General features: G+C 37.3%; 1 protein-coding gene across 3 annotated transcripts; it reads right to left on the reverse strand.

The window, feature by feature from the left end:
* Nucleotides 1-11,320: 11,320 nt before the first annotated feature.
* nadk2 (NAD kinase 2, mitochondrial) lies at nt 11,321-50,093 on the reverse strand. Of its 3 annotated transcripts, none has more exons than XM_039750532.1 (12): nt 49,286-50,093; nt 46,730-46,818; nt 33,479-33,567; nt 29,015-29,096; nt 28,188-28,271; nt 27,013-27,131; nt 23,880-23,967; nt 17,293-17,436; nt 16,566-16,621; nt 16,429-16,482; nt 15,920-16,043; nt 11,321-13,218 (listed from the first exon to the last, which is right to left on the reverse strand). In XM_039750532.1, exons 1-12 carry the CDS (start codon nt 49,502-49,504, stop codon nt 13,080-13,082), a joined length of 1,287 nt encoding a protein of 428 aa, XP_039606466.1. In that variant the 5' UTR covers nt 49,505-50,093; the 3' UTR covers nt 11,321-13,079. The 3 variants fall into 3 exon arrangements, with proteins under 3 accessions (XP_039606466.1, XP_039606467.1, XP_039606468.1); XM_039750533.1 differs by having other exon boundaries at nt 17,293-17,388; nt 49,286-50,092; XM_039750534.1 differs by lacking the exons at nt 33,479-33,567; nt 46,730-46,818; nt 49,286-50,093 and adding an exon at nt 32,645-33,442.
* Between the last annotated feature and the right edge of the window lie 2,138 nt (nt 50,094-52,231).

Here is a 52,231-nt window from a genome sequence, read left to right on the forward strand (position 1 = left end):
ACATGTCCTCCCACATTCCCAAAGGCAGGCAGGCAGGCCCTGCAGTGAGTTTCGTCCCCGTGCCTGGTGCTGCTCTGGTACTCTGCACAGGCTTGAGTAGATTTGAAAATGTAGGCCCTGCTCTTACGTTGCAGCAGATTTAACGTTCCGGGTCCTTGCATTAGTCACAAAGCCTACTCAACGATCGGTTCGTTCTCTTATTACTGACGAGCCCATCAGCACTTACTTAGTGATGTTCATTTGATCTTGGACGTGTAAGGTGTTGAATAGGCTTCTTCAAACTTGTTTGTGGAGCCACTGTGCTAAACGTTTATATACAGTACAATGGGCCATTTTGGAATCTGACACTAATGTGGCAAACTGAAGAAAAAGCTGAATTTAAATTAAAAAGATTCTTCAGGATGCACAGGGAGACGCTTCGACACTTGACCTGCTCCAGCAGCCGTGACTGATTTGCCTGGCAGGACAATATGCTAGTGTGGGATTTATAGCACGGACTGTGCTCTTCTTGCCACAGCTTAAATGTGTGCATCGGGTTACCTGCTGACTTGATATCAAGTGTTGTACTTTTATATTCCACATGCTTATCCCTTGGGTAATACAGGCAGTGACATATTCTCAATGTTTTGCAGGAGTTTTAATGTGATAGGGCACCCTGAAGGTTTAATTATTCTCCATTACTCCCGAAAACTCAAATCCTTCCTCACCGATTTTTAACTCTTTTCTTAGATGGTTTTCCTCACTAAAAAACCCTCCTTGTTAGATGTCATCCTCTCAGTGGTTGAATTTAGCAGGGCTTTCGGCTCCAGGGGTGTGGTTAAAAGAAGATCTCCAGGCCTTGGTGGTCTTCCTTGCACGTTTGTATCTGCTTTTCTGAGATTAGCTGTCTAACCTCCTTTTCCAAACGTTACAGGCTGCCATCATCTCCATATACACGAACCCTAAACTAATTTGGCTATGAGAACTTTTTTTTTTAAACAATCAAAGGCATTGTTGAAGTCACTGCTTGATCACCCTGATGAACTTCAATGCTAAACTGCCAGTTCTTGGTCAGTGTTTTAAGCACCTCCATAATTCCTATACCCTAAACTGACTATTTTGTTTTTTTCAGGTAGCTAAAACCCACCTTCTCCTGTACCATAGTGGTAGACCTTCAAGTTACAGGGAAAACTTTTGTGGTGGGTGCAGCACCGTGTTATTGGCACATGCCCCCCGACCGTAGAGCTTCATTTGAATCTTCTCACTTGCTGCTCTTCTTTTCTTGTAATGGGAATTGTTAAGGTGATCATCTCCACTCATTCGGCCATCGCTCCTGCATTTACAAAAGGGGCCATATGGGTTTCCCCTTGTTGTCTTAACACCACTTTTCTGTCTAAAAAGATCAAATGACAAATAACTGACAATACCTTCATGCTCAATCCAGCTTACAAATACCTTGATGAACCCAACAAGAAAATTAACATACCTGAGGTAATGAGAATGTTTGCTGGACAAAAATCAACTCTAGGGAGGGAAGACTTCATAAAAACAACAAACTAAACACATTTTATCATTAATTGAGTAATTAATAGTCTAAATAATGAACTGAGAACAGAACAATAACCGGCAACCAATAACACTGGACACAAGTTTTTAAAAAGTTTTGCTACCTGAAGAATATAAATACAAACATAATTTCATATCGATTGACTTTTGCACTAAGGCATTTGAAGAAACATGAAATTTTATTGAACTTATCGAGTTTAGTAATGCTGATGCACTGCATTCATTCAACTGAGCTAAAAATGTTTTGCTTCTTTTTTCCATTTGAGTTCTGCATCTAATTCTTCTGGTTTCAGTTTCTCACAATAGCTGGCCAGCATGAATTATTTCCACTTTGCCCTGATGCCAGTTTTTCATCTTTACAATGGTCCCAGTGAAACCCTTCTCTGTGTTCATCGTTGACTTGCACCAAGGTTTGCAGGAAAGAATTTCAAGTGTGAATGCAGAAGATTAATCTTCAGTGACATGCTGCACATCATGGTTTTGTATGCTTGAAACTTGTCGAAAAGCTGGACGACGTTTGGTGCTTGTGCCAAGCAACGCTTCTAGAACACCACTGAATGCCTTCCATGCGGTTTTCCTTTGGCCCCACTAGCTGATCTTCAAAGCACTTGTTGTTGATGACATGTCTGATTTGTAATGCCTGCCTCAATCTTGGCACCAGTTATTTGTGGAAACAAATGTCTCAAATACTGCAATCCTTTTACTTTCTTTGTTGGAAATTTTTATCAGTCCAAGTTTTATTTGAAGAAGTCAAATTATTGGGTCAGCAAGTGGCCACACATTTAGGCCGTGGAACCCGATGTACTGCAGCTTGGGCTTTTAAAGTAATGAGACGTCACAGCACTGGCACTATTTAGGTCACCACTGATGTTCCATTTGTAGTTGTTGCAATGTATAATATGGGGGTGCTATTGTAAAAATAAGTGATAATGATAATACATTTTAAAGGTGATTTTTTCAATCAGATACACCCAAGAGTGTTCAAGAACTCAAATCTTTGTTGTCTGGTGGAATTTGTCTGTAGCGGCTCATCATCGCCTTTTAAAGCCTGCTACGGTTTTCTCTAAGTTAGTGAGTGTCTCCTCAGTTGTAAAGTATTACTTGTTGTCCAGTGTAGTAAAAAACATGAGACAAGGAGAAACCGAGTGTTGGAAACTATAGAATAAAAAATCTGAAAATAACACAACTGCAAATCTAAATCCAAGAGCACAAAAAAAAAAGAAATAAAAGTGCGGAAATATGTGAAGATGCCTCATTTCCCAGAATTCCCACTGAACCGCACATTAAATATCCATGTAATAGGGGGGTACTGGTGTTCACTCCTAGCATGCGGAGCCCTACATGCTCGGTTCTTTTAGCATGTGAAGTGTGCAGGAAAATGTTAATTGAAAATAGATTTGTATTAAGACTCCTGCAGTATAATTTATATAGAAATGGAAAACTTCAAAACAAAAAGACAGAATACAATGGCAGAAAGCCTCCATCTGCCTCTGGAACAGCAGCTCGTCAGTGGCCTTACAACATTAACAGTTGTCAACATTGTTTCCAGTGTAGTAAATCAAAGCTGTGTTAAAGTGCGACTCGTTTAAAACTCATCTCTTCCTCCATAACGTGTGTTTGGGTGAGGGGGGCGGTGTGTAATATTTGCAAATTTTCAGATTTACCCTTACCCTCATGAATGTGTATTGTATATTTATTTACATGCTTATTAAAATGGAAAGCATCTAAGACTTTTCTGCTGTATCCCTTATTGGAATACTCCACCCATGAAATCATTTTTACCATATATCACTTACACCATGTGTTTTGTATTGATGAACAAGAAATTTTTTGTGAAGATAAAAGTTTATGATACAATAAAAGCCAATGGTCACCAAAGCTGTACAATATGTACAAACGATATGGAAAATGTCCCCACCCCCCACATTACTCGTGTTGCATAATCTGCACGTCAGTTATCTAGCCATTTGCTCACTAAATGCAAAACAAGCTAAAATATTGTTAAAGATGTGCTTTATGAAAAACTAAACGCATCTCACAAACAGGAAATGCAAGTCACATGGGACTGTCTTTGGGAAGGGACGCTCCGCCTCTCCCCTCATTTGTTGCTCTGCAGCAAGCTGGTGCCGATATTGTCTTACCGGAGTGCTTTTCACTTCCACTGACCGGTAGGCTTATTAAAATAAACAATAAGTGAACAGAGCAAAACCTAGTAGGGTCTTCAAAGGGTCTGCAACTGCAATAGCAATCCATAAGCCAGTGGCCTCAAACACAACGTGTTTAATAAGAAGGTGGCAAACCTCCATGAGCCCTTACTTACTGTACATGCCACACCACATGGCTGCTCACCTAACATACAAGAGCAACTCTGCAAACCTGAACCTGAAAGATGTGAAGCACTGGCTATGATGCTCCACAGAATATTAAAGGAGTACAAGGGGTAAACACTTTTAAGGATGGATTTTTCAGTTTACTTTTATTATAGAAGTGTACTCAATAATACAAACAAAGTCGGTCTTAAAAGGTGTTGTAACCTCTGGTTCTAACACAGTCACATGAAGATGGTGAATCGTTCCTACAACCAATGGGAGTGATTTTCATATCAATCTTTAAAAGATTATTTCGGCTGATGTAAATGGGTTGATCAAACGAGAAAAGAGATGCAAGACACTGCTGAAGATAAGAAGCACATATTTAAACTTTCCATGTCCTCTACTGTTTCGGAGTAATACTACTGTATGTGAGGTGAACGTGTGACACCACTGATATTGTTTGAACCTTTGTGGTTGAAAAGGAGGAACTCTGTACTAAAGTATTACGCTTGGCATTCACACTTTATGATGTCAGCCAGTGAGAGGCGGGCAGTGGTTTACAGCCATCATTAAAATATTTTGGCTATGGTACATGGTGACAAAAATAGACAGCGAGACATTCATTTAGCAATTCAAGTAGGAAAGATACTTTATAAAGACTGATGTCACTTCCTATCACTAGAGCACTACAATCAAGTCTTCCTGAAAAGATTACCGTGAAGTTTGGCGTCCTGTAATTTCAATAAATGATGGTTAATGGACTGACGCCTCTTAAACTGCAGCATATTAGTCAAACTAAAAACAAACTGGAGCTGCCTGCTAACATACCTGTGCTGGATAGCTGGATCTCGAGGAGCTGCCTGCCCGGGAAGCACGTTAAGCCCATCTGACTTGCGCCTGCTGCTATTGGAATACGCCTCGTCTCTCCAGGACCTTGTAATACACTAAGCAGGGTAAGAAGATGGATCAACACATCTGGATTACTGTTAATTCTGACTCCAACTACTGGTCAGGGCACAATTTAAAAATACATTGTTCAAAACACCACTGGCAAGGATAAAATACACTGAAAGCCGAGAATTCCAGTTTGTTGTTTCAATGCATATTTGCTTTATTTGAAAAGGTTTTTTTTTGCATTTGTCCATTTTGCATACCATTTGAAGTTAGATTTTGAGGAGTCAACATTTACCACAGCATTCTGCAGCCCCAACATTAGCTTCGCACACGTTCACACTGGCCAACTGACAGCTGCCACTTGACTTGTCCAGCATATTTTTGGCATACGGAAGGAACATTGGAGGAGTTACTTACATGTCTAATGGCCAGGAGTAATTACTACAGAAAAACACAATTCCTGAGAAACACACACCAAAAAGAAATCCCTCTGGCTTTGAACGCAGTGCTGTATACTGTTTGTGTGTGTGTGCATAAACACACACACACACACGATCACATACATTATATACTTTTTTACAATTTTGTAACCAGAGTTTTACCACTAACAGTTTCATTTAATCTAAAATATCAGTAATGTTTTCAATAGGATGACCTAAAAATAAGAATTTTGAAGGCCTACTGAATTCCTAACACAGCATTTTTCATTGCAGAAATAAACACTGGATTACATTATCTTTTAGAAAAAAATATATTTCATTACCAGTAAGAACAGTAACGATTTTTATGCAAGACATCTGAAGTTTTTTTTTTTACGCTTGCTTGAACATACTGGTTTGTGTTACAAGCCAGGCCGTAACAGCACCAAAAACAGTTCTGGTCAACTCCAGTAACATTGCAAAACATACAAAAAGCAGTACTTGCTGCAGACAAATATTTTCAAGTATATCCACATATGTAAAAAGTGCTTCAAAGGCTTAATATCAGCTAGAAAATGCCAAAGCAGCAACATAACAGCTTGCCCAAAATGGAACACATACTTCAATAACACATTTATTTTCAGACCAAAAGCAAGAAAATTGAATTCAACAGTAGGTGAACAGAATGAAATCATCAGGAGCTAAACTGCATCACTGACCTGAGCAAGAGACACACCAGCGCTACATCATTTATTTATAATTCTGTCTGCACAGGACAGAGTACGGGTCTCAAATTTTGGCAAAAACCTCGAAGAAGGGGGTTCCAAATTCTGTTAAAAGAAATGGTGCAGTGGCTCCGAGATTGTGTGCTTCATTGAAAGTTTACTACTATGAATCTGCTTTCTCACTCAGATCTTTTCATTTGAATTCTAGTTTCCTTTTAGATAATTGATATATTTATGTGGGCATAGAGCTTTTTTTTTTGCACTTAATGAAGATGCATTTCCACTTCACTTTGGCCTGCACATTGGTGTGGTGTCTCTTCAGTACCTGTTGTTACTTAAAACACATTACACAATACTCCGATTATCACTTAATACACTTTCATGCCTTTTCAAACTTTATATTAGGATTTCACTCTGTAAAAAGTCATTAATTACTCAATTAGAATCTCTTGTTAAAAGTGTACGGCTGGACATAAATTCAGCAGATAATGCAAATCCTGAGAAACTGAAACTCAGACCACTGTTTTAAATGCCTACTGAGTGTAGAAATACAAATAAAGATGGGACCAAATAAAAAAATAATTAATTAAAAACTAGTGGCTTTGAGGAATCGAGTTCAAACCCATCTATCCTTCCTTAACTCTCATATCACATTTGAGTTGTGTGAACTGGTGCCAATATGGCAGCATTATGTGCAAGGAAACAACCATTCCAGGATGGGGTACCAGTCCATCCTTGGGCACACTTGCACACTCACAGCCACAGTGTGCCAATTTCAAGCCGCCAATTAAACACACAATGAAAAGAAAAATGGCAGAAAATGTATACTACATAACACCAGCATAATCAAACCAAATAAATGTGTGGATCTTTAAATATGAAAAATTTATTTTTGGCCTCAACATGTAGAGTACTTTACCTGAAATTAGTAAATATGTTTAAAGGAAAAAAATGAAAATGATTACCTATATATAAATGTAAAATTATATATTTTTTCCTATTCATTTAAAATGAGGGGTAACATACAGTGATGAGCCATCTGTAATACTCAGGGACTATGCAAGGATGCTGTTTGTTAAATATAGATTAGCGTTTAAAGCAATCATCCTAATCACTAATCGATAAGATGCATAACCTGAACTTTTCCCCCCTCCTTCTAAGCTTCGATAAAGGACTTCCACAAACTGTTAGAATTGGCCCTCACACTTGGCACTGGCTCCCTCCACTTCTCTCTGCCCTTTACACTTATGACTGTACATCTGTTTACTCCAGCAACACTATCATCAAGTCTCTTGATAACTCCACCGTGGTAGGTCTCCTAAATGGTCAAGATGAGTCAGCATACAGGGATGAGGTACAGAAGCTGTCAGTGTGGAGTTCCAGGAATGATCTCTCACTCAACACCCGCAAAACTAAAGAGATGGTCATTGACTTCAGGAGGCACAGGGCAGAGTCCGCCCCACTCCACATCAACAGGGACCTGGGGCCTCATGTATAACGCAGTGCGTAGAACTCGCACTATAACATGGCATAAGCACAAAAGCCAAAATGTGCTTATGCACAGAAAAATCCAGATGCAGGAATCTGTGCATACTCCAACTTCCACGTTCTTCCGCTACATAAATCCCGATCAGCGTGAAAAGTAACGCTCGTGCACGTGCTTTATGTAACACCCCAACTCCTCCCAGAATTATGCCTCTTTGAATAAGCAAATAAATATAAATCGCCCTTAAGCTCAGCCTTCTGTGAAAAGACAATGGGAAAAGCACGGGGGAAATATAAGAATTTCAGCGAATACCAAGTGTAGGCAAAGGAAAAACATACTATTTGTTTAATTAAACTGTGGTATAATCAACAAAAGGAAGTTGATCGAGTGACATAGCGTGTTGGAGAAACTTGAAAGCTCACGTTCACAAAATCGCACAGTGCCGGAAATAAAAAAGAAGTCACATATCAAAGTCGCCGTGAAAAGGCGAATTGTAGCCCACTGTCTGAGTGTCATATGAAAGCTCATTAGGGTACAGAGAAAAAAAGGCACACAGTGGGGAAAAAGCACGAACTTCAATCTCGACATTTCCACGTAGTTTATTTTGTCATTAAAGTAGAACATCATAAACTTCATCTTAAAATCGTTTAATTAACCAGTTTCTCAAATCACATCGTAATTAAAGTAGCACGTTAAATGCTTTGTTTTGTATTTGATCTTCAATGTGCTCTATGTGTGTGAATCACTACTTGCTTCTTAAACCAGCTCTCTTCCTCCAACTGGACACAGAGTCCATTACATTCGTAATATTACAGCTCTCTGAATAACTAAAATACTGAGATGTATATGTGATATCATTTTTATGATGATAGGAGTTAAAGCACGTTATTAAACATGAGTTTCACGGCGCAGTGATTGTGTGCGACCTTCAATGAAATAATTTATTGCAGCAGTACTCAGGGGCGGCTCTAGGCTTGTGGTGGCACTGGGCAGAGGAAGAATCGGTGGCTCCTTCGCCCGCCAATGTCAGTAAGGTAGCTTATGCACGGTGGATGGCAACGTCCGTTACAGACACTGCATAGCCGCCTCGTGCTCATGACACAAGCATTTAACTTTTGCCGAAATTTTTCGCTGCGTTTTTAGCTGTGTTGTTATTTTCTCTTTCTGTTTTATATTCAATATATATTGGCATGGCCGCTCCTGCAGTCCTTGCTTTTCTTTCGTAAAAGATCGCCACACAATCGCCTCTGTAATAGACGTTAAGCCCTCTGTAAGCTTAGAGTGCAGATTCTTCAAAACGTTTAAGGAACATTGAAATATTTTCGTAGTACATGTTTAATTATTCTATCCTTCACGCCAGTCCCAGTGAAGAATATAGATTATTTAAATGAAGTTATTTATGAAGTTAAAGTTTTGTCTGTATAATAAATATATTTTGCTGCATTTCACCTTAAAAATTATATCGTCATCATATGTAAATACGCGCTTTATAAAGTGGCTCAGGTTGTGCGATATTATAACTGTAGTGTAGTGCAAATTTACAGTGGGGTGATTGTACTTATAAGTACAAACAGTTCTACAAGGAGCACTTGATTGAGTGCATTTATAGTTCTTGGGATGAACTGTTTCTGAACCGCGAGGTCCGTACAGGAAAGGCTTTGAAACGTTTTGCCATGGCTGAGACAGCGTGTCCTTGAAGCTGTATACCGATAATTCTCTTTCCGATCAGCTGCTGCTGTGATTCACACTCAGATACAGTGATATAAATACTCCGAGTGGTGCAGTGAGAGTAATATTGAAAAAGATGATCCGCTGTGGCAACTCCTAACAAGAGGAGCTGAAAGAAGAAGAAGAAGAAGAAGGTGCAGTTAGAGTAACAACGCTAAAGCAGTTATGGTATTTGGAATACTATGGCTATTCCCTGGACCATTATATTGTTACAAGTTAATTACAATCAGATGCGTTACACTAATAAACAATATGCGGTTAGTTTCAATGTATTTATAAAGCCGTGTCAGGAAAATAAGGTGTAACCACACAGGAACAGTAGCATTGCTTTGACGTTGGGTGCCGCCAGTCTGCAAAACCGGCGGAGAACTTGCGTACGACAAGGTATGAGGTACCGTGGAAAAGTGCGTGGCTTTATGCCAAGTGTAGGTTTTATACATCATGATTTGAACGTGGAAAAGTTCTTACGCAATATGTCTGTGCGTACGCACCGTTTATAATGAGGCCCCTGGTGGAGAGGGCCACCTTCTTTAAGTCCCTGGGAATTTACATCTGTGGGGATCTGTCCTGGACAGCAAACACTCTGGCGATGGTCAAAAAGTCTCAGCATGGACTGCACTTCCTGAGACTTCTCCAGAAAGTAAAAACGAAAGGGAAACTGTTGTTGACCATCTACCGCTCAACCATTGAGAGTATTTTAGCATACTGTATTTCAACATGGTATGCTGGCTGTACAGAAGCAGACGAGAAAGCTCTGCAGTGGGCAGAGAAAAATCACTGGTGATTCTGTGCCCTCCCTGGAAGTATCTCCAGTGCCCAAGACCCTTCCCATCCTGGCCACTCATTGTTTTACACTACTGCACTCTGGCAGGCGGTACAAGAGCATTAAAAGTAGAACAAAAAGATTTGCAGACAGTTTTTATCCTTTGGCCATCAGAATTTTACATTTTAAAAACTTGAAAAACTGTTTTTTCCCAGTGTACAATAATTACTTTAATGAATAAAAATTTCCATCCCTTATTTATTTATGTATGGTATGTGTTATATAGTATGTGTGCTTTTTATATTATTTGTTTGTCAATCTTGCACCGTTTATAGGTGTAGCTTTTAAAAAGTCATTGTACTGGTACAATGACAATAAAGGCTTTCTAATTACATAACAGGCAGCAAGCAAGCAAGCCATAAAGAGAAGTTCAGTAGTGTCATAGACTACTAATTTTTAATATTTGTAGCATACATTCATTTGCCCTGGAAACTTGAAGTTTTTTTAAAATACTTAGGAAAAAATGTTTTGTCGCAGAACCTTATAAGTAGAAGGACACCTCACCAAAGGCTTCAAAAATATTCCTTCCACAGTTTGGAAGTATGCTTATTACAGCAAAAACAAAGCAGGAAAATAATGTAACAGTTGGTACTACCTTTACTAACTGAGAGATTCCCGTTACCTGTCCACAGCAACTGGCCTCTGTGAAATTTTACATGTTGATAAAAGTCTATGTAAAGGATGCAATACAGGCAATTGGAGGTAATCCAGTGTTGAACAGCATGAATAATCCATATATAAACACAAGTCTGTAGCTGTTTAGCATGAAATTCCCCTATAGCTACAGATAAGGAGACAAAATGACTATCAACATCCATTCAATAACTTCTAACTTTGCAACAATGAAGATGGAAGCCTCTCTCTTGTCTTCAATCTGTTGTGAGGCATCAGCAGAGAGCATCGTGTCACTATGGGTAACAAACAAGCATGGGCTAATAAAATCTTTCCATTTGGTTCCTCTGACTTTGATCATATCTTACAGTCTAATTTAGGAAACTCAAAAAAAAAAAAAACCTCTTGAATTCAATGATTGATGATGTCTGGGAAAAAAACATCCCTTACACTAACATATGTGACATTCTCCCACAAAAATGGTCTTGTCACTGAATACATCAAAGATTTCCTGTGATAGCAACAGTATATTTGCTTTTCAAAAATGGTAGCTTTCATATTCCACATTTGTAAGACCAATTGCCAGTTATCCAGAACCCACCACTGATACAAACTATAAATACTCTCCTCTGCATATCTATCGACTTCAGTATGTTACAGCTACTTGTATCTGTGTATTCTGGCTCACACTGAAAGTTTCAACATTTTCATACATGGACATATTGATGATCTGAAATGGGATCTTGCTTGTCGAGATTCTTAAAAGAAAAAAACAATTACCTTCAAAAACATATATTTCTTACACTTTCATATCACACGGCACAACAGCAACTGTAGCACATCTGAAGCTAGCTGCCATTAACCATAACCCTGGGGGTGAAAAGTTGTCACATATAGTGAGTGGGAATGACAGCTGGACCTCTTGTTAAATTGCAGATGTCACAAAAATAAATTATATTTTTGCAAAACCTATGTGCAAATGTACCATTCAAATATGTCTACAATCTCCAGATGTAAATCAATATGTAGATATAGCCTCTTTTTTGAAGTGTGCTATTCAGTAAGTTTTATTAAGTCTTTTGTTGAAAACTTTTCATATGGTACCCCATTGTTCATTTTTATTTTTAAATATAGCTCCAGTTAACAGTGCAAATTTTCATGAAAAATAAATGCATACCACTATAGAAAAATAACTTCTAAAGTACCAAATGTATCCTTTTATCAATTGACTGTAAATAAAACAGTTCAGAAGAATTAGGTTTTGATCGATGAATAATAAAACTACACAGAAAAGGTTAAAAGACACCATGCTGGCTCTTTGTGGACATAAATTAAGTCATTCAGGCCTTCCCCAATTTAAAAAAAAGTTTTTTTTGGTGGCCAAATAGTGTACACTGTTAATTCCAGTGCTCCACCACCCTATTGTTATTTAACTCCCTTCTTCTTCTTCAGGTCATAAACAGAACTGTAGAAGAATAAACCAGAAAGATTAGAAATCAATAATTAAAAGTAGCAAACATGGACTCACTTTAACAATGCTCTCTATCTAGAAACTTGCATTAGAAGACAGATGACAATGTAAAATGGGAATAACAGACAAGTGTAGGTTTTAGAATTTCAACCACCATTACATAGAAGAAGAACCTGGCATACCAAATACTTTTTAAAGTGCTGCATGCCTCCCAAAATCATCCAAGCAGGTGGAAAAAATACTGAACATAAAAAGGCCAACTAAAAAAAAAAACAAAAAACAAAAAAATTTTCTTAGTGCAGATATAAAATGTGAGCATTGGTAAGCATCATGCTCAATAAAATGAAAGGAATAAGGATAGAAAGCAAAGATTAATGCAGTCTGACAGAAATGGGAGCCATAAAAAAAGGACGACCAAAACAAAGCACTGAAATGGTCTCTTCTTTCACACACTGATATAACAAGGTTGTTCCAAAAATTCTACAGATTCATTCTACAGAATGTTTTTCACATATAAAAATGTTTTACATCATAATGCAAATAACACGTTAAAGCAGCTAAACACAAACAGAACTTTGATGAGAAAAGAAGTTGTAGTTTTACCAGTGATTAAGAGCCATATAGTACTACAAAATAGTAAAACCGAATTCTGATTGGCAACCAGGCCTCATAAAAGCTGTTTTAAGATACATTAATTTGCAACTTTAAAAAAACATTTTTTCTGTTTAGTTCTCTTTAATCTCATTTCCAGAGAATCAGTAATAATAAAAACCTGCATAGATAGTGGGGTAGCTCAAAAGATGCTTCAGATTTGAATCTTAGCAGAGACAGTAAATACACCACCAAAAACCCATCAAAGTTGTGCTCAGTGTACTCAATCAAATATAATGCAGTGCTTTAGATAAGAGGAAGAGCAAACTCTAGTCCTTTTTACCTATGTACTTAGTTATATGTGAAGTCCATTTTGCTGGCCTTTCTCACATTCATCTGACTGAAAAGAAAGCACTCTTCACAAGATCCTGAAATATGCAATACTGCCGTTCTTCCTGGACATCAAGACCATTTCACTCTTGTAGTGTGACTGTACAAATTGCATCTTCCTCATCCATGTTAATCGTAGCTATAGCTCCATCATTGAACTCAAATGATGTTCCACCATCCAGTACCATACAAGCATCCCAACAACGAGAACGGACGCAGATCCTTAAAAACGAAAAAAAAAAAACAAAAAACAATCGACTTCATTAATAGCAAGCATAATTAGATGCTTCAGTCTATGCAGACGTGTCCATGACATTGCTAAGTTTGTCATTTTTGTCATTTTATTAAGAACTTGATATAGTACAAACCTGTAAATTAAAAGGTTAAACAAGTCATACAGTACATTTTACCCATCATTCTTCAACAAATAATTAAATTCACTAACTCCATAGAGCTTCAGTAATACTCACCATGCTGTATAAAGAACTATGTTCTGACAATTCTGATATTCTATTACTATAATGATATGCTAAGAGTGCATTAGATATTTACATACAGTTCACTTAATTAACCTTTATGAATTTTTTTGGTAACATTTTGCATATTAACTGAATATTTAAAATGGGTATAGTAAGATTTAAAGATGTTTTTATGTCTTATGACTTAAAAGCACACATTTAAAGAGAAAACACGGAAAAAGGACATTCAGGACTATTTTGCAAATGCATTAGTAACTTTAAAAAACAGGGTCTTTAGACAGTATTAAGCTGCAAAAAGGATACAGTGATTAACAAAAGGTGAAGATTGTTTCCAGAACACAAATATAAATCACATTAATAAAATTATGCACTTTTAAATGTATTTTCTAGGGCAGTGAGAGTTATCAAAAAGTATGTGTTAAAATAATACATTTTACATGTATTCTTACTATAGCATCCTTCCAATTTGGATTTACCTAACAGCTTTGCTAACATAAATACAGCAATACAACTAAACCCAATATAAAATCAATATTCCCTCCAAGGTCTGGGGTTGGTGTGAGCAAAAACTTTCAATTATATTACTGTATAAACACTACTCATAATTAGGCAAAAGTGTTATCTATTTATATGTAATAGTTTTTATGGGTGAACTATTTAGAAAAATTAAGTGGCAGGTTTATTTATACTAGGAATGAGCATACAATTTATTCATCCTTAATTCATTCATGAAGATGCTCTGATGTAGTGTATGTTGCCAATAATCAGGAAGTTAAAGACACAAATTTAGAGAAACACACAACTACATCATTAAAAACCATTCAAAATCGATTTTAAATTGCAACAATACACAACTGTATATTGACGTTGCTCACTTCATTACATTATTGACTTGTAAAAATTATTTTCAGCCAGAGACATATTTGTTTTTTTTTAATCCAACAATGTTTTCCATCAATCCACACATTCAACATCAAATCTACCTAATCCACTTGAGTATCAAGTGCTTGGCAGCTATAAAAAGCTAGTTCTCACGAAAGACAAAAAATAATATAAATTGGGAAAAAAATGAGGAAACCTCTAGCAACAGACAGCAAGGAGAAGGAAATGTTTATACTTACCATAAAATGGGATCTGATAAAGAGGAACTCTTTGTTAAATAATGAGTTGAGCTATATACCATAAAACAAGCCTCAAAGATCACGTTAATTAATACGCCTTGTATGCCAGTGAATACTTGTTTGTATAATTTACAGAAAATATCCAGCTATTCTGTATTCAAACCACACACAAATCATATTTCATATACTACTGTAAATAAACTTCACTTTTCAGAATATTCTAATTATTACAAATTTTGTTAAACTGGCAGTACATCCCTGGGACTTCTGTCAGATTCAACGGCTTGATCAGATGTTAAAGACCTCTTATTTGTTGGAATATTTGGTCATTGAGCTTTGCTTTGACTTGTTTCACAAACCAAAAGTACTTCAAAATATGGATATCAGATCAAATGTCATTATTTGAATATAAATAATTTACATTTGAATTTATAAGAATGGTTGTTTTCTTTACCTCATAACAGGTGTCATTATGTTACTCCACAATGCTGTGAAGTACTGCAGTATTGTTTAGATTTTTTTTTGCACATCAATTCCATAATCTAAGGTATCTATGCCTATTTGTACTTCTGAATGTTTAGCTTGTAGCATCATTATTAAAGTGGACAGGGTTCTTAAACACATACCTTCACAACATATTTTAGGACAGATTTTTCTTCCCCATTCTCTGCTAATGAATCCAAACATTTAGTGCTAAGAACAGGAATTTATATATTTCTTAGACACTTCTTAGGCTGCTTTATACTAAAATGGTAAACGTCTTATCGCAGAAAGTTAAAGACAGTCTAAAAGAGCAGTAATAACTTTCATGAGGATTGGAAGGCCACTTTAATGTACAATTTTAAGGTATTCTCTTGTGGACTTTCCAGACATACCAAATTGTAATCATTTATTTCTAAGACAAAGCATGTTGTGCGATTCTTTCATTTGTTAACTTTCAGCAAACTGGGGTTGGGGTATATGTAGTGCAACTTAACTTCCAAACTAATTTCCTTGTGTACTGCCAGAGATGCACTGTATACAAAGAGAGGCAGCAGTTCAGAATATTAATGGAAATCAACATAAACCTTAATTTATTGGAGGGGCTTTACTTACAAAGGATTCATTTCCAGGTCTATATGAAAACCTAAACCTATGTAGGAAAATAGGTTTTAAACAAAGAAAGCAGCTCATCTACTTAAACAATTTAAATTCTCTAAAGAATATTTAACACATAAGGTTTGGAGGGAATGTAACACTTAAGTATCATATTTACGCTACAGTTTTTGACTGAACAGTTACATAACCATTAGTCTTCAAAAATCATTAGTTTACATTACTTACTTCTTTGTGAAGCCACGCTGTCGACTGCTTGAGAAGACTCTGTTAACAATTGGTTCCCGAACACTAAAAAACATCTTTGGTTCTTCTGGATTAAATACCAGAGAGTTATTGTACTCCTCTGTAACTAAAAATAACAAAAAAAACATGGTGACCTTTAACAAACTAATATTAGAAATGACTCAATAAAACAAAATATATCTCATCAAAATTAAAATGAACTATTATGGGAAAACAAAAGCTCCTAAGTCCTTACTGTTAATAAAATAATCACAACATTACCTGAGAGTAAAAATAAGGGTGTGAACGCTTTTGATACCCCTTATATATATTTCCGAATATTATCATTGCATGGAGTATACAAAGCTTCAGCTGAATTGCAGGAAATAACTAAGTATTGTAACATCCTCAAACCCGCTTAATACAATTTAAGATTGCAGTGGGGAAGGGCCTATCCCTGCGAATATTTACTACATAAAACACATTTTGGATTTAAGTAACAAAAGTAATACCTTTTTCAATTAACTCCCTTTCCAGATCAAAATTTAATCCTGCATGCCTTTTACCTGAAGAAATAAAAATCACTAGTAAGGTAGTGCACTTTGCTTAAAATGTTTCCAAAACTGATATCTATAGCTTTGACGCTTACCCATGTCAAGAATATCTTCTACTGCCTGGAATACCATTTTATTAATGTTATAGGACCTGTATGGACAATAAAATAAATATTTCCTTTATCAATCATCTTAAAGGGAATCCAAGAACTTAAAAAATAATGGTAAAAAAAAACAAAAACCGACACAGGGTTTAACTTGTTTCAGGCTTAATTAAAAGATTGTCAATTAAACATCACTATACTAACTAAACTACAGCTGGAATACCCCAAACCTAGCACAATTATTTCATGAAAGTTACTTTATGCATTTTTTTTTGCTGTAAGTACTTTGTTTTTTATAAAGTGTTATGAAATTAATTTTATCTTTAAAATTTAAAAAGTGTAACTTTTAGCAACTGGCGAAATTGTTTGATGTCACTCTGGTAAATGTAATGAATAAAGTGGTAACTGTTTCCTTGTTATAAATACTATATACTTGCTGAAATACTTAACATAATCTTTTTTCTTGATTATAATTAAGTACGATGTCATAGAATTGTTTTGAGGCAGACTTTAAAAAGGCATATATGATTATACATATACAAAGGATATCTACTTTACTATATATTACCAAATGCCAAAAAATATTACATTCAAACATTGGTAAATCACCCTTATAAAGAAATGATGTATAAATACTTCCTAGAAGAGATTTAGCATACTAATTTAAATTCATAGACTGCTGGAATGTAGTAGCTAGGAATATTTTGGCACTGTGTACCAGGCTTTGGATCCAGTTCCAGTGCACACATTAAGCCCGGAGCTCTTTTGCTTCTCCCAGGGTCCATCATCCACAGAGATTTCATAATATGAGGCCCTATGAAGCGAGAAGGTGAAACGTGGTTTGTAGGTTTTATAGTTCATCCTGCACAAGACAGAACATATATTCACATAAGACAGGCTTTATGTTAATGAAGGATGATTTACATGCTGGGAGGATGGGCGAGACACAATTAGGAAGACTTCTAACATGCATCACTGGTATACTAACCAACATGCTGTTACTTTAAAAGGTACACCAATTGAAACTACACCTCTAAATTAACCAGCTGGCTAATTTGGATGAACTACGGAAACCATTTTTTCCTACATCAGGATTCTAAAATGGAATTATTGGTTAAAAGAGTTGTAAACTAAATGATGGACTTAATGAAAATAAATTATTTTGCTCTCTTTTTCTTCAAGAAAGCAAGCATCATTATGAAGATATATTAGAATCACATTACAAAGCAATGAGAGGCAGTGATTACTCATACATAACACCAAACAACACACATGACAATTCAAAACAAACAGCAGATCACTTTGTTTTATATCCTCGATTCTAAAACTTTATCTACTGCAAGATATATGTCTAACTTAATAATTCTTTTTCTGATAGGGAGAAAAATAAACGAATGAGGAAGTACTTCTTTATAAACATATAAATATGTTAAGCAATATTTTAATTCAGTGCAAATTCTGAATTACCAATGTACAATATAATGCAAAAGTATTGTATAATGCAATAACATAAGTTTTCAAATACACTGGAGATGGTTAAATGTCCTACTTCGCTTTGTATTTTTATTACAAACTAACATGAAGACTCATGGAGAATTTGAGGCAAAAATGTCAGCAGATACCTTCATGCAAACAGTACATTTACTTTTCTTATTTTCAGGCCTCACAAATTAAGATTTGGTTCAGGTACCTTTTCTCACAAAAACAGCTTTGAGTCTACTGGTATTGGGGTTTTTCAGATATGCAACATAGAGTGATTTTTTCTCAGTCCTCTTTATAGATTTGCTCCACCTGATCAAACTTTCTAGGGCAGTGTTTGTAACTATCATTTTCTAATCATTCTGGATTTTTTTAATAAGCAGCTTCAGAGTTTGAACAAAATGAAACAAGTTGTCCTGTCTCTGTCGATAAGAAGCTCACCATACTTCACTGTATGGATACTGTTTATAAGGGCATGGGTCATAAGACCTTTTCCCAAAAGAAAGTATTCTTACCTTTGTGCTTTTGGCAAAACTACTGATACTACTTCAGCTAACTGTTTCAAGGTAATCATTTCTTGCTTAATAATAAAAATCTGCATGCTTTGCAAAACAATATCAGATAGCACCAGAATTTTTAAACAATAAAAATAGAAAACAATATCACCATAGATGAGCAATATTTTATATGCAAACAATATGTTAAGTGTAGTAATGTATTCTCATAAAATTATTTCAAAACAAATGCTTTGATGTAAAAGTAAAAAGATAACAAAAATATGAATAGAATGTGTCTGAAGAATATATATATTGATGCCTTTGAGAAAAAATGTAAAAAATAAATTCCTTGTATTTTTTGAAATACAACATTGTGTATTATCAGTATATGATGCTCACTTTTTTGGATGTTTAGTTAATGTTTATCAAAGATATCAATACAATCTTGAGTCCAAACCCTTCCATATAAAGTGCTTTCATCCAATTTACTTTCTTTATCTTAGATGTTAGGTGCTTTGGTGCAGTTGTCTTTCAAGCAGCTAGAAATATTCTAAAGTAGAGGTACCCTCTACTGGAGGTATCAAAGTAAGGATTTTAGGTTGTAAAAAAGCCTCATATATCTCCTGTAAATCCTCTTTCACAATTATTAACAAAAAAGTTAACATACTCAGTTTGGAGATACTTACTATATATATTTCTATTTCTGTATCAATCAGTTATGAACAGCTTGTATATGAAGACTAATAATTCTAAAACGCTACTAAAATAGAAATGTGTGTTTGAGCTTTCTAATTATCACAAAGCACATCACCTAAATGCCATAAGAAAGGAATTCCATAGCAGGCAATCCTGCATTACTATACAGTGACAAGCAAGATTACAGACATGCAAAGAATAAATATAATGAAATAATAAAATAAAATAAAAAAAAACTTGAAAGCTGCCAATGGAGAATAACTCTTTTGCTAATTTCACATACAGTGCATCCGGAAAGTATTCACAGCGCATCACTTTTTCCACATTTTGTTATGTTACAGCCTTATTCCAAAATGGATTAAATTAATTTTTTTCCTCAGAATTCTACACACAACACCCCATAATGACAACGTGAAAAAAGTTTACTTGAGATTTTTGCAAATTTATTAAAAATAAAAAAATGTTTTTGTTTGCATCCTGTTTCCCCTGATTATCCTTGAGATGTTTCTGCAGCCTAATTGGAGTTCACCTGTGGTAAGTTCAGTTGATTGGACATGATTTGGAAAGGCACACCCCTGTCTATATAAGGTCCCACAGTTGACAGTTCATGTCAGAGCACAAACCAAGGATGAAGTCAAAGGAATTGTCTGTAGACCTTCGAGACAGGATTGTCTCGAGGCACAAATCTGGGGAAGGTTACACAAAAAGTTCTGCTGCTTTGAAGGTCCCAATAAGCATAGTGGCCTCCATCCATCCGTAAGTGGAAGAAGTTCAAAACCACCAGGACTCTTCCTAGAGCTGGCCGGCCATCTAAACTGAGCGATCGGGGGAGAAGGGCCTTAGTCAGGGAGGTAACCATGAACCCGATGGTTACTCTGTCAGAGCTCCAGAGGCCCTCTGTGGAGAGAGGAGAACCTTCCAGAAGGTCAACCATCTCTGCAACAATCCACCAATCAGGCCTGTATGGTAGAGTGGCCAGACGGAAGCCCCTCCTTAGTAAAAGGCACACGGCAGCCCGCCTGGAGTTTGCTAAAAGGCACCTACCTGAAGGACTCTCAGACCATGAGAAACAAAATTCTCTGGTTTGATGAGACAAAGATTGAACTCTTTGATGTGAATGCCAGGCGTCACATTTGGAGGAAACCAGGCATCGCTCATCACCACGCCAGTACCATCCCTACAGTGAAGTATGGGGGTGACAGCATCATGCTATGGAGATGTTTTTTAGCGGGAGGAACAGGGAGACTAGTCAGGATAAAGGAAAAGATGACTGCAGAAATGTACAGAGACATCCTGGATGAAAACCTGCTCCAGAGCGCTCTTGACCTCAGACTTGGGTGACGGTTCATCTTTCAGCAGGACAATGACCCTAAGCAAACAGCCAAGATACCAAAGGAGTGGCTTCAGGGCAACTCTGTGAATGTCCTTGAGTGGCCCAGTCAGAGCCCAGACTTGAATCCGATTGAACATCTCTGGAGAGATCTTAAAATGGCTGTGCACCGACGCTTCACATCAAACCTGATGGAGCTTGAGAGGTGCTGCAAAGAGGATTGGGCGAAACTGGCCAAGGATAGGTGTGCCAAGCTTGTGGCATCATATTCAAAAAGACTTGAGGCTGTAATTGCTGCCAAAGGTGCATCGACAAAATATTAAGCAAGGCTGTGAATACTTATGTACATGTGATTTCTCAGTTTTTTTATTTTTAATAAATTTGCAAAAACTTCAAGTAAACTTTTTTCACGTTGTCATTATGGGGTGTTGTGTGTAGAATTCTGAGAAAAAAAATGAATTTAATCCATTTTGGAATAACAAAATGTGGAAAAAGGGATGCGCTGTAGCATTTTACCTACTGCTCTTCTCTTTAAATGTGCTGCCGCTGCCACCACCACTGCTACCGCCAAACCTGCCACCATCCTATGCCACTAAACTTAAATCTGCCTTAGAGTTGGTGATCAGCATGAGTTCAAGCGCGTGCAGAAGGAACTCCAAGTCCAGCTCAGGGCGGCGAAGTAGCAGTACAGGAGAAAGCTGGAGCAGAACTTGCAGAATAACAGCATGAAGGAAGTGTGGGATGGGATGAAGATCATCACTGGCTGCAGCTCGAAGCCAGGTGCCACCATCGAGAGAGCAAAACAATTGAACAACTTCTTTAACAGGTTTGACCACCCTAATCCACTCTCACCTCGGAGTACTTCTTCCTCCAACCATCCTTCTGCTGATACCAGCATAGGTGAGACATCCCCACACACAATTACACAGCACAGGTGAGCAGAGAGCTGAGGAGACTTCGTGCCAGCAAAACAGCAGGTCCAGATGGTGTATCGCCACGACTGATGAAAGCCTTTGCGTTGGAACTGGGGAGTCCTCTACAGCGCATCTTCAACCTGAGCCTGGAACAGGGGAGAGTCCCGAGGCTTTGGAAAACATCCTGTATCACCCCAGTCCCAAAGGTATCACATTGTAGTGAGCTGAATGACTTCCGGCCTGTTGCTCTGACGTCACATGTGATAAAGACCATGGAGCAGTTGCTGCTTCACCACCTGAGGCCACAGGCCTGCCACACCCTTGACCCTCTGCAGTTCGCATACCAGGAGAAGGTGGCAGACCGAGAAAGATTTCGGATAGACAGAAGCGACGAATGGTGAGAACAGTCAGAGTCAACCCACAGACCAGCACCAAAGACCTACATCATCATCTTGCAGCAGATGGAGTCATGTGCATCGTTCAACCATTCGGCACACTTTACACAAGGAGATGCTGTATGCGAGAGTGATGCAGGGGAAGCCTTTTCTCTGCCCACAGCACAAACAGAGCCGCTTGAGGTATGCTCAAGCACATTTGGACAAGCCAGCTTCATTTTGGAATAAGGTGCTGTGGACTGATGAAACTAAAATTGAGTTATTTGGGCATAACAAGGGGCGTTATGCATGGAGGAGAAAGAACACAGCATTCCAAGAAAAACAGCTGCTACCTACAGTAAAATATGGTGCTGGTTCCATCATGCTGTGGGGCTGTGTGGCCAGTGCAGGGACTGGGAATCTTGTCAAAGTTGAGGGACGCATGGATTCCACTCAGTATCAGCAGATTCTGGAGACCAATGTCCAGGAATCAGTGACAAAGCTGAAGCTGCGCCGGGGCTGGATCTTTCAACAAGACAAAGACCCGAAACACTGCTAAAAATCCACTAAGGCATTCATGCAGAGGAACAAGTACAACGTTCTGGAATGGCCATCTCAGTCCCCAGACCTGAATATAATTGAGGAATGGTCCAAAATACCTTTAACCACAATCCAGACTCTCATTGGAACCTACAGGAAGCGTTTAGAGGCTGTAATTTCTGCAAAAGGTGGATCTACTAAATATTGATTTCATTTCTTTTTTGTGGTGCCCAAATTTATGCACCTGCCTGATTTTGTTTGAACAATTATTGCACACTTTCTGTAAATTCAATAAACTTCATTTCACTTCTCAAATATCACTGTGTGTGTCTCCTATATGATATATTTAACTGACATTTTTTATCGTAACAACCAACGATTTATACAGGAAAATAATGACTATTAACAAGGTTGCCCAAACTTTTGCATCTACTCCAATCAATAATATAACCAAACTATTTTCTGTATTTCAAGAATAAATGCACATGTTAGGTTGACTGGTGTTTCCAAAATGACCTCAGTGTGAGTGTCAGTTTGTGAGAGATCTCTGCAATCGGAATGGCACCCAGTCCAGGGATCTCTGCTGCCTTGTGCTCAGCGTAAGCTTCACTCCCATGAACCTTAAATGGATTAAGTGGGTTTGACAATGTTAGTATTAACAAGTTTGCATTTGTTATGTAACAAAAGAAGCTAACCATGGTAACAAAAATGTGCTTCTGTACAGTATTTTCTACTATGTACACTGCATTTGAGTTGAACTATACAAACAGAGAACATCCTCTATTTTCTATTTAATAAAAACAGAACCTCAGAACCTTCCATCTATGATGGCAAGCTCAGGTACTTTGAGTGTCAAAGAGAAGGGCTTTGACCATCACCTGGAAGTAGAATGTGATTCCAGCAACAAAAAGTCCACGATACTCTTAAACCCTTGTGCCTTCAAAGAACCCATATGTGTCCAGTGCATGCATCCAACGTTCAGCTCTGTCCTAATCATGGAACCCCAAACAGGACAAAGTAAAGCCTTTACACATTAGCTTAATGCCACATAATGAATTGTGCTCTTCTTAAATAGCATATGATAAAAAGCTCAACTGGTAAGATAAACTGTGTAAAACAGACAACAGACAAAAACCATGTGTCAAACCAACAAGAGTGTCCTCTACTAGGTCACAGACAACAGAAGTCCACAGAACATGTTTAATGTAAGAACCATCACATGAAAGCTGTAAAATCTTTTTTATTAGGGCTTAAAAAAGTGAATTCTGTATTATATTTGTCTCATCTGTCTTGCCCTGTTTTTTTGTTTACATACAAAGCAATTACTGTATTTCTGTAATTCTTGTAACCAATATATTAAAAAAAGGAAAATAAAAATGTATGTCTTAGTATTAATTACGTACAAAGGTAAGTTAATTAAAGGTTTCACCACAACTTACACGGGTATTTTACTATACTGCATATTTAACTTTTACCTTGAAGACAGCGACTCTCCAATGAAGACCTCATTTAATGCTCTTACTGGCAAAAGATATGGTCCAGATACACTTCCAGTTTCAGTGTCTGCAAAGATAACAGTACAAGGGAGTTAAATTCCTTTCAAACAGTAGTTATAACTAAAAATGAAATACTAAAGAGAAAAGGCATGCATGTCTGTGTTCTTCAAAACACAATGCTACACACTAAACTTGCACTAAATTCTTCTTTTGGGACCTTACAGAAGGTTTATAAGAAAATGATCAGAATATCATTCATTAAGTAGATTTAAAGAGAACACACTCATTAGCACATTCCCACATTCACTTATTAAAGCCCATTTTAGACTTACTAATTAATGCTCATTTATTTGAAAACTAAACATGTTCATCGTAAAGTTCTGGCTAGGAATGAAGCACTATTTAGGGTCAAAAAATATTATGTTGAGATGATCAGATTCAGCTTGTCTATAAATTAACTGCAATTAATATACAGTGTTTTTAAAATACTCCTTTTCAATTTAAGGCTTGAACTCTTGCTGCAGTATAGACATATTCTTTGTTACATATTAGAAAGGATGCCTGTGAAACTAAAAAGCTTAAAAATATTGAAGGATGTTTTATTTTTCAGACATTTAAGTAAATTGTTTTATTTTGATACTTTTTTATAAGGCACTTAGCATGGATTTGTGTGGGTGTGTTTTTTGGTAATTTGAATTATTAACACATCAATCTACCAACAAATGACTACAAAGTTGTATATTAAGCACATACTGATCAACAAAAAAAAGTAAATAGAGGGGAAGACCAGAGTACATTCCCTACCGACAGCTACAGACATTGTACAATATTCAGGAGCCCAACAATGCACAATGCTATTAGTAACTGTTATCCACTATCAAAAATAGACAGACTCCAAACCCATAATGATTACAAAAAAAGCTACTTACATTGTACAATCAACATAGCAAAAGTATTAGACAACCACATACACTTGGTATTATGTGTAATATCCCTGGAGCTTGAAAATTTCTCCTGTTAAGGGCAGCAGTAAGTACCTTTCCATCGTGTTTTCAAACTTGCAAACTTTAAACTGACACTCCTTTAAAAGATTTTCTATTGCATTAGAACCCCTCACTGGGTCCATTATTCCTAAAATGTGCAGTTCATATCTTAAATTTTGAAATTATGTATACAATGTTACACTACAGTCATACAATAAGAAGAGACAATAATAATAAAGCCAACACATATGTAGTATTTCTACAAAATTGTAAGTAATGTCAGTTGAACATGCAATTTTTACATATTACTATCATTTAATACAGGGCTCAAAATTCTTTTTTATTTAAATTTAATACAAGGAGGTATTTCAGACTCTGGGGAGGTGGTTGAAATTGTGCTTTGGGAAGATGAAAAACCCACAGTTTAAAAAGCTCTTTGATATTAATATTTCAGGCATTTTAAATGTCATAATGTATTATGGCTACAGTAGTATATCAAATTTTGAGTAGATAAATTATTTGAAGGACTGGCTGATAAGTTAGTTATTTCAGCTACTGTAACTTTACGTACATTTTTCATATAGCAAATTCCACTCATATTTGGCCAAAAACACTGACTTGCCTAAGAATAATGCAAAAGATTTAGAGAATATTAAAAAATATATGCTAATACTTTTTTTATCCATACGGTAATGTTTTTCATGTCAGAGCATGAAAGACAGTTCATCAATCACCATAAAGTTGTGTCAATGTTATTAATTTCAGAAGTTTGAGATATCTGTTAAAACACAGTTAATCTATTTTTAGCTCAGGTGCCACAGTAGTGCACACTGATTAGTACTGTCAATTTACATATCCAACATACTAGGTTCAAATCCAGCACCTGATTATCTGTATGAAGTTTCCATGTTCTCGCAGTTTCTGTTTTTCTTCCTTGTATCCCACTTTGGTTAAATGGCCTCAGTGTAATTGTGAGTAGACCCTGTGATGGACTGGTACCCTTATCCAGGTCCTTTTCCTGCACTATGCCCATTACTGCCAGGATAGGCTCTTGCTCCCTACTCCTCTGATTTGGAATGGTGTCGAGAATAACTATGTCCATTATTGTTTACCCTGTGAAAATATTTGCATTTCTAAATATACATTTCCAAAAACCCATAAGAGAATTTAAAAGTGAATTTTGGTAGCCTAGGAAAAGACCTAATTTTTCTGATAAAATATCTTTATTTTTCACAGTTAGAAGTGGCAGGATTCTACAGCTGATTATTTGTAATCTGTGTGTGTAACTAATGTCTACTTTTCAGATATAGGTTAAAAGGCAGTCAGCACCTATAAACATTTTTAAAGATGTCATAATTGTGTGTTTCTTTAAATTTCTCAATACAGCCATGAATTGTTAACTGTTGGTTTGTCAAATACAAAAAGAATGAACCTGAACAAGAATTCACCAAAACAGTCCAGGTTTCTGAATTTCTGTATTATTGGAGCACAAAAATATACCGTAGCCTGTATAAAGAGCTGTGTAAACAAAGGACATTGCATACTCCATGTCCTCGACTTCTACTGTACACTTAACGCAACTCTGCAGAATTCTACTGCAGAATTTCGCAGCTGCAAGTTCTGGTCAGGAGAAATGTGACATCTTATACATAATACTTTAAGAAAAAATTAAACATCGAAAAAAAAAAAAATCAAACCCTAAGTAACAAATGTGACAATTATAAAATAGTGGTTTACAAAATGATGTTGACTATTCTTGCAGCAAGTAAAAATGAGTGCTTACCAAATAAATATATGTATTGAAATTCACACATTAAAAATTAGCAGTTGTAGGAATTAACTTTTGCGGTGGGCTGGTGCCCTGCCCAGGTTTGTTTCCTGCCTTGCGTCCTGTGCTGGCTGGGACTGGCTCCAGCAGACCCCCCGTGACCCTGTAGTTAGGATATATCAGGTTGGATAATGGATGGATGGATGGGAATTAACTTAATTCTTATGTCAAATTTCATGCCCTGCCAATGTACATTTTTTTAAAAACAGACCTACACCTATAGTTTATTTTGAAAGGAAAAAAGCAAACTGCCTCAAAATCCTTGAGAAATATTCTTTTAGCTGGCAGAATGCATTTGTACCAGTTCTGTGAGCCCTGATATGCTGGTCCAGACTCAGCTGTTGTTCGTGCAAGTCTACAGGAGTGAGATTGATTCCGGTTCCTTCCAAGTATATTCGGATTCTGTGCCGCCACTGCCACCTTATAAGTAACATTTTGGGAGAAAACATCAGTGGAAAGGAAAAAGTTACAATGAGAAATAAAAACAAGAAATTCAGCTATTTAAACACAAAGTAAAATTCCAGGGTAGTTTTGCAGGTTTAAAGAGAAATTAAGTTTAATTATTAGCACTCCAAGGTTTTAAAAAAAAAACTTTTTTCATTAAATAATTAATGGAAGAAACAAAAATACAATTCCACCCATTTTTAACAATTTAAATGAAAAAATCCTTCCCTGATCACCCACCTCCCAGCTTGTCTCTGTGAAAAAAGATCACAAAAAGCTATCATAAAGCAATCATGCCCGCACAACCTGGGGTTAAAATGCAGCACATATACAATCCAGAACAGGAAAGGGAAAAGATGCAAACAGAAAAAGGAAGGTTACACAAACAGACGGTCCTTTTTTTGCCACACTCCTACAGGCCCATTTGCACCAGAGACTGTCATGTCTGAATGCAGGAGCAAGAGGATCCTTTGTGTAGTTTCAGTAGAAGTAAGTTGGGAAATTTACAGAAGTTATAAGGCTCAGGATGATGGACATTCCAGTATTTTTGGTAGGGGGTACTGAATGCAACTAAAAAGGCCAGAAGGACAATTCATGTAACAGTACGTGTAAGGCTGCCAACAGCTTCATAGTGGTAGACAGGGAGCCAGAGAAATTAAGAGGGTAGGGAAAAAAGTGGAGAAGGCAATGGAACACTTTAGGCCTTAAAGATTGATGTAAGTTGAAGACAGAAGAAAATGAAGCAGGCTGGAACAGAAATTATGAACCTTAATGATTAAAACCTTCCAAACCCTGAATATTTTTTTTTATGTCCCATTTGGGCTACTTTTTACAAATAAAAGCAAAACCAATAAATATATTCCTAAACTTTATAATTCAAAATCTCACTTGTTTAATTACTTTTCTCAGTCCAACCAAATATGATTAATACATGACCACTTCTTTTTGAAATGCAATAAATTGATAGTACTCTTTATTGTGGTGTTTGTAAATCATTAAGAATAAATGCACATGGGAAAAACAAATACTTACCTGAACCTTCCTTGTTCAAGTTTCTGTAGAGCTTCAGGGAAAGAGTTTGTGTAATGCATTGGCAAACACAAGTGTCCCTCTGACCTACAAAAACAACAAAATACTACTGACAAAATTATTGGTATATCCAATTAAACATAATATAGTGGTTTTCAAAGAAAACACCATATAAACTCAAACTAAAAAGTATACTACAGAGAAACTCTAAAGAGTCTAATAAAAGTCAGTCATCTAGTAGTTCATGAAACTCAACTGAAAATAGCATTAAATTAATAAGAAACAGAGTCAACATTGATAATTACAGATGTGACTAGTTAAAATACAACAAGGAACAAACTGTTTTTTAAAGTGTGATATGAAATGTAAAATCTGATGGGGCAAGTGTTCCAGTATTGATTAACCATTTTAAAAATATATAATATTTATGAATATTTTTCAAAATGCAGGTCATAAAATGTGTTCCTCACAATTTTAGATTAAAAAAACAATACACAGTATAAGAGATTTAAAGACTAGAACCTGGCAATCTGGGTATAAACAGACTAAATTTAGCTTAGCATTCACATCATAATCAGCCAAGTAATAGAGCATTTGTGCTTATGTAGTCTTACTTGTACTTTTAGAGCAAAACAGAGTCATTAAATCACTTGGACAAGGTAAACAAGAATAATGCATTTTATACTGTACATTGCCTCTCTTTGGGGTAAGGTGGCTTGGAATATAAAACATCAAAAGTTTCCTAAAATATGAGTTGCCTATAGGATTATGTTAAGTGTTTGCAAACATGTTTTAGAGGTAAAACAAATAATCATTTTAAAAGTCATTACCTTTCAGGATCAGTATTGACTCCAACAACTGGTTTTAGCCGGTCAAGAACTTTACTGGCAACAAGTAACATTGTGCCATCCCCTGTAATATAAATAAATGTCTTTGCACACCATGTTCTTTCTGTGTTTACTGAAATCTTTACAGAACTACAGAAACAGGTCATTTTTTTCCAAGACTTCCTGCACAATCCCACAAATAAATCATCTTTTATTTGTTTCAAAGTATGATATGCACTTGCAAATACTGTCTTCTCATTGCATTTTAAATCATCATTTAAATAAGTTCCATTTTAAGTTCTAATTTTAATTCCAATACTCCTGCTTTTAACTTGATATTTTCACACTCTTATTTATTAGTACTCTTATTTGTTAATTCAGGCACACAGAGCAAACATTTTCTTTAAGAGACTTTTACACTCATGTGACTTGGAAATTTAACTTTTAGATAATGTCCAGTTGGAATAAAACCACACCAGGAGCCCAGTGAATAAGGAGTTCATGCATTAGTAGCGAAAATAAGCATTTTTAGTGCTTTATATTCTAAGGCATTAATTACATACTGTACAAGAAGGATGCCCAAATACCTCAAACACAGAAAAATAAACAATTTTTTAAGGGAATTTAACTATTATGAATTAGAAAAGCTTTCTGTAATCAACTGGTGCTATGGCCTCTTTTTCTCTTGCATGTTCTTTACAAAAGCTGGCCACTAGATTACAGGATACACAGTGGGCAGCATATCCATTTTACAGAGTTGCTCACTGCGTTGGAGTATAATGACTATATCCTAGGAAATAACAAAACTTAGACACACACACACATTTATTCTAATTTAGGACATGTTTTTATTTCCAAAAAAATATACATTTTCTAAAGTAACAAATTTGTGGATTTCTAAACTCTAATTCATTTTTTGGGCACAAGTACAAATACTGTACTTAGCTTGAAGGCAGTGGCACAGCAGATGACAAATCATTTGCAATTAGTGACAGCAGAAAAGTACAAAGAGATCATTTATAAACAAAAAAAGGGGGTGTGGGTGATTTGGAACAGTGTCATAAATCATATAACCAAATTAGTTAAATGCATAGAAAGCAATACTGCTTTGAAAAGGAAATGCCTAATAAGAAAAAATTAACTAAAAGATCCATCATAAGGATTCTAAAATCCAATATTGCATATTTGCTCTGAAATGGTTTGTGCCAATTTTGACAGAAGTTTTGAGACATTTTTTTTTTGTTCTATCATAACATTAGCTTAAAAAAAATAGTACAGAAGCAGAATTTTTAGAATAACTGCAGATTTTTTGCACAATTAATATGACTGTAAGAAAGTTCTTCTTGACTTTTTTTTTTTAAATGGGGCATGTGAGCTAAACTGTAGCTTTCCTTCTTCCAAAACATTCAGCTACATAAATATGCAAGTCAAAAGTTATATCTGTGCTGGAATATCTGTGATAACATCTTCTGATGGACATTCAGTCTAGAACGGAAGCGAGTTAGGCCCTATCTTGCTTGTGTAGCTTTAATATACAGGATTTTTATTAGGGTATATACACACACTTTAGCTGTGGTACCCAGCTTTGCCTGAGAAATGTCATGAGACTATGTTATAGTGACATCTCTTAATCGGATATAGCGGAAGTAATATGTAACCAGATATTTTTCTGTATACAATATTTGAAGGGTGTTTATCAAAGACTAATATTATTGTCAGGCCCTGCTAAGCAATTTTATGTTGAACACATGCCTTGGATAAAGGTCAGTCAAATAATAATTGCATTTTGTTGATAATCAGTGCAAAACACAGGAAAAGTGTGTTGTTTTGAATTGAAATGGAAAATCATTTAAGTGTTTCTTATTGTGTTCTTCATCAGTTGTATGTTGTATTTTTTTTGTCATAGCCATAAGCAAAGTTCTAACATGTTTTACTTTAACTAATCACACGCAGTAAAGATATTGACAGTCTGTGCACATGTAGGCCACCCAAGTAATGAACTGAAGGTTTGTACTTTTGAGGATGCTGTGTGTAGTGGTTGAAGTGGAAGAAAATAACTGCAGGTACTATGTTTTGGAGGCTTCTTAAATGATCAGGAGACCCCTTGTGAAGCCTGCAAAGGCAAATGTTTATGCAAAGAATGTGGGAGAGCAGTCGGTTGTGGGGGGTGTATCCCCATTCTAAGTAAGCAGATTCACATGTAAATGTAAATTTGAAGGACTGGGTAGGGGTCCCTTGTTAAGGTATGTAGATGCAAATATGTTCAACAATAAAATAATGCCATCTGTACCCGAAGATGCCTCTTCTGCATCTACTTTTATCTCCCTGCCTTTTGGTTTCTGCCGAAGCTGAACCACAGGCACTGGAGTTTTAAGCATTCAGCACCCATTGAACTTCTCCCAACTGCTCTTTTCATTTCATATCTCACTGTATATGGCAAATGAGATCACGTCTGTGTTTTCCTGAGCAGGACACCTCTTTGTCTTCAATGACTTGAATCACCCAGATATTGGCCTCCTTTTTGACGAGCAAAGGGCAGCACACTTACTTTGATTTAGATGAGTGCACTGCCAAAAATTAACTACCCCTCAAACAGGAAATCCCGGCCCAATACGGGCAAATCTCTAGATTACTGTTACAATTGTTTAGGGAATGGAGGTTCAATTTGGAGAGAGCTAAAAGGGCCTAAGCATTCAAACGTTAGGGTGCTGGCCGAGGGCCAGGGAGAATACCGTGAAGCAGATCATCGAGATGGTCGCATGCGACTATCTTGTCTACACTCACCCGGAACATTTAGTTCAGCCAATGCACCAACATTTCAGTGCCAATATGCAAGGGGTCATTGAGACCATGGAGCACCATCAGAACACCATATAACCCAAGAACCCAGACAACCAAGCACATGGGATGTAAAAACCAAGAACGTTCACCAGCCACCCTGATATGTTGTGAGTGTAGGGAAATGGGGCACATTGTCTCCAACTTGTCCAACTGGAGCTTGCGCTTCAGGACACTGCACCACACCTACTTTCACAGCAGCAGCTTTGGTAATCATATGCTCCTAGCTTCCTTTTAAAGAGAATAGTGAAAAAAATTATTTTCTGAGGTTTTCACAAAATGCTGTTGCCCCAGTAAATGTTTAGCCAACCACGGAATCCATACCACATGAAATCTTTTTGAGATTGGTAAAGAACTGTTATACCAGGTGCCACAGCACCAAGCAGAACAATGGCACCAACTCCTTGTTCCCCAGCCTTATTGGTTAGAAGTCGGTGAGCTCATGTAGGCCTGCTGTGTGCTAACCTGGGATCTCAAAAGAACTTTGAGCATAGCAAAGCCCACTTCTACTGGCTCAGCATAAATAAGGAGGTGCATCATACTTGTGCTTTGTGTCCTGACTGCCAATTAACTCAAATTTCCTGATGGGGGTTTGAATGCCCCTCATTCCCTTGCCATTGATTGACATTTTCTTCAAGAAGATGGCAGTAGACATAGTGGGTCTACTCAAACTCTCAGCAAGTGGGCACAAATATATATATATTAGTGACAGTAGACTACGCCTCTCCGTATGCAGAGGGCATTACGAGTGGCTAATTCTAAGACTGTGATACGAGAACTAGTAAGGGTCCTTACATGGGTAGTTATGCTCAAGTAGGTCCTGACAGACCAGGACATGCCCTTCACATCGAGAACTTTTAGGGAAGCTACTAAACTCCTCTGCACCTCGTGTCTCAAGATGACAGTCTCCCATCCCCAGACTCTATTTATCTATTACACTTAATTAGAAAGAAAGAAAAAAAAATTCAGATAAATCTTAAATAGTGGAAATGTATTTTTAGAATTTCGGCAGGCACCACAGTCAATGAATAATCAATTACAGGAGACAAAATAGAGTAGTACATTATCTGTCCTTATCTCCGGCAGTTTCCTTTTGAAATTGCATGGACAGTTTGGCCATCAACCCATAATTGAGATTACAGTGTTTTATATTTTAAATATTTTGTGCCAACATACACAAATGAGCATTTAAACTTCTGTATAGTACAAATGTTCAACCTTTCCATGTCATTAGAACAACAGGAAAAACAGTACCCCTGATATGCTCTACATTTCTATTTTTTCTTTTTTATCTGTTGCAGGCAATATTTTTAGGTCCTGATACTTGTCAACATTATGCTTAAAATACAGTATAATTACTTTTTTTCTCACACCTCTCAATTTGTCTTCATTTTAAACTCAAATTGATATCAATATTATGGGAATGAGATAAAGTTAGTTATCTCTTTTTTAGTTTCTAGTTAATTTTACTACAATTAAGAAAACAGATGCAATCAAGGAGTCTCTATCAAAAGATAAACGAAATGGATAAAAATTTACAAAATGAATTCATGCTTGTCCACTAAAAGCTGTAAATGCAGTAGGAATAACTTCAGTGATTATAAAGAATACATATAAATAATGACTTGCCACCAGCTGATACAATCGCATCGGCCCATCGAACAGTTTCTTCATTATAGTCTCGCCTCTTGAGAAGTCGAACTTCAATCCCTTTATCTCTGTATTAAATAAAGTACATAAATCCTACTAAATGTTTATGTATTTTATTGAAACATTCAAATAAAAAATAGTGCAGAAATACTAACAAAAGCAATGTTTAACTGCACAGTTACCTATGTACTGATTAAAGGTGGAGAGAAAGACAGCAACGCTATTTCTGTTTTATCCCTTATACCTCAATAACCCTTAAGTGACAACACAATACGCTTCATAGCTGTATTACTTGGCAATAATATGAAATCTATGTCAAAGTTATCATATGTACAACTAGCAAAATACCCGCGCTTCACAGCGGAGAAGTAGTATGTAAAAGAAGTAATGAAAAAGAAAAGGAAACATTTTAATAATAACGTAACATGATTGACATTGTCATGAGTGTTGCGGTCACATATATATATATATATATATATATATATATATATATATATATATATATATACTGCTCAAAAGAATTAAATAAACACTTTTAATCAGAGTATAGCATAAAGTCAATGAAACTTATGGGATATTAATCTGGTCAGTTAAGTAGCAGAGGGGTTGTTAATCAGTTTCAGCTGCTGTGGTGTTAATGAAATTAACAACAGATGCACTAGAGGGCAACAATGAGATGACCCCCAAAACAGGAATGGTTTAACAGGTGGAGGCCACTGACATTTTCCTCATCTCCTCATCTTTTCTGACTGTTTCTTCACTAGTTTTGCATTTGGCTACAGTCAGTGTCACTACTGGTAGCATGAGGCGATACCTGGACCCTACAGAGGTTGCACAGGTAGTCCAACTTCTCCAGGATGGCACATCAATACGTGTCATTGCCAGAAGGTTTGCTGTGTCTCCTGCACAGTCTCAAGGGCATGGAGGAGATTCTAGGAGACAAGCAGTTACTCTAGGAGAGCTGGAGAGGGCCATAGAAGGTCCATAACCCATCAGCAGGACCAGTATCTGCTCCTTTGGGCAAGGAGGAACAGGATGAGCACTGCCAGAGCCCTACAAAATGACCTCCAGCAGGCCACTGGTGTGAATGTCTCTGACCAAACAACCAGAAAGACTTCATGAGGGTGACCCAAGGGCCCCATGTCCTCTAATGGGCCCTGAGCTCACTGCCATTGGCATTCACCATAGAATACCAGAATTGGCAGATGCACCACTGGTGCCCTGTGCTTTTTACAGATGAGAGCAGGTTCACCCTGAGCACGTGACAGAAGTGAAAGGGTCTGGAGAAGCCATGGAGAACATTATGCTGCCTGTAACATCATTCAGCATGAGCAGTTTGGTGGTGGGTTAATGATTGTCTGGTGAGGCATATCCATGGAGGGTCACACAGACCGCTACAGGCTTGACAAAGGCACCTTGGCTGCCATTAGGTATCAGGATGAAATCCTTGGACCCATTGTCAGACCCTATGCTGGTACAGTGGCTCCTGGTGCACGACAATTCCTGGCCTCATGTGGTGAGAGTATGCAGGCAGTTCCTGGAGGATGAAGGAATTGATACCATTGACTGGCCACCACACTTTCCTGACCTAAATCCAATAGAACACCTCTGGGACATTATGTTTTGGTCCATCCAATGCCACCAGGTTGCACCTCAGACTGTCCAGGAGCTCAGTGAAGCCCTGGTCCAGATCTGGGAGGAGATCCCCCACAACACCATCTGTTATCTTATTAGAAGCATGCACCGATGTTGTCAGGCATGTATACAAGAACACAGGGGCCATACAAAGTGCTGCGTACAATTTTGAGTTGCTGCAATTAAATTATGGCAAAATGGACTAGCCTGCCACATAATTTTTTCACTCTGATTTTTGGGGCGTCTTTGAATTCAGGGCTCTGTAGGTTGATCATTTTCATTTCCATCAAGCGATGTGGCATCCTTTCGTTCCTAACACATTACCCAGTCTATATCAGTATAGATATCCAGGAGGATTTCTTTTTCCCATTGAGATCGGATGTGTTTTCAAAGTGTTCCTTTAATTTTTTTGATCAGTTTATACACACATATATATATATATATATATATATATACACACAGTAATCCTCCTGGATCGCGGGGTTGCGTTCCAGACCCCGCGATAGGTGAAAATCCAGTAGAAACCATATGTTTGTATGGTTATTTTATATATTTTAAGCCCTTATAAACTCTCCCACCCTGTTAACATTATTAGAGCCCTCTAGACATGAAATAACACCCTTTAGCCAAACGTTTAAACTGTGCTCCATGACAAGACAAAGATGACAGTTCTTTCTCACAATTAAAAGAATGCAAACATATCTTATCTTCAAAAGAGCGTCAGGAGCAGAGAATGTCAGAGAGAGCTCGCTAAGAAAAGCAAACAATCAAAAATCAATACGTGCTTTTAAGTATACAGAAGCACCGCGATAAAGCAGCATTTTGTAGAGGAGCCTCCGTGTCCTCTGTGCAAACAGCCCTCTGCTCACACCCCTCCGTCAGGCAGAGAGTGAGAAAAAAGAGAGAAGCAAACAAGCACCGCGGGAAGCATATCTTATATCATTGAGGAGTTTTAGTTAATATGTAATACATGCTCTGATTGGGTAGCTTCTAAGCCATCCGCCAATAGCGTCCCTTGTATGAAATCAACTGGGCAATCAAACTGAGGAAGCATGTAACCTAAATTAAAAGACCCATTGTCCGCAGAAAGCGAACCAGAAAAATCAATGATATATATTAAGATGTGCTTACATTTAAAATCCGCGATAGAGTGAAGCCGTGAAAGTCGAAGCGCGATACAGTGAGGGATTACTGTGTATATATATATATATATATATATATATATATATATATATACACACATACATACATACATACGATATATATATATATATATATACATATATATGCATATACATATGTACGTATATACACATGTGCCTCCTCCAGACTGCGAGGGGGCGTCCGCCCTGGTTATGTTGGGGCCTCGGGTAAAGGGCTTGGAAGCCCAGCCCTGTAGGGACCCGTGGCCACCGCCAGGCGGCGCCCCAGTGCCTGAATATCCCGGGAGCCCAGCACTTCCGCCACACCAGGAAGTGCAGGGGGGAAGACGACAGGGGACACCCGGACGGCTTCCGGGTGCGCAGCCGGCACTTCCGCCACACTGGGGTTCCCATTTAAGGGGCCGCCTCCCTCCAGTCATCAGCAGAAGTCGGGTGGAAGAGGACAGAACTGGAGATAGGACTAGAGGCTGCCAGGAGAAAGGCAGTGGAACAGAGGCCTGGACATTGGGGGAATCGGTGCAGTAGGCACTGGGGTGTGTCGTGCATGTGAACTGTAAATATTTGTAAAATAAACAGTGTGTTGGGTGAAACATCAATGTCCGTCTGTCTATGTCCGGGCCAGCGTCCACAATATATATATATATATATATATATATATATATATATATATATATATAAACTGCTCAAAAAATTAAAGGAACACTTTGAAAACACATCAGATCTCAATGGGAAAAAGAAATCCTCCTGGATATCTATACTGATATAGACTGGGTAATGTGTTAAGAACGAAAGGATGCCACATCGTTTGATGGAAATGAAAATGATCAACCTACAGAGCCCTGAATTCAAAGACGCCCCAAAAATCAGAGTGAAAAAATTATGTGGCAGGCTAGTCTATTTTGCCAAAATTAAATTGCAGCAACTCAAAATTGTACGCAGCACTTTGTATGGCCCCTGTGTTCTTGTATACATGCCTGACAACATTGGTGCATGCTTCTAATGAGATGACAGATGGTGTTGTGGGGGATCTCCTCCCAGATCTGGCCCAGGGCATCACTGAGCTCCTGGACAGTTTGAGGTGCAACCTGGTTGCATTGGATGGACCAAAACATAATGTCCCAGAGGTGTTCTATTGGATTTAGGTCAGGAAAGTGTGGTGGCCAGTCAATGGTATCAATTCCTTCATCCTCCAGGAACTGCCTGCATACTCTCACCACATGAGGCCAGGAATTGTCGTGCACCAGGAGCCACTGTACCAACATAGGGTCTGACAATGGGTCCAAGGATTTCATCCTGATACCTAATGGCAGCCAAGGTGCCTTTGTCAAGCCTGTAGCGGTCTGTGTGACCCTCCATGGATATGCCTCACCAGACAATCATTAACCCACCACCAAACTGCTCATGCTGAATGATGTTACAGACAGCATAATGTTCTCCATGGCTTCTCCAGACCCTTTCACTTCTGTCACGTGCTCAGGGTGAACCTGCTCTCATCTGTAAAAAGCACAGGGCACCAGTGGTGCATCTGCCAATTCTGGTATTCTATGGCGAATGCCAATCGAGCTGCATGCTGCTGGGCAGTGAGCTCAGGGCCCATTAGAGGACATGAGGCCCTTGAGTCACCCTCTTGAAGTCTTTCTGGTTGTTTGGTCAGAGACATTCACACCAGTGGCCTGCTGGAGGTCATTTTTTAGGGCTCTGGCAGTGCTCATCCTGTTTCTCCTTGCCCAAAGGAGCAGATACTGGTCCTGCTGATGAGTTATGGACCTTCTATGGCCCTCTCCAGTTCTCCTAGAGTAACTGCTTGTCTCCTAGAATCTCCTCCATGCCCTTGAGACTGTGCAGGGAGACACAGCAAACCTTCTGGCAATGACACGTATTGATGTGCCATCCTGGAGAAGTTGGACTACCTGTGCAACCTCTGTAGGGTCCAGGTATTGCCTCATGCTACCAGTAGTGACACTGACTGTAGCCAAATGCAAAACTAGTGAAGAAACAGTCAGAAAAGATGAGGAGGGAAAAATGTCAGTGGCCTCCACCTGTTAAACCATTCCTGTTTTGGGGGTCATCTCATTGTTGCCCCTCTAGTGCATCTGTTGTTAATTTCATTAACACCACAGCAGCTGAAACTGATTAACAACCCCTCTGCTACTTAACTGACCAGATTAATATCCCATAAGTTTCATTGACTTTATGCTATACTCTGATTAAAAAGTGTTCCTTTAATTCTTTTGAGCAGTATATATATATATATATATATATATATATATATATATATATATTTATATTAGGGGTGGGATTTGATTAAAAAATTTAATCTAATTAATTAAAGGCTTTGTAATGAATTAATCTTGATTCATCGCATGTAATCGCACACGTAAATTTGCCCCAAAGCGCAAATGTTTTTTTTGATTTAAAAGGGTTTTAGCGGGCGACAGAATCAAATAATAGACATGGACATGAATATTGTTAACTCAAGCTCTTTTAATTTCTGAAAAAAAAAATGCATTTAAACTGCATTTCAATTCAAATCAGAATCATAATCCGTGGCTAAAATTGGGCAGACTTAAAAATAAAGTGGTATTCTAAGTACTTTAAGTACATGTTCAGAATGGTATTGTCTTTAAATAATAATAAGAAAAATGTCAACATAAAGTGCAGTTTTTCATCTTAAAAAAATTAAGCAGAAACATAAAAGTTAATTTGACCAGCTTCACCTTTAAACTCTGAGTAACCTTAGCCAAAATTATTTTGTACATTAGACTAAAACAGTGTGATCATTGAACATTTTGTAACTAGATGTAATTAAAATTACTAACGGTCACGGAAGCTTTCTGTAATGCATCTAATTTTGCTTGCTTTTCAGTGTCATAAAGCTGTTGAATTTTACTTGAAATAGTCTCTCGGCACGGCAGTTGAAAAGTTGGATCACCTGACGCTAACTGTAGCACATTTTCTAACCCCCTATCTTCCACCACTGTTAGTGGTCTACAGTCCAAAGCAATCCATTTTGCGAGAGAATTTGTAAGTTTGACCGATGTTGACTTACTAATTTTGGTCCTGAAGCCAGTCATTTCATCAGTTTTGGGCTGAGTTTGCAGTTTTTGGTACTCAAACTCGTACTGCTAGTGCTAACAGCACACACAGTTTCTGTGTTCACTGTAACATGTTTTGCATTTAGATGGTACCGTAAGGTTGAAGTGGTTCGGTGTTATGCGCATTCCTTTTTGCACAGTTTGCACAAAACCACGCTTTTATCAAGGCTTCCGTCGGGTAGTCTTTTGAAATTAAATTTTCCTCCAATCAGTCCTAGCAACGCGCTTTCTTCCGACTCTTACATTTTTGTAGCTCTGATGTGTGCATCAATGTAATCGGTGTACCAGGAAATCATGCATTGAGAGAAGTTCCCTTTGCTTGGAATGCAAAGTGTGATTAAATGTGTTATTTTTTAACGCGCTAAGGAGCACATGCATCGAAGCTTCTCAGCTGTGCTTGTGCTAAGAAAAGGAAACATTTTAAAAATAACGTAACATGATTGTCAATGTAACCTTTTGTAAGTAGTGCCTGGAGGATTCAGAGTGTGGAGAAACTCTAGAGACAGCGTATGTATTAACTTGTGGATTTTTCTGTATTTGGTGGCAGCGTCACAAAGTTGCTTCCGCAAGACCGCGTTAGCTGCGGAGCTCAGCTCAGAGCGAAATGAGGTGAATGGGAGGGGAGATGATGACCGCCTCAAATGTCAATCCCCCCACAAACACAGTCTCTCGGAATTTGCATAAGCACAGCCCTTCACCAGCAATTTTAACTTAGTTACAAAGTGATCAAAACTCTCTTTTATACCCTGCGTCCTCTCATTAAACTTGTATCCCGCATTAGTCGTGGGCATGATAAACGCCAGCGGCAGCCTGTCTATGAACTTAATTTAAACTTTAGATTTACACCATGCTTTGTTTACGAAGTAGCTGCAGTCATGAATATCTTTGTATGCGTCACTGTGCATGATAAACGGCAGTGGGAGCGTGTCTATAAACTTAATTTAAACTTACGGTTTACACCGTGCTTTGTTTCCACAGTAGCTGCACTTATGAATATGCTTGTATTGTATGTGTCACTCACTCGCTTCTTACTGTTTTGCTGCCTTCTCAATTGTATAATGCATGTTTTCTTCAGCGCTTTTTGGAGCTCTTCCTTGTTTTCTACGTACTGCGCTCACAGTCATTTCACGTGATTACGTGGGAGGCGTGATGATGTCACATGAAACTCCGCCCCCCCATGGCCATTGAGCTGAACTCCATTACAGTATATGGAGAAAAATAGGATCCAGTTATAACCATTACGCGTAGAATTTCGAAATGAAACCTGCCAAACTTTTGTAAGTAAGCTGTAAGGAATGAGCCTGCCAAATTTCAGCCTTCCACCTACACGGGAAGTTGGAGAATTAGTGATGAGTGAGTCAGTCAGTCAGTGAGTGAGTCAGTGAGGGCTTTGCCTTTTATTAGTATAGATGTACAGTACTACCTTAACCTAAGACTACAAAATGTTAACAAAAGTTCAGAAGAAATATTTCTATGACCAAATAGTGAATTTTGTGAGCTGGAATGTCAAAGGTCTCAATTATGAATTAAAGTGAAAGAAAGTACTTTCACACTTAAGTCAAAGGCCAAGATAGTATTTTTACGGCATACTCACTTATTACGCAAGACCAGTTTCAGCTGAAAAATTTTTTACTCCAGCTATACAAAGAAAATCAGTGGTGTGGGAGTCTTAATACAAAGAACTATCCCAATTGTAGTGTCAGATGCAATATCTGATTCTGAAGGGCGATATGTCATGGTGACGGGCAATTTATCTAATACTAAAATGATTTTGACTAATATCTATGCACCTAATGCAAATGATAGAGCTTTCTTCCAAAATGTATTTGCATCTATCCCTAATGTGAACTCTCACAAAATTATAATGGGTGGAGACTTTAATTGTGTTTTAAATCCAGAACTGGATAAATCCTCAGATACAATGGTGATAGCATCTAATACTGTAGCGGATCATAACTTATCTGAACCATGGAGGCTCCTAAATCTTAACCTAAGAGCATACTCCTTCTCACCTGTACATTGTTACTCAAGAAGAACAGACAATAACTTTTTGCTCACTATTAAATATTGCAAGTACGATACTATCATATCTTTGACCATGCCACTCTGATCATGGAGTTTAAATTACTGTGTCCTACACACTCATCTCGTAGCTGGCGTCTTAACCGCCTGTCTTTAGCTGATGAGAACTGTACAGAATTTATATCCAAGCAAATTGAGTATTTATGTGAGCAAATGCATCCTCAGAGGTCTCAGCAGGTACACTCTGGGAAACCTTGAAGGCATTTTTAAGAGAACAGATTGCGTTATATCTTTCTCACAAAAATAAACTGGAAACCCAGAAGGCGTCTGAGCTAATCATCAAAATTACCAGCAAAAATCTAAAATATGCCAGGTCTCCAAATGAGGCACTCTATATAGGAAAAGACGGGTTTTGCAATCACAATTTAACATCTTGACTACTAAAGAAATGGAACAGCTTATCTTTAAATCTCAACATCATTATGAATATGGAGAAATGGTCAATAAGATCTTAGCCCAACAAAACCACAAGCAAAAAGTCTGTAATGGAATAACAGCAATTAATATAACACAGATGGAAATAAAATTATTGACCATAATAATATAACTGTCACTTTCAGAGAATACTTTAAGTCCTCATATTCTACTCAGTATATAGAAGATAAGAAACAATCTAATGAGTTTCTTGATTCATTAGAGATACCACAGCTAGATACTCTTAGTTCTACAAAACTGGATAAAAACCTTTGACACTTTCAGAATTACTAGATGCTATAAACTGACTTCAAAGTGGGAAAGCAGCCAGCCCCGATGGCTATCCAATGCAATTTTATAAAAGCCATTCTCAAATAAATTAGCTCCACTATTATTAGCAATGTTTATAGATGCTAAAGACAAAAAATCTTCCCTCAAACTTTGACAATCATTACCATCTTTCCTAAGAAGAACAAGGACCTACTACAATGTGCATCATATAGACCAATGTTGTATGATGTTAAGATACTTTCCAAAGTTCTAGCCAGAAGGAGTAAGAAAGTGCTTCCTTATGTAATATCACAAGACCAAACAGGATTTATTAAAGGCAAACACTTAAATTGTAACACCCAAGTGGTCTTATTATCTTTAGATGCAGAAAAAGCATTTGATATGGCTGAATGGGACTATCTGTTCACAACACTGCAAAATTTGGGTTTGGCCTAAGCATATATGCATGGATCAAACTACTTTATGCTAGTCCAGAAGCCTCTGTTCATATTAACAACATTATTTCAGATAATGTCAAACAAAGATGCCCCTCACCACCTTTGCACTTTGCAATCGCCATTGAACTGTTGGCTGTACACTTTCAAAACACATCAGAAATAAAGGGGATTTTCAGCGAAGGACTTGAATAGAAAATATCAATATATGTAGATGATATGGTACTATATATATCGGACCCACAAAATTCTGTGCCAGCAGTCCTAAAAGCATAAGTTAAAATTGAATAACTGCTATACCAATCATATTATCAATAAATTCTTATTTTCAAGTGCAAAATGAAATGCTTAATCATTCTGGTCTAACAATTTCAGATACTATGCATTCTAACAAAGTGCTTGTATCGGTGTGAGTTGGTATAAACATAAATGGTAAAAATGAACTATTTTAAGTGTTGACTGCACAACATAGACAGTAAAGCTTACAAAACGGGGGCATTGCTGAAAGTCATTTTTTAATATTTAAAAGAAACTTTATCTTTTCATGTTTCTGCCTGTTAGGTTAGAATGGATGCCTCAGAGTTATTTGGAACAAAAAACTGACATGGCAGCACTAACTTAATTTTAGGAACACACCATAGATAAAATATGTTTACTTTTTGCTGCTATAACAGGGCAACAAGGTAATGCAGTGGTCAGGCACCATTGCCTACGGATCCAGAACCCTAGAGTGAAGAACTAAAACTGGGAAACTTTGTAGCATTTCCATGCTCTCACTGTGTCTGTATGGGTATTCCTCTCATGGCCCCAAAGATGTACCTTTTCTTAATTCCAAATTGGCCGGTGAGTGAACACGAGTGTTGCACATGTGGTCCCTATGATGGACTGGTACCATATCCAGGGATATTTGTTACTTTTTGAAAAATGATAGCAGTATAGTATCTGAGAATGTAATGCTGCTATAACCCTTTTTCATACCTATTACTATTGTAAATCTTTCTACAGTTTTGGAGACTGATCCCTACACAAACCTCCAGTTGTCTGAAACTCCCTTCTAACTCAAATAAGGCTGTAAATTGGAGTCATTCTTGGATCTTAAACCATTTATACTGGCTCCCTGTTTAATCCAGTTTAAAATCGTATCTTTTGGTTTTAAAATCTCTATGTAACAACACCCTGTCATGTACTGTATCTCAACTTTGCTTAATCTTATGTAGTTTGCAAAGCACTTTGTTAATGTGATGCCTACTACATGTATATTCCATTGTTCAAATACAAAATCCTTAGGATTTGTGCTTTTAACTTTGGTACTTGCTCTATATTAACAACTGAAGCCATGAGATCTGTTTAAATCCAAGGGTTTGATTATTTGATCAACCTTTTAACTATTTTCTCATTTTTTGAATATTTAATTAATGTTCTGTATTGTTTACATTTGTAAATTATTTGTATTTGCTGTAAACTGCTTGTATATATTGTGCATCATGTATTTTGTCATGTAGTCGAAGGAAGCACACATTCGACTGTTGTCCTTGAACAACTGGTTGAGAGGCTTCTGCAAGAGGAAAAAACACTGGTTTTGTGGACAACTGGGATCTTTTCTGGGAAAGGCCACGTTTCTTCAGATGAGATCATCTGCATCTTAATAGATTCGGCGCCTGGGTCTTCTCTGTCAACATTTTGAAGGTAATCTGTCTTTCCTGACTATGTAATTTTAGTCCTAACATCTTGCCTGAAGAAAAGGCCTGAGTTGCCTCGAATTCTTGCATATTGTAATCTTTTTAATTAGCCAATAAAACATATAATTTTGCTTGTCTTCTTGCTATGTTCATAATGGCTAACATGGTACAGCACGTGCCTACTTCTCTTATACTGTTGTGGAATTCAAAGATCAAGATAACTCATTATTTATGCTGTATAGGTTTCACAAAACTAAAAATTTGAGAACCTGCATTATATCTTTATCTGTTCTGCCACTAAGTACCATAAAGTCTGCATTACAAATGATCAGCATTACACACCCAGGGGGCGGTCCCATCCAGTGTTGGCTGTTACAGCTCCAGGAGTTGTTGCGCTGGCCTCACAAAGCATTATGGGGTGCTGAGAAAAAAATTCTCCTAAACTGGTCTAATTATCAGTAAATAATTCGAAAACAAGGGTGAATGGAAACAAAAAAAATTGCTGCAAGTAACACTTTAGCAAAGTTCACTGATCAACACTAGTAGTTACATATACAGTAGTATATAAACTTATGAATAGCATATTAAGTACAATCTAACACTTTTATTTTTTTGAATACTACTCTTTTCATCTATTCTTATTTTTACAGAAAGGGTAAAGCAAAAAAATGTTAATATTATTATTACACCTTTTTAACAGATATTATGAGAATACACTGAGGATGTTAAAATTTTTGTTTTTCTATAGAGAGCATGGATCAGTCAGCTCCAGTGCGACTGTTACTACAACCAGAACTTTCAGCATTATATAAGAATAAGACTACGATGCATTCTTAAAGGAGATAGATAGATAGATAGATAGATAGATAGATAGATAGATAGATAGATAGATAGATAGATAGATAGATGTCCCCAGGGGGAAATTTGGCTTTTAACAGAAGCTCTTTAAATAAATACATAAATAGGTAAATAAATACATAAATATACACACACCAGAATGACTATGAAGCAAAAAAATTAAAAAGAAAAAAAGTTCTGACTTGGCTGTGACAGTCACAGTGAGGCATTATGCGGACATACTGCTGTTGGTATAAAGGAGCTCAAGTAGTGTTTCTTGACACACTTCTTTCTGCTGAATAATTTGTTGGCTGAAAGTACTCAGCAATAGTGTGTAAGACAGAATGCGTAGCATTGTTCATTGTTTTAATTCTCTCTTTTGCTACTACCACCAGGGAGTCCAGAGTGCACCCTATAACTCAGCTTACCCTTTTAATTAGCCTGTTGATTGGGTGGGCCTCTCTTGAAGTGATTTTACCAGCCGAGCTCACCACTGCATAGAAATCGCACTGGCCATCACAGAGTTATAGAGGATGTGGAGAAATGTCACTTCCAACACTAAAGGAACACGGTAAAAAGAGCCTGATCTGCCCTTTCTTATACAGTTCCTCTGTGTTCAGAGGCTAGTCCAACCTGTCATTAATATGGACTCCTGGGTACTGGTAGGAATGGACCACCTCTACGTGGGAATGGATATAGAGGCTCTTTGGTGTGGCAAAAGTCAATAACCAGTTCCTTTATTTTACTGATATTATGATGCAGAAAATTCTCTTTGCACTAAGAAATAAACTTCTCCACCTTACATTCTCTCTCTCAGAATCATCAGAGAATCTCTGATAGTGACATGGTGTTTATACACATACATACAGACAGACACAATATATATATTGAATACTAAACATTTCTTTGCTTTTACTAAAACTAGGCTTTGCTAAAACAAAACCGTCCATTAAAGACCAACATAAAATGGTGCTGCCATGTGTAATCTAACTGGTAGAAGGACAAAACAAACATTTGCAGCAATTTGTTAATAATGTACTGCACCAAATATATATGGGATTTCGAAGTGCAGTTATGTACAGAATGTCCATGGGCAGTTGAGCACCATCTCTTGTAAAACCATGGCTGGCTAATTTTCTGTTTCAAAGCTTCAGGAACTCCCTGTATTGCAACCTCAAAACAATGACATTTGAGTAGAGAAGAGACTTAAGCAGCAATAGCAAAACCACTGTCACTACCCAGAGGTGATAAGAAATACTGTAATAAAAGTAATTAGTAGGCTAAAGGCTATCGCAATCAAACTTACACTTTCTGATACATTCATGAAAATAAACCTTTCAAAGTTGCTAGTGTAACAGAATACTATAATACATTTTATTAAGAAATTTATAAGGCCCATTTAAAAGCAGCCGTGTCTTTATAATTTGAAATGATCTGAAACTTCTCCAAACCTGCTTCAGAAATCTATTGATTTGAGAATACAATGGATTATAGCTGGCCTGCTTCTTCCTATTAGTTTACGGGATTTCATGATCACTATGTAAAAAAAGTATTTTCTGTCAGGCATGCTAAATTTGATGGTACATCAAACTTCTCTTACCGTAAACTCTCAACAATGTGCTCAACATTCTTTGTGTGGATATTGTGTCGCTCCAGCAACCCACTGTAACTTGATCCTTTCATTGCAAGCTAAACCAAAAGAAAAAGTGTTTTAAAAAAGGCATTACTATCAAAAATTCAAATTTTTACCAGCAAAAGGCTGAAGCAGTCTTGCAAGTATGCTCTGTGACAATATGACAAGAGGTAAGCCCATTTTTATTTTTAGCATTTTAACTGCTGTTCACGGTCAACTGGTTTTTGTCAAGCCTTCATCATTTAAATTTGTTTGACTGAAATCATCAAATTCGGAAATAGCATTTAAAGTGAAAATGTCAGTCAGTTTAATTTTAAATGTAACTTTGAATGTACAATGCAATTAAATCTGTTATTTCACATATACCCAGTTTAGAAAGAGAGAGTTGCATTTTTATCCATCTTACATTCCAAGGAAATCCTTAAAGCAACTTACCAACAATTCTCTATATTTTTTATGGAAAAGTATACATCATGTTGATTTTTTCCATATTTTGCTGAATTACAATACAGAGTCTTTATACAAATGAACAGAAGACATTTGACAAAGGAGAGGAGTCCATGAAGCTCATTTGTTTAAATATGGTGTCCCAATAACTATTTCAGATACTTGTTCATTCCTAAGTTTTACTTTAACAGGACTCTTGCCTTTACTAAACAAGTTGTTACTTCACAATTCCTGCCTTTTTTGTTTCAATCCAGAAATTACAACATGTATTATTGTAGAGAAAAGCCAAGCAAAATGACACCTTTTATTGGCTAACTAAAAAAATTACAATATGCAAGCTTTCGAGGCAACTCGATATACTTTATCAATTCCTTTCAGAACTTTGAAAACCTGGATTAGACTGCCACGCAGTCTTCTCTGCTTGAGACTACACAGATTTAATTCCTCGAGCCTGTCAGTGAATGCCATCTCCTTAACTTCTGGGATGCAATTGGTTGCTCTCCTGTGTATAGTTTCAGGTGCTGCCATGTCTTTCTCATAGCGTGGTGACCAGAACTGCACAAACCACTCCAGACGCAGCATCTCTTGTGAGTTATGTATTCTGAGCATAAAATCCCTGATGTATATTCAATTGTTTCAATGATATAACCTTTTGTTTGCCTTTTTTTAAACTGCTTAGATGCCAAAAATGTTGTGTCAACACAAACCCCTAAATCCCCATCAGAAGACGTCTCCTGTAAGACTTTGTCCCATCTTGTATTTATAATTGATGTTCCCTTTGTCCATGTGTGATTCTTTTACAGTACTCCACAAAGAAAACAATAAAACACAAAATTCTGTTCACCTTTGCAAATTAAACACAAAAAAGAAAATAACTGATGCAAAAAGTATTAAATGCCTTTGCCAAGACAAAGCGAAAGGTCAACTAACACATCCAACTTTATTTCAATTCCCCAATTAAGCTAGTAGTTCATCATTCTACAGTCAAGTAAGGTCATTCACATTATCTATTTATAATTAACATAATGATGCCATATCATTCAAAGCAAACCAAAAGGTAAATTTGTGGAAAGTCACCATTCTGGAGACAGATGTATGAAACTTTCAGAAGCAATGAGAACCCACAGTGCAACAAACTTGCAGCTGAATAGGTAACTAGATTGGGGTGCCAATTAATAGGCCTATGGCAACTGAAAAAAATGCAAACAATGCACAGATGACAAGTTCCTGTGTATTTAATAAATGTTTGCTTCATGAGAGTGTGCCAAAACAATTTCTGTAAAAAATTGCATCAGATCTTCACTAGTCTGCCCATAATCATTTGACAGACAGCTGACCACACGTTCCTGGGTATTTAATAAAGGTTTGCTTCACAACAGTGTGCCAAAACATAAATAATTTCTGTAAACGTCACATCTAATTTTCATTAGTATATACATAATCATTTGACAAACACTGGTACCTGTGACCCAAGGAGACAAATATTGACTTTTCCAACACATTACCAAGAACGATTGGGCTGAACGGCCTGAACTATTTTTAAATTAGTGCAATAGGAGAAGAAGTCTGAACAGTATTGCAAATAAAGGGCACAAACTAGGGTGTCCAGATGTGCAAATCTACTCGAGACTTAACCTAAAAGATTCACAGTTATAATTTGGTCAAAAAGTGCCCACAATAACGGGGAAAGATGAGCGGTGTTTAAAAGATCAGCCGCTTTCCTGTTCTATAACATGCAAAACAAATTTAGTGGCTAAAGCTAAACCAATTACGAATCTTGGAAAACTATGTATTTACTCGACAATGAAACTATGCAAATGATGATAGGTTTCAATTTCAACATGGTTTAACAGCACTGAGAAACAAAACCAAGCGATCCGCCGTTATCTACTAACGAGCAGGTCGTGGAAAAAAGTTTCCAATATGCTGATAAGATTATGCGCACGCGAAAACCTGGTTACATTTTTTCCTTAGTGTCAGATTCATATTATTTAAACCTTGTAATAAATATTTTGACAGGTCGGGTATTTGCCACTGCCTCGGAGTGAGTAATCTAGAGCTGCAGCCCGCACTTACCAGTTGCTTCAAATCGTCTTCGGTGAGCCCCGCCAGCTGGTACCTCTGCTGTTCAAACTCGTAGCGGGTGGTTTTGGCCACAACTGCCACTTTGGACGGCTTGAAGCCGGCGCTGGCCGATTGGGTGACGAGTGGGCGGGTAGCCGAGATGTGTAGGCCGCCACACTGCCCTAGGAGGACGCAAGTACGGAGGCAGGCGACAAACTTTCGAACAGTCATTGCTAAGCACAGAAAATGAGCCCCGCTTGCTAGGCGTCCGGTGCGTTGCGCAAATGTTCTTCAGCAGGTGGGCATGCGAAACAAGAACAGCGTCAAGCCACTTAGAAGAACTCCATGAGCAACCACAACAAATAGAGGCAATGCGGAGTTCAATCAAAACAGCATTTTTACGAGGCGTGTGCAGCGCTCATATCGAGGGAAATCATTGTGCTTTAAAACTCCAGAAAATAAAAACCTGTTATTAGTCAGAATAAGCTCCTTTCCTGCTCGTCCTCAATTTTCAAAGAAAACAAAAACAGAGAGCTGCGATTGTGGAGAATCCAAAACTGTCAAGTTTTCGCCTTCGCTCAAGGCTGTCGGAAGTAAGAGTATACTTTTATTTAAATGGCCCGATTTATTACATTTTTGCTTATTTTTTTACAGTTGCAGCAGTGTTTTTAATTCGTATTCCACACTGGTATTTTTTTTCTCAATTAATGGAACGTCAAGCTTTAAAACATGACCCTTATTCTAAGTAAACACAAATTAGCGGGCGCCATTTCTGTGTCTTACAGACCGCGTGTGTAGGTTCAGAGGTTAAGGGGCGGGGATAACTGAGAAGGCGCATTAACCCTTGAATAACTATCCTGCTCCACTCATAAAGAGCGGAGATTTTATTTTGCTCAGTCCATTATTCGATTTTCAATGAAGAAGTACAATATACAATTAAAGTGGAACTGTCGAGATTAAATGTCGAAATTTCTTTTTTTTTTAAACACGAAATATACTCATTTTCCTTTAATGTGGCCCTAATATGGAGAAGAAAAAATTCTTCCCAGTAAAGAAAAAAGTGTATTTCGAGAATAAAGTTAACATGCCGACTTTATTCTTGACGTTTCCATTTTAATCTCGACGGTCGACATATTCACGTGGTTTATTTTGTCATTAAAGTAGAACGTCGTAAATTTCATTATAAAATCAGAATTTAATTTACTAGATTTTCTCAAACTCCGCCATAACTAATGTAGCACATTAAATGATTCGTATTAAGTGTTCCCCGACCCATGTTAACGCATCTTAAAAAGACTTCCTCCGGCAGCGATCGCCACACACAAAATATTCACTTCATGATATTACTGCTCTTTGAACATTTGTAATGCTAAGATAAATACTTGGTATCCTTTTCATGACGATGTGCTTTAAAGCAGGTATTAAAACACGTGAGGGGAAGGGCACGGTGACGTGGAGGTTGCGCTGCTGCATCGCAACAAAGGGGTCTCAGGTTTACCTTCAGTGTAGGGAACCTTTATGGAAGGTATGACGAGGCTCCAAAAAGCTGGATGTATGAATGGGTATCGCACTCACTGTTACGGGTCTGTGTAAAGACTCCATTAGCAGAGTTTTGAACCAGCTGGAGCTGTGATAACAAATTAGAAAAGGGGCGCCTCCTAAAAGGGAGTTTCAGTGGTCAATATCGGCATGTGAAATGGCATTTCATGCTGTTTCTATCTTGCTGATCATGAATATGATATTTTTGATATCTGATTCTTTAGCACTAGTCTTAGCACTCTAAGAGCCACTCCCAGAAGGTTAAAAATGTCAATGTGCAAACATAAGCACGTGGAGTACTGTTTTAGACAATTTCAAGGCCAGTGATTAGGAATATAGTGTTATTTTTGATTTCGGATCCTTTACTAGGTATCTAGCACTCTGTTCACCTATACTCGAATAAAAAATATGAACATAAATCAAAAAGCAAAGGCCATTTGAAAATACGGCGGTAGACGCAATATATAGAAGCTAAAGCAATACAACATGTTTCATCTGGCTTATGGGTAAATTGAACATGCACAGTGTAGCACTCTGCCGTTATTCTAGTTGAACCAAAGGTCAATTGGACATGGATGATCTGCTGCGGAATTGCACCTTTGTTGAACAACACACCATAGTGAAGTTTCTTTGGGCAGAGGGAGTGAAACCTACTGAAATTCACCAAAGGAATTCACCCTGGAGGATCTGGCTCTGTAGAGAAGCACTTCCAGCAGCATGTCCTTGCACATAGGAAGCACCTCCGTGTCAGACAAGAACCCTTCTCAGGATATTGTATGCTGTAGTTTCCTCTGTGTAATAGACTTTGCCAACAGACTTCTACCTCCTGCAAAATGAGACAATTTACCAGTGGCATAACACAAAATGTGTTGCGTCCACACAATAACAGGGGTGGGTGCCCCATTCTGAAAATAAAAGCATTTATAATAAAAACCTGATTTAATGTTCAACTCTTGATTACAGGAAACATAAGGAGGCTATCAGAATGCAAATATCCAATTAAAAATGTGATTAACCCAACTTGCTGTCATATACTTTACTCAGGTCATAAGGCTAATCAACATCTTCTCATTGAACCCATAATCATAATGCTTCTTGTGTGTTTTTGGATAAATACATTATAGTCTGATATTTAATGTTTGCATTCACTTGTAGTTATTGTCTGTTGTCACTAGTGTGTGGGAAATATGCAGGTATGTATTTTATTTAACTGTATACACATGACAATGAACTTAAATTCAAAACCAGGAGGCATCAGATGTATCAAAGATAGGTTCATTGGATCGATGTTGTCACATGCAGAGTACAGTGAAATTCTTACTTGCATGTGCTCATCAACATGCAGTATGTCACCAGGATTAGTGAGTATGACAGCCTTATTTAGGTTTATTTATAGTATTTAAAGAAAGATTTAGCCAA

The sequence above is a fragment of the Polypterus senegalus genome, chromosome 4, assembly GCF_016835505.1.
Source record: "Polypterus senegalus isolate Bchr_013 chromosome 4, ASM1683550v1, whole genome shotgun sequence".
NCBI lineage: Eukaryota > Metazoa > Chordata > Cladistia > Polypteriformes > Polypteridae > Polypterus > Polypterus senegalus.

What these genes read in the sequence shown, in the direction of transcription:
- nadk2 (XM_039750532.1), bottom strand. Translation starts at nt 49,504, where the DNA reads ATGACTGTTCGAAAGTTTGTCGCCTGCCTCCGTACTTGCGTCCTCCTA. An exon ending in GGAGAGTCGCTGTCTTCAAG is followed by an intron (nt 17,437 to 23,879) that starts GTAAAAGTTAAA and finishes TGTCTTGTGCAG; the next exon opens with GATGAACTATAAAACCTACA. An exon ending in AGAAGATATTCTTGACATGG is followed by an intron (nt 16,483 to 16,565) that starts GTAAGCGTCAAA and finishes TTATTTCTTCAG; the next exon opens with GTAAAAGGCATGCAGGATTA.